General features: G+C 43.5%; 2 protein-coding genes across 2 annotated transcripts; one reads left to right on the top strand and one right to left on the bottom strand.

The window, feature by feature from the left end:
- Positions 1 to 5,269: 5,269 nt before the first annotated feature.
- On the top strand, positions 5,270 to 10,117 carry LOC120020172 (BTB/POZ domain-containing protein 2-like). Its single transcript, XM_038963658.1, has 9 exons — positions 5,270 to 5,805; positions 5,969 to 6,088; positions 6,313 to 6,469; positions 6,707 to 6,812; positions 7,034 to 7,231; positions 7,386 to 7,578; positions 7,688 to 7,775; positions 8,079 to 8,225; positions 8,428 to 10,117. The coding sequence occupies exons 1-9, from the start codon at positions 5,282 to 5,284 to the stop codon at positions 8,587 to 8,589; spliced, it is 1,695 nt and encodes a 564-aa protein (XP_038819586.1). The 5' UTR covers positions 5,270 to 5,281; the 3' UTR covers positions 8,590 to 10,117.
- An 888-nt stretch (positions 10,118 to 11,005) lies between these two features.
- Positions 11,006 to 35,797, bottom strand: LOC120020171 (elongation factor 2-like). The gene is made up of 14 exons (XM_038963657.1): positions 35,670 to 35,797; positions 27,642 to 27,856; positions 25,371 to 25,552; positions 23,223 to 23,434; positions 22,818 to 22,996; positions 20,213 to 20,318; positions 19,807 to 20,059; positions 19,475 to 19,670; positions 19,248 to 19,371; positions 18,798 to 19,040; positions 14,548 to 14,901; positions 14,145 to 14,327; positions 13,870 to 14,002; positions 11,006 to 11,574 (listed from the first exon to the last, which is right to left on the bottom strand). The coding sequence occupies exons 1-14, from the start codon at positions 35,670 to 35,672 to the stop codon at positions 11,381 to 11,383; spliced, it is 2,577 nt and encodes an 858-aa protein (XP_038819585.1). The 5' UTR covers positions 35,673 to 35,797; the 3' UTR covers positions 11,006 to 11,380.
- Positions 35,798 to 72,089: the final 36,292 nt, after the last annotated feature.

The following is a 72,089-nucleotide window of genomic DNA, read 5'->3' on the forward strand; positions in this document are numbered from 1 at the left end:
CAGGATGCACATTTCTGTTTGAAAAAGCTAGCCTTAGCTTTCCTATGACTGTGTATACTGGTTCCTGACTTCCCTGAAAAGCTGCATATCACGGGGGCTATTCGATGCTAATGCAGTACGCCACAGGATGTTTTTGTGCTGGTCAAGGGCAGTCAAGTCTGGAGTGAACCAAGGGCTATATCTGTTCTTAGTTTTCCATTTTTTGAATGGGGCATGCTTATTTAAGATGGTGAGGAAAGCACTTTTAAAGAACAACCAGGCATCCTCTACTAACGGGATGAGGTCATTATCCTTCCAGGATACCTGGGCCAGGTTGATTAGAAAGGCCTGCTCGCTGAAGTGTTTTAGGGAGCGTTTGACAGTGGTCGTTTGACCGTGGGCCCATTACGGACGCAGGCAATGAGGCAGTGATCGCTGAGATCCTGGTTGAAGACAGCAGAGGTGTATTTAGAGGGCAAGTTGGTCAGGATGATATCTATGAGGGTGCCCATGTTTGCGGATTTAGGGCTGTTCCTGGTAGGTTCCTTGATAATTTGTGTGAGATTGAGGGCATCTATCTTAGATTGTAGGACGGCCGGGGTGCTAAGCATATCCCAGGTCACCTAACAGTACAAACTCTGAAGATGAATGGGGGGCAACCATTACCATATGGTGTCCAGGGCACAGCTGGGGGCTGAGGGGGGTCTATAACAAGTGGCAACAGTGAGAGACTTATTTCTGGAAAGGTGGATATTTAAAAGTAGAAGTTCGAACTGTTTGGGCACAGACCTGGATAGTATGACAGAACTCTGCAGGCTAACTACGCCCCCTTTAGCAGTTCTATCTTGACAGAAAATGTTGTAGTTGGGGATGGAAATTTCAGAATTTTTGGTGGCCTTCCTAAGCCAGGATTCAGACACGGCTAGGACATCAGGGTTGGTGGAGTGTGCTAAAGCAGTGAATAAACTCAAATTTAGGGAGGAGGCTTCTGATGTTAACATGCATGAAACCAAGGCTTTTACAGTTACAGAAGTTAACAAATGAGAGCGCCTGGGGAATAGCTGTCAGGCTGGGGGCTACAGGGCCTGGGTTAACCTCTACATCACCAGAGGAACAGAGGAGGAGTAGGATAAGGGTACGGCTGAAGGCTATAAGAACTGGTCGTCTAGTGCGTTGGGAACAGAGAATAGAAGGAGCAGATTTCTGGGCGTGGTAGAATAGATTCAGGGCATAATGTACAGACAAGGGTATGGTAGGATTTGAGTACAGTGGGGGTAAACCTAGGCATTGAGTGACGATGAGAGAGCTTGCATCTCTGGGGACACCAGTTAAGTCAGGTGAGGTCTCACCATGTGTGGAGTGTGTGACAAAAGAGCTATCTAAGGCATGTTGAGCTGGAGTAGGGGCTCTACAGTGAAATAAAACAGTAATAACTAACCGAAACAGCAGAAGACAAGGCATATTGACAGGCATGTGTAGCCAAGTGATGATAGGGTCCAATTAGCAGCAATAGGTGTATCAGGGAGCCGTTCGGTAGTCGCTACTATGCTAGGCGAGCGGGAGGCACGGCGTTCGTAAAGCTAGCGGGCCGGAGCTAGCAGATGGGTCTAAGGCGACATCGCAATGGAAAAGCCTGTTGAAACCACATCAGACGATTACGTCGGCAGACCAGTCGTGATGGATCGGCGGGGCTACGTGTCGGTAATAAAGGGTCCAGGCCAATTGGCAAAAGAGGTATTGTAGCCCCGCGAAGAAGCGGGTATACTTCTTCGGCTAGCCGCGAGATGGGCCTAGCTCGAGGCTAGCTCAATGCTAACTGGTGCTTGCTTCGGGACAGAGGCGTTAGCCAGCAGTAGCAGCTAGCTAGCTGCGATGATCCGGTGTAATGGCCCAGAGCTTGCGGCAGGAATCCGGTGATGTGGTGGAGAAAACCAGTCCGATATGCTCTGGGTTGATATCGCACTGTGCAGATGTAACGCATGTGAAATGGCTAGCTAGTTAGCGGGTACGCGCTACTAGCGTTTCAATCAGTTACGTCACTTGCTCTGAAACCTAGAAGTAGTGTTGCACCTTGCTCTGCAAGGGCCGTGGCCTTTGTGGAGCGATGGGTAACGATGCTTCGTGGGCGACCGTTGTTGATGTGTGCAGAGGGTCCCTGGTTTGCGCCCGTGTCGGGGCGAGGGGACGGTTTAAAGTTGTACTGTTACATTGATGCTGTTGACCCGGATCACTGGTTGCTGCGGAAAAGGAGGAGGTTGAAAGGGGGGTGAGTGTAACGGATGTGAAATGGCTAGCTAGTTAGCGGGTACACGCTACTAGCGTTTCAGTCAGTTACGTCACTTGCTCTGAAACCTAGAACCTCTGAAACCTTGCTCTGCAAGGGCCGCGGCTTTTGTGGAGCGATGGGTAACGACGCTTCGTGGGTGTCAGTTGTTGATGTGTGCAGAGGGTCCCTGGTTCGCGCCCGTGTCGGGGCGAGGGGACGGTTTAAAGTTATACTGTTACACAGACTGGCAGGTATTGACCGAGCTAAAGGTGAAGACCGCTAGCCGTGGCTAACAGTAACTACTAGCTAGTAGCTAGTTAGCTGGGTAGCTTCTGTTGGAGGTTCCAGTTATAACGTATAAAAATAGCAGATCCGTACCACATTGGGTGAGGTGGGTTGCAGGAAAGTATATTTAGATCGTAGGTGAAAAGTGACATTAAAAATAAATATGAAAAAAAAACAGACAAACGACTATTTACATGGGACAAGACTGGACAAGACAAACACATGTCCGACTGCTACGCTACTTGGATAAGTAGTTTACTTTACTATTTATATTTTTGACAACTTTTACTCCACTACATTCATAAAGAAAATAATGTACTTTCTACTCCATACATTTTCCCTGACACCCAAAAGTACTAGTTACATTTTGAATGCTTAGCAGGACAGGAAAATGGTCTAATTCACACACTTAAAGAGAAAATCCCTGGTCATCCCTACTGCATCTGATCTGGCGGACTCACTAAACACAAATGCTTTGTTTGTAAATTATGTCTGAGTGTTGGTGTGTGCCCCTGGCTATCCGTAAATGTTTTTAAAAATCGTGCTGTTTGTTAAGGAATGTGAAATTATTTATACTTTTACTTTTGATACTTAACTATACTTTAGCAATTACATTTACTTTTGATACTTAAGTAACCAAATACTTTTTGACTTTTACTCAAGTAGAATTTTACTAGGTGACTTTCACTTTTACTTGAGTCATTTTCCATGAAGGAATCTTTACTTTTACTTAAGTATGACAGTTGGGCACTTTTCCACCACTGGTTCACTTACACAACACTAACCACGTTCCCATCCAACCATTTCATGCAGAGGAATTACCTGACGCATGAAAAAAGTCACGATCAGGTTGATGGAAACATGAAATGGCGGTACAATTTTATAAATCCCTACAGACAATTTGTTTAAATGAATTATGCAACACAAATGTAATTAGTTATGCGAGAAATTGCGGTGGAAACTCCTTAATGCGCAAATATTGATATAATAACTATCATGTCAAAGTAAACTTCGAGTCACGCGATGATGTGTTGTGTTGTCCTCCCTCTAGGACTCGGGAAAGCATGCAGTTTATTAGGCTACAGATTAAATAAATGATGATGAATTTCACAGGATGGTGAATGTGTCAGGTGATGAGCTTGATGCTCTTTTCCAATAAATACTGAGGGTCTTATTCTGGTGACAAGATGATCGATGCTTGGCTGCCGTTTGACGAATAGAAATATCACTCTTATCCATAATAATTGCATAATGTAGATAGCCAAACCCCACTGTAAGTGCGAGCTGTTGGCTAGAGCGCATGTGCCAAAACAGTTAGTGACAAAACCATCAGTGGAGCTGAAATTGCGATGGAGTCCCATGAAATATTTTTTCAGTACATGGTAACGGCAAAAGTAGTTTTTATATGCACTACGTCATCACACACAGCCTTTTATGCGCAAAAAAGTCAGTTTTCTCTAAACATCGCTGGTACGAAAATGCGCATATTGTTTTATGCAGATTTGAGAATATTTGCATGAAAATCTGTCGCAAATTGGATGGAAACGTACCTAATGTCTTGGGTGTGTGTATATTTTGGAATGCTGTTCCTTTCATTCAAGGTTTATAAAATGCCATCATATAATTTCCCCATCAATCTCCCTATGCCTATCCACTATTTAAACTTACAGGCTGCAAGTCAATTATGAACTTTCTGGTCTCGGGTAAGTGTCAAGACAAACCTGTGCTGGCTCCTCATCAACGAGGTCATGAGGTGCTCGTGGCTGGGGTAACGGAGGTGCTTGTTGTGATGTTACCCTCGTGCTGCTGGTGCTAACCATGGCTCGTCTTGGTCTAGTTGCATTTGCTAGGCTTTTCAACCTCGGTTGTCTGCTAGCAGGCTGCTCGGTGAGCTCGGCATCAGTCTCGACATGGTGGTCCTCCGTTTTTCTGGTCTTGGCAGTGCCCAGCCATTTTCGGATGTCCATGCTGATCAAAGTTTAGCCATCTAACGTTGGCTATAATTATTCAGTGTACCGCTACCAAAACGAAATTAGCTGTCTGCAAATATGAGATTTTTTGAATTTCCTAAACAAGGTAATGTAATGAAGACGGTACCTTATGACATTGGGATTTTAACTACCAAATATGACATTATTACATCCCCTCCATCCTTCCTTCCTCAGTACATGAGCCACTCCGGCATATAGCTCCGTCCCGGCCTTCGCTACTGGCAGGCACAGCGGGGCTACATTGGCAAAACGGGTCAATGAAGGAATGCTGTTGTGGATAATGCCAGATAATGGTTCATCTAGGGTCAGTTTTTTGTTCACCCCCTTAATATATGTTCATTCCTTATATTAAGCAAACCAGATGGCACCATTTTCTTGTTTTAAAAATGTACGGAAAGCAAGGGGCACACTCCAACATTGACATAATTTACAAACAAAGCATGTGTGTTTAGTGAGCCCGTCAGATCAGAGGCATTATGGATGGCAGGAGATGTTCTGTTGATAAGTGCGTGAATTTGACTATTTCCCTGTCCTGCTAAGCATTCAAAATGTAACGAGTACTTTTGGGTGTCAAGTAAAATGTATAGAGTAAAAAGTACATAATTACTCCCTTTAGGAATGTAACATAAGTGAAGTAAAAGTTGTCAAAAATATAAATAGTAACGTTTTTTTTTTACTATACTTTGCACCACTGGGTAAGAGTTATGACCGTTTTGTTTATGTCTACGTCACGCAACTCCCACAATCTATCAGATTCAAGATGGCTGCTGGGGATAACAGCGGCAGGCCTCCCTGCCTAAATTTATCCGGCCCAGGGCCTTTGGGAAATGGTCAGCCCAGCAACAGTGCTTATTCAATGCCTATGTCCAACGGTGGGCCTGCTGGTGCGACCGGAGGGGCTCAGGGGGCTGCAAGGCGCCCCAACCCGCAGTCGGGGCCTGGCGGAGGTGAAAGCGCCGGTGTTGTTGCTGGAACTCCACCGACTGCACATAACGCGATTCAGCAAGCGCTAGCTCAAAGCGCCTCGGCAAGAGCGATGGAGACCTCCGCTACGAACATGACGTCGAATGCGTCGGCTGCGAGTGTACCAACGACCCATTCCTCGTTATTGTCAGCACCAGCGGCCGCTGCTGTTTTGGTTTACCGGGAACCCGTGTACAATTGGCAGGCGACGAAAAGTACCGTTAAGGAACGGTTTGCTTTCCTGTTCAATAACGAGGTTCTGAGTGACGTCCATTTTCTGGTGGGGAAAGGTATGGGAGTGCAGCGAATACCCGCACACCGGTAAGAGCGAACGTGTCTTTCCCTTTATAACTATATAGTTTGTCAGCAAAGTATGGTTAGTAGAACGTTCAGAAATTCGTCTTGTGTGTGTTAATCCAAGCGACATTGGTGTATAGTGGTGAACGGCATTGTTTTGATATCTTTTCGCTTTTGTTTTGGTTAGATTCGTTCTTGCTGTGGGCAGCGCAGTCTTCGATGCCATGTTCAACGGGGGTATGGCGACCACCTCAACGGAAATCGAACTACCAGATGTCGAACCTGCAGCCTTTCTGGCATTACTGAAGTAAGAAATGGCTTCTGGTTTAGAAATGATCCTATCATAATAGGCAAAATACACTCGCATCCTAAGTATTTTACACAAAAAGTGGTATTGGCATTATATAGTATGCAGAATATAGCCTTACACTGGCCTGGTATTGAACCCAGGTCATTTGTGCCGCTCAGACTGTTAGTCCATTGAGTGTATAGGTCCCCTGCTATAAGTCAACGAATCTTGTCCACCTCCAGGTTCCTGTACTCTGATGAGGTTCAGATAGGACCTGAGACGGTGATGACCACTCTGTACACGGCTAAGAAGTATGCAGTGCCAGCCTTGGAGGCCCACTGTGTGGAGTTCCTCAAGAAGAACCTGCGGGCAGACAATGCCTTCATGCTGCTCACTCAGGTCAGCTACTACTGTAATGTCTGACTGGGATGCAGTGTCTAAACAAGTCACTCACCAGTGTCTGTGTGGCTTGACCCAGCATCAAAACAACTCCACTACAATCTGTCTATTTGTCTCAAAACAATAGCGCCCGTCAGTCCCAAAGCAGCATTCGCATAGATTATTGGTCAGTTCATGTAAGTAAACTACTGTTGACTGTGTGTGTCTCTGATCAATGTACAACCGCGTGTGTTTCAGGCTCGACTGTTCGATGAGCCCCAGCTTGCCAGCCTGTGTCTAGAGAACATCGATAAGAACACTGGAGATGCACTCGCCGCTGAGGGCTTCACGGACATAGATCTGGGTATTGTAGTTCACTCTAGATTTTGTAGTTCACTCTTCATATTGAAAGGCAATGTTTCTGTGTATCATGACGACTTCTCTTTTCCTCCATTTCACTCTCTCCCCTTCTATCTTTGTCATCCCTTCTTTGATCCTCTTCTCCCCCTCTGTCTTCTTATCCTCTTCTCTCGTTCCCTCTTTGTCCATCTTGTTCACTCTCCATCTTTCTACCTCCTCTTTCAGATACATTGGTGGCTGTGCTGGAGAGGGACACTCTGGGGGTGAGGGAGGTGCGTCTTTTTGTGGCGGCGGTGCGCTGGGCAGAGGCAGAGGCCCACCGACAGCAGCTACAGCCCACTCCAGAGAACAAACGCAGGGTCCTGGGCAAGGCCCTCGCCCTGATCCGCTTCCCACTCATGACTATTGAGGAGTTCGCTGCAGGTAACACACACACTTAGTAATTTTTGCACTATTAGAATACAGAACCTTTACCATCTCCTGCAGGGGTTATGTCTCTTTCTTACTATCTCTCTCACACAAACACACACACTCACACTCACGTGTCCTCCTTTCACCGCTGTGTGTCTCCAACCAGGGCCGGCCCAGTCTAGTATCCTGACAGACAGAGAGGTGGTGAGTCTGTTCCTTCACTTCACAGTGAACCCAAAGCCCCACGTAGAGTTCATCGACCGGCCTCGCTGTTGCCTCCGGGGGAAGGAGTGCAGCATCACACGCTTCGGACAGGTGGAGAGCCGCTGGGGCTACAGCGGAACCAGTGACCGCATACGGTGTGAACACACAGACCCAAATTAACAATGACACACACAAAGATACTAATTTGAATTAGAAAAATATTGCTTCTGGACATCATTTATCCATCCTATCCTCCTCTCCCAGATTTTCAGTGAACAGGAGGATCTTCGTGGTGGGCTTTGGCCTCTACGGCTCCATACACGGCCCCACAGACTACCAAGTCAACATCCAGGTAATTTCCACCTCAACTAACCAAATCAGTCAATCCCATTTTAATTTGTATAGACAAAATACATTGGAACGAATAGACTCCCCTCTCAGATATTTGTCTCTCGTAAATCATTGATGACAGTATATATATGTTCCTGTGTATACATGTATATCAACTGTGTGACATCTGTGTCCCAAATGGCAACCTGATCTCTTTATAATGCACTGCTTTTGACCAGGGCCCATATTAGTGCACAATAAAGAGAATTGGGTGCCATATGGGACTCATATGATGTTTCTATAATGTGTCCCTCTCTCGTCCCAGATCATTCATACAGACAGTAACACAGTGCTGGGTCAGAACGACACAGGCTTCAGCTGCGACGGCTCGTCCAACACCTTCAGAGTCATGTTCAAGGAGCCGGTGGAGATCCTGCCCAACGTCAACTACACAGCCTGCGCCACACTCAAGGTACAGGCTTTACTGTACATGTTTGTTTAGGTTTTGATGATATTATTTCCTCACTGGATAGCTGTGGTCCTGTTCTGGCTATGTGAGTAACCATAGTGATGCTCTCGTTATCCCTCTTTATTCCCTCAATCTCTCCTCTTCCTATCTCCATCCATCCCTCGTTCCCCTCTCTCATTTCCCACTCCCTCCCTTTCTCTCTCAGGGTCCTGACTCTCACTACGGGACCAAGGGCATGCGTAAGGTGACCCACGAGTCGTCCTCAACCGGCACCAAGACCTGCTTCACCTTCTGCTACGCCGCGGGCAACAACAACGGCACCTCGGTAGAGGACGGACAGATCCCTGAGGTCATCTTTTACACATAGTCCCCTCTGACCTTATGACCTCAGGGGGCTCGGGGATCACAGGACTGCTGAGACTCTGGCCCTGTTTGAATATGTATCAAATGCCTATCTTCACCCTGTGGACCTTCCTTGGTGATGTACAGTATCTCTGATCGTAGGTGATTGTTAAATGTACAGGGAAACATTGCTTTCACGCACTCAGACCTGTCGGAGGGAGGGGGCGAGAAGGCATTTGTCAACTATTCAAACATGGTGTTTTTCTTTCTCTCAACTTCCCCCTTCCATTACCTACCGAACGTGGAGAGGAGCCTGTTTGATGTTGAGGGGGAGTCAATTCTGAGTCGGCTTGTTTTTACTGTTACTATGACTTACGTCTTGTCTGCTGAGGGAGAGAAAGGGAGGACTGCTTCCAGAGTCCTGGGGTTAAGCCCCAGAATGGACTGGTGGAAGAGTCTTAAACTTGTCAGAAGTATTTACATGGGAAAAGGAGGAAAGCTTGACATGCATTTAAGTACCAACCTCTGTCTGCCTGTATCCAAAAGCATGTGAAAGATTGAGATGTATCCAGGGGCTCTAATGTATGTACAGACTGTTACACTACCACTCAGAAGGGTTTGTTCAAATAGGCTCCAGCTCTGATCAGTGACCCACCATACTTCAGACTACTCCAGTCGCTATTCCTTTGCTCTAGCTCTTCAGGGAGTACAAATATGAATGGACTGGATAAATGTGTGGAAGTTTTCTACTCAGCCTATTGAAGGGCTGGTGGGGGCAATCACAAGCTTATACTTTTCCTATCTCTTCAGATCTGTACCACAGAAGGAAATAAGAGACTGGAATGGGATTGGGCCTTTTTGTCCATTCCACACTGGAGTTGTGATGGAAAGAACCCAGTCTCTCCCTGCTTCAATTGGGAGTCACAGCACAGGGCCATGTGACAGTCTGGAGTTACACCATAGACTAGTGGCCAAAAAGCTGTATTAACATGGGCAGCGCCATTGAGGGCTTCCACAATTTTAATGTAGTCATCAACTGGGTTGGACTTCCAACTTCATTGGATGATCCCTCCTGGTGACTATGTTGGAGTCATGTCCAATTGGATCATCAGGAGGGATCAGCCAATTGTGAAGAGTAATATTGACTACTTCAAAAGGGAGATAGCATGGGCAGCGCCATTGAGGCTATAATGGCACAGATAAAGATGAGTACTCTCTCTGAGTTACACTTAACGAAACTTGGAAATATCTGCCCTCCACTACCTAATTTTATTAAGACAGCATTTCAACCATCAGATCACCATATCGAAATGTCTTCTCCCAGGATATTCAGCACTAAATCAGAGCTTTTGGATTTGTTTGTTCTGCCTGTTTAAACATGAATAAGAGCTAGTGTAAATCCATTTTAACAGCCTTGTCTTGAAATGTCCAGCTGGGGAAATTATTTCCTTTCACAAAATAAGTTTGTGGGTTGTATATTATACTGGCATTTAACATTAATGTAGTTTGAATTCACAATGGATTAAAATGTTAGTTTGTGGGATTGTCCCTTTAATTATTCCTATGTTAATTCAGTTTGTATCAGGTGGAAGACAAGGCTACAGGATGTTCAGCGCTTGGTAAGGCTTTGTAACAACTCTAGCCATTAAATTATTTTTGCGTTAACCTAGGGCTAGATTCGATCAGATCCGCACTAGCCGACATCCGCGAGCATTGGAAAATAAATGTACTTACTGACTACACCGCTCGTGTCGCAAAATACATTGACATGTTATTCAATTATTGCACGCTAACGAGCGTCTGCGTTGCCAAGTGCTAAAATAGAAGTCAGTTCTATTTGTGAGCTGATTGCGTCCTGCCTCTCCCATCTCATTGGTTTATAGACGCAGATACCCACGTGGTTGTAACACTTATGCAAGTTAGTTGCCAATCGCAATATAAAGTCCAAAGAAGAAAAAGCCTGGAAGGAGAAGAGATGACTAGAAACGATTCGGTTGACCGTTTTATGTTTGGATTAATTGTCGAAGTAGAGGACCTTGTGCATTTGAGGTAAAATAACAAACGTTTATATCAAGACAAATTAGCTAGCTAAATTGACAAATGTTTAATAATTTTCGACCTGTCCCCAAATTAATATAACTGGTTTAGAGTTTTTTGAATATTGCAACGTGCGCACGCGCGCAGCCGGTTTGGGTACGGTGTATTCAATATAACTTGGTTCCATTTGTGATGCAAGTCCCGCCTCTCCCAGCATTGGTTTTTGAGAGCATAAACCCACGTGTGTGATTGAAAGATGAACTTAGGTCCACACTCCAGTCGGTGGCGGTAATGCACCTTAGTTGGTTGCCAACCGCTCAAGTCAAATCAACTCTGTCCAGTAATATTTTTTATAAAAATGTTAACCACCATTCAACCGCATATGAACAGAAGTCCACCCCAAGTACAATTTCTATTCATCTTTATTATGATTTACACATTTGTATCCTTGGTTTGGTTTCACCAGGTTTCCATTTAGGCAAGCGGCACTGCGCACTGTACAGTCCCATCCCTCACTCGTACAGTGGAGGAATAGGGGGGAGGAATGGTCAAATATCCACTAAATTCCAAACCAACCCCTAGTCCATTCCTTTAGGCACTGTAGATCTGAAAGGGTCGGATAGGTATACCATAAGCAATATACTTATAGATCCACATTACCCTCTGATAGGCTAGGTGAAATCTTCCCCATATTGCTTACGCCTAGCCAACAACTTAAATTGTAGTGCCTAGAGGGGGTTGTAGTGTCTAGGGGTCCATTTGGGATTCAGAACTAGCATTTACAATTTGTCCAGGTAGTTGTCTAAGGCGGGGATGCCCTCTTTGAGCCCCTTGCGTTTCCTGGTCTCTGCCACCACAACGGCAGTCTTGGTGGTAGGGTCCTGGGGGTCCCCCTGGAGGATCTGCCAGTGGTCAAACACACACTGGGGGAAGGCCTGGCCGCCCGTGTTGGAGCGCAGGTCAGCTGTGAAACCTGGGGGAGGAGAGGGGGGCGAAGATGATATTAACAGAACATGCAAGTCGAGGATGTAGCAATGTGCGGTCCTGCTTACCGAATTCTGATGTGCACTTTGAACACGTTAGAATAACTATACCTTTTCTTATTTCTCAGCCAACAAGACAAGTTACAAACTAAAATCAGTAGCCTATGTCAATCTATTATAGTAGAAACATGTAGGCTACCTATTCTATTGGTCAGCTTGTCAAGAAAAATAGCCTATTCCAAAACAGACTCTGGGACAGTTGTGGGATGATAGGTCCCAAATTCATACAACTAGTAGGCCATCACATTATCACAGACTGGGAGATGTACTGCGCTACAGACACGCTCCCTTTATGAGTCACAAGTGTGCACCTGGCACTGAAGGAGGCAGTGTTATGTTGAGTTCGTAACCAAAATACAACTGGGAAAAATCCACTTGAACAGCCGTCCAACTGGTAATTACTAGTGGGAAACTTGTCTATCATCCTGAGCACCCACTTCTCCCACATGGTGACCTCTGTCACCTACTAAAGAAATGGCCTCCAACAGCATTTTCGGCAGTTAAAATGCAACAAAACATTATTTATAAAAAGCAATCTATTAATGTGGTTTTTGAACTGATTTGTTTACAAGCATGATAGCTGTACTTTTAGTTTATGGTTGACAGTTTGTTGGCCATTAGCCAATCAGCGTTTCTCAACGAGTTCAAATCACATGAATGCATCCAACTGGTATTTACCACTCCATAACTAGTAAATTTCCACCTCCCAAATGTATTTTAAACCTTTAACTAGGCAAGTCAGTTAAGAACAAATTCTTATTTTCAATGGCGGCCTAAAAACAGTGGGTTAACTGCCTTGTTCAGGGGCAGAACGACAGATTTTTACCATGTCAGCTCAGGGATTCGATCTTGCAACCGTTCGGTTACAAGTCCAACGCTCTAACCACTAGGCTACAAACATAGCATCAGAGTGGAAACTTGAGGCCCAACATAACAATCCTGCCCCTAGTAGGCACCTGACCTGAGCCATAAGGGAAACTAGGGATCTACCACTATCAGATTAGGGGTGACAACATAGCCTATGTTTTGTCCCCTCCCACTTTGGTTCTGAAATCACTGTCGCCCACTAATCAACTTGTAATTTTGCAGATTTGAGCAAGTAATGTATCAATATTTGTTTACAAATGAGCGATGACATAGCCAATTAATACATAGCACAACTAGGCAACTAATATACTGTGGGGTTGTTCATCATGCAAAATTACTTGTAGATCAATGACAGTCACAGTTGACTGGGTCCGCCGACCGATGCTTTGAATCGGGGACCGACGCCTATCCGTGAGTCGTTGCATCCCTAGTACTCGCTTATGGTTATAACTAGGTATGACTGTGTTCAAAATTGGAATTACCTTTAGATATATGAATAAGTTGCAGTCAAAACAGCTCATAAGTTTGTCAGTGGTATGAACACTTGGTAAAACTAAAGAAACCAGCTACCCTCTGAATGTAAAGAATAGTGCTGTATTGGTGTGCATTCTCCCAAAACAATACTGTAAATGTTAAATAAAATACCAAAATTCATATCCAAAATTCTTTGTGTAGCGTAGGATATTTTGGGTGCTATACCATTTGGTGTAAAGTAACTAACTAACGCATATCAATTTTGGGCATGCTGCCATAGCCGTACGGCTAACATTGTTTCACTAACAGCAATAATGCAATTTGTTGTTTCTCAGGATCACTTTTTGTAAATCAAATTAAGTACATTTCAAAATGTTGGTGTACTGTCCCTTTAAATGGCAGTCGTTTTTACCACATACATATTCTGAAAACTAAATGATAGTATATTCAGATGTTAAATTTAGTTTAGTACTAATGTGGATTGTACTTTGGAAAAGAAGCCACACATTATAGAAGTTTTACAGAATATACAAAAACAAAATGCTAAAATAATATTTTGGCCTTTTCTTCACTCTGATAACATTAATGACATGTTTAAGGATGTTTTGATAAGAAAGTTATGTTGCTGTGATTCCAATAGTTTCTTGGTGTCAAAATTACCCCAGTTGGTAATTGTTGTATGTAAAATAAGTTGGTAGCTTGAGAGTTAAAACAGTGAAATGTTCAGAAGTTTGTGTCAAGGCAATGGGTCATCTCTATACATCACCCATCAAATAAGAATAAATGTTCTACTGGGTTGGGGTCAGTTCCATTTCAATTCCGGCAAGTACACTGAAATTCACATTTCCCCTGGTAAGCCCTGGATAAAGTTAACTCTCACTCACCGAATGACTCGTTGACAGGAAGGTAGGCCTTGACGATGAACATGGGCGTGCCAATCACCTGGGACTCCTCAAACACGTGACCTCGCTTCCTGTTCAGCACGCCGTAGATCCCGCCCACTACCTGCTCTGGGCACTGCAGAGACAGGAAACGCATGACTCCGTCATGTCACACTTGATTCCAAATAGCCCCCAATAGCCTAGCATACAATTCAATGTAAGACAGTGGTCGAGTTCAAGTGTCAAAGTAGTCGCACACCACCCGCATGCACACACACCTGGATCTCGACCAGGTAGACAGGCTCCATGAGTCTTGGCTGTGCAGTGAGCTGGCAGGCGTACAGCACTCTGCGGGCGGTAGGGATGATCTGTCCGCCACCGCGGTGAATGGCGTCTGTGTGCAGGGTCACATCGTGGATGTCAAAGCGGATCGCACGCATGTTCTCCTCACACAGCACACCCTGTAGGAGGGAAGAAGAAACACCACTTCACAACTCAGAATAGAGAAAAGACTAAGAAAACTTGGTACCTGTAGCATGGCCTAAACGGCAGATTCAAGTCTACTTACGCACTGAAGTCATGAATGCAGATTTGAACTGCAATGCTTCAATAAGCTTTAGCAAGGAAAATTGACTGTGCATTAGTTGGTTGTCAAGCTTAACTAACTAAACGTAAACCCACCTCCTTAACGGCCCACTGGAAGCCGGCCACCACGCTGTCCTTGATCTCGTTCAGGTACTGGACTCCCTTGGTCACGTCCATCAGCAGGTTGGGCCCAGTGCCATCGGGACCAAAGCACCAGATCTTACGGGCCTCCGACACGTCCCACTCGTACTTGTCAGCCAGGAAGCGGGCGCGGATCTTGAGCTCCTGCCGGGGGCTGACGTCGCCCTTCTCGATGTCCTCGGCCAGGCCGTCGGGGAATGGTTTGGCCCGCATGTACAGACGGTTGTGCTTGTTGGGGGACTTGGACAGGCACATCACTTCAGACTCCTCAGACACAGTCTCCCTGTAGGACACCACCGGGTCTGATTTCTGTTAGGGGGAAGCGAGAGAGAGTTGTCAGGTTAGGACTAGGGATGGGCATTTTAAATAACTTCACTAATCCAATTATATCATGACTTTTTTTGGATACCTGGATAGTCGAAATACGTGATTTAAAAAAAATGACAACTTGGGAACTGGCTTGCTGTGCGACTTGGGAGAAGTCCCGCTTTGCTTACTTGCAGAAGTGCGGGGAATGGGCAGTGGATGGTGAGTTTGATATGGGAGAGAGTAGTCATACAGATAGGCACTACCAGATGGGATGATAAATTGATTTGATGCAGTCAAGACAGGTTAAAGAAGCTAGCCAGCTACTGTGCCTTCAGAAATTATTCAGACCTCTTGACTTTTTCCACAGTTACTTTACAGCCATACTAAAATGGACTTAAAAAGATAAACTCAATCTACACACAATACCTCATAATGACAAAGATAACAGATTAGAGATGTGCAAAATACAACAAACTAAAATATCACATTTACATAAGTATTCAGACCCTTTACAGTATTTTGTTGAAACACCTTTGGCAGCGATTACAGCATCGAGTCTTCTTGGGTATGACGCTACAAGCTTGGCACTAGTGATGCACCGATATGACCTTTTTGGCCGATACTTTCCTTGCCAAAAAACCCCCGATACCGATATTTAAAATTTTAGCGGCCTTTTAAGCATTCTAGTACAGTTAACACACACACAGCAGTCTAAGGCACTGCATCTTAGTGCAAGAGACGTCACTACAGTCCCTGATTCGAATCCAGGCTGCATCACATCCGGTCGTGATTGGGAGTCCCATAGGGCAGTGCACAATTGGCCCAGCGTGGACCGGGCCGTCATTGTAAATAATTTGTTCTTAACAGACTTGCCTAGTTATTTTTTTTTTTTAAAGGTACACACACCAAAAAGTTATTTTGATGGCATGTCCCCATTACCAGTAAAACATCATCAAAAGCTATTTATTTCACTTACTCGCTGTTTCATTGTTCAGTCGTTTCATCCTCAACCAGGATTTCTATGGAACGCCGTTTGGGTCTTGGCGTGTCAAAAAAGATACGCCTGAAACACTATTTGACCAATCAGGACCGCACTTCACATAATTTAACGCGTTCATACATTTTCATCGGTATGTATGCTATGATGCTGTTAAAGTTGTCTGGCGCACCTACAGTGCTGGTCATAAAAAAAGCTACCTAGCTCATGGATGCAAACAATGTTCTTCCCCAAAAACATAGCAAAACGACGTAATCTAGATGTCATCATCTAAAATAACCCTAATTTATAAAAGTCCTTATCTGATTAATGGTGGTCGGACCCAGCTATGTGAAGCTAGCCACAATAAGGATTAGCCACAATAGTGGACTTTGCGGTTAGCCTTAAATAAAAGTATGGCATAATTCTACTATTTGTATAAAGTAACTGCGTCACTGCAAACCGCAGATTCCACTATTGTGCCTAATCCTTATAGGGCTAGCTTCACAACACATAACCAGGTCCGGTCGAGCCTCACTAGCCAGATGAAGCTAGCTGGCTGCTTATAACGTTAGCTTTGGGCAACAGGGTTAGGTAGCTGGCTAGCTATTTATTTTCATGAACTGAAGTTCAATTTCAATAGGAGAACAACAAATGGCAACCTAGCTAATACTTACTCACAAGGATTCATAAATCATTGGCAAGAATAATGAAAATGACTGCAGTTTCTACTGGTCATTGTTTTCAGGCTGGTTGTATTGGTGCTAGCTAGGTACCAAGCTAAAGCTAGCTACCCCAGAAGTTGTGGTCGAACAAATTCTTTATTACCAACGCGGTATTGTAAACACATCGTTCGTGGTCGGTGTTTACAGACTTTTTTGTACAGCTTTGACAGTGCTACTGTATATTTTGACACACAAAGACCCAAACGGCGTTCCATAGTATGCATGTCGTGAAGCTATTATTGTGTAACTCCGGTAGGGCAACATCTGAAAAATAGCGCACTTGGTAGTGTGTACCGGTGCTCGACCAGTCGGCGAAAACCAACACCATCCGCGACAGAACGGTTGATTGTCAAGGGCAATGAATTCCATCATCTTGGCTTTAAAAAGGATTTTAACTCAACTTTGAGTTGTCTCGCTGAAATTGTCTTAATCATTCAAATGATTGCTCAATCCACACAGCAGACATTGTGTGCTAGGTTAGGAATGCTGTGTTGCACATGTAGCGCCGAAATGTTACGTGGCCACATTACGTCATGTACCTACGTTATATTAGATATGCACGGTAGCTTTGACATTTTTTTTAATGTCGCTGTTAAACTAGACATCAGGCCGATACCGATGTTGGCATTTTTAGCTATATTGGACAATTCCGATATCGTGCATCCCTACTTGGCACACCTGTATTTGTGGAGTTTCTCCCATTCTTCTCTGCAGATCATCTCAAGCTCTGTCAGGTTGGAAGGGGAGCGTTGCTGAACAGCTATTTTTAGGTCTCCAGGGATGTTTGATCGGGTTTAAGTCCAGGCACCTGCTGGGCCACTCAAGGACATTCAGACTTGTCTCAAAGCCACTCCTGCGTTGTCTTGGCTGTGTGCTTCGGTTTGTTGTCCTGTTGGAAGGTGAACCTTTGCCCCAGTCTGAGGTCCGGAGCAGGTTTTCAACAAAGATCTCTGTACTTTGCGCTGTTCATCTTTACCTCGATCCAGACTAGTCTCCCAGTCCCTGAAAAACATCCCCACAGCATGATGCTGCCACCACGCTTCACCGTAGAGATGGTGCCAGGTTTTCTCCAGATGTGACACTTGGTATTCAGGCCAGAGAATCTTGTTTCTCATGGTCTAAGAGTCCTTTAGGTGCCTTTTGGCAAACTCCAGGTGGGGTGTCATGTGCCTTTTACTGAGGAGTGGCTTCCTTCTGGCCACTCCACCAATCAGGTCTTAATGGTAGAGTGCTGCAGAGATGGTTGTCCTTCTGGAAGGTTCTCCCATCTCCACAGAGGAGCTCTGTGATGACCAAGATCCTTCTCCCCTGATTGCTTAGTTTGGCCGGGCGGCCAGCTCTAGGAAGAGTCTTGGTGGTTTCAAACTTCTTCCATTTAAGAATGAAAGCCACTGTGTTCTTGGGGACCTTCAATGCTGCAGAAATGTTGTGGTACCCTTCCACAGAACTGTGCCGACACAATCCTGTCTGAGCTCTACGGACAATTCCTTCGACTTCATTCCTTGGTCTCGTGGGACCTTATATAGACAGGTGTGCGCCTTTCCAAATCATGTCATGGCCAATCAATTGAATTTACCACAGGTGGACTCAGGATGATCAACTGAAAACAGGATGCACCAGAGCTTAATTTCGAGTCTCATAGCAAAGGGTCTGAATACATATGTAAATAAGGTGTCTATTTGTAATATGTTTGCAAAAAATAAAATGTTTTTGGTTTGTTATTATGGGGTAGTGTCCGAGGCTACGGTATGGACGTCAAACTACATTCAAACGCTTATTTTATTGAATTAAGAATTTCAAATGTCATGGTATATCCTTGTGTGTAGCAACGTCACATACTTTTATTTAGATAAAGCCTTTTTATTGTTAAAATTAGGCCTATGATTTCCCCCCTCCCAAATAAAAGAACACTCTCGCAAGTATTCGAATACTAACGTCCGTTCGGATATTTGAATTACTATGCCCATACCTAGTTAAGACGGTGCATTCGTCTACACATACATATTTCCTTGACGGCAGTCTTGCCACGTCCTGTAATGTCTACAGAGTAAAGACACCCACTCCCTATGGCAGATTCTCTTTGTTAGGCAGTGGAAAACAAAATCCCCTTCTCTGGAGTGTACCATTTGTACTGTACTTGGAGAAAGCGCATTCAACCCCATCTCATATGTAGTCTGTTCCTCCTCCTCCCTCACCTTCAGTGGAATGCCAGCGTGGTCCTCCTCCAGATCCTTGAGACAGATCTCCAGATGGAGCTCTCCAGCCCCGGCGATGATGTGCTCGCCAGACTCCTCGATGATGCACTGCACCATGGGGTCAGACTTGGCCAGCCGCTTCAGGCCCTCCACCAGCTTGGGCAGGTCAGCAGGGTTCTTGGCCTCCACAGCCACTCTCACCACGGGGCTAACGCTGAACTTCATCACACGCATGTTGTGGGCCTGTTGGACGAGCATATAAGACGGGAGACATATTAATCTAGTGTTCATCCAAAATGGCACCCTATTCCCTACATAGTGCACTACTTTTGACCAGAGCAAAAGCCTAGGAGTGGAAAATAAATTGAATGGAAAATCCTTCTTTGTCATTAAAAGTCAATGTGGCCTTCAGTTTTCCTATAGTATAATGTGATGAGCTGTACAAGCTACCTGTTCAAAGGTGGTGATGGTCCCTGTCTTAATCAGATACTGGTCTACTCCAACCAGACCAACAATGTTCCCACATGGTACATCCTCAATGGGCTCTACATAGCGCCCCATCATCAGAATGGTCCTATGGAGGGAGGACGAGAGAAGAGATTGAGGGGAGAGAATATACAATATTTAAAAGTTCACGTCACACACGTATCTGGCGCTCTAAATGGTACCACACACACCTCTGGATGGGTTTGATGTAGAGGTCTTCCTTCTTCCCAGGGGTGAAGTTTGGTCCCATGATGCGCACCTTCAGACCGGTGGACACGCAGCCAGAGAAGACACGGCCGAAGGCGTAGAAGCGACCTTTATCTGTTGTGGGCACCATCTTAGAAATGTACATCATCAGAGGTGCCTTGGGGTCGCAGTTCTTGATACCTGAGAGAAGAGGAAAGGGAGGTGTCTAAGTATATGAGACTTTATATTAATTAGGACAGGCAGTGTACTTTTCTCTGCCTCCAGTCAGTTGGGGGTTTGGGGGTGCATGTGTCTCGGTGTGCGTGCCTGTCCTCACCCATGGCGGCCTCGTCGTCTCCTGGTCCCTCGTAGAGCAGCTCACAGCGGTACTTCTGGGCGGTGACGGGGGAGGGCAGGTGGATGGTGATCATCTGGAGCAGAGCCTCTCCGGCCGGGAGCCAGCGACGCATCACTGCCTTCAGCAAGGGCTTACCCTCCTTCTCCTTGTCCTCCGTGTCCAGCTTGATGTCCAGCTTCTCTATCAGCTTGGCCGTCTCCTCCTTCTTGAAGTTCATGACGGCATCGAATACCTGGAGGGAGGGAGAACGGGTGAGGGTTAGACAGTTGATTTTCCATCCTTTCAAAAGAAAATATTGATACATTAATACTGGTCAATGTATTACATTATTGGTCAATGCATTGCATCAATGAAAATACTTTAGGGGCGTCATGGCCAGTCTCACCTTGAAGATTGGATCCAACACGAGTTGAGAGAAGGTGCGGGGCAGCTTTTTACCATCGGGGCCAGTGGCAGTCTTACTGAACTTCCCAGTGGCTGGGTCAAAAAACCTGCCGGATGGATATACACACAAAATATTTTCATTGACAATCCAGTCAATTAGCAGACACTCTTATCCACAGCAACGCACATTTCAACAAAACGCACATTCAACAAGTTGCAAGCTTGGTTGAGGTCCATTCCAATTGAAGTCTCTCTATTCAGGAAGTTAAATGGAAAACCAGTGCTATTAAGAGTCAAGGAAAAAAGACAAGTTCAACAGTTAACTACATTTCATGTCACTACGACAGCCAGGAACTCGCAAGCATTTACATTCAGTACGATACAATCAGCTGTGACAAGTCACCAGCCAAAGACAGGACATTTTTGCAACACGTCAGATTGTTTGCCAGCATAAGAGAAGAGTGCGCACCTGCGATTTAGGCTCCCAAATGTGTTTACTTTGTCTTCAACAGGTCTCCATACAGAGAGAAACCCTCTACATATAGGTGGCTGCCCGTGTCACGTCACAAACCTGCAAACACTTTTCAATATTGCCACGCCCTCACCTGTGTGCGTGTGATTGAGAAAGCGAGAGAGAACAGGGACACTTAATTTAATAAGTCTGAAATGCCGGGGTAGGCGTCGTCGTCCCCTTTGAAACCATTTCATTGGTCCTAAGGTACAAGCTATACCTACCCAGCATGATAGGCCTTCTAAATCAAGTGCGCCCAGAGAGAGAGAGATGGAGAATGTGCATTCCAGATACAAATTCTCAGTGCAGCTCTGTAGAAATTATAGGATCACTCCACATTCGTGTGATTCCTGAGATGTTACACTTCAAGACATTGTGTAGATCTTACAATCTGCACAGGCCGCAGAGAATGTCTATCTGGAACGCAATCCGAGTGTGTACCTGTCTACATTGTGTCTCCCACCCTTCTTTCACCTCTGCGTGTACCTCTTGCCCCACTATTCTGTCAGATGCATAGAGCCTACTGTCCACAGATTCTTCCTCAAGTCCTCTCTTATTACACTTCTGTGTGTTTACACATGTACAGGATGTGTGTCCATGTACAGTGTTTGTCAAGTTGACACCTACTCGTTTCTTTATTTTATTTTTTATTTTTTTTACATGTTAGAATGGTGAAGACCTCAAAACTATGAAATAACACGGAATCATGTAGTAACCAAATAAAAGTGTTAAAAAATATTTTAGACTCTTCAAAGTAGCCACCCTTGGCCTTGATGACAACTTTGTAACTCTTGGCATGCTCTCAACCAGCTTCATGAGGTAGTCACCTGGAATGCATTCCAGTTAAGTTAACAGGTGTGGCTTGTAAAGTTAATTTGGGGAATTTCTTTCCTTCTTAATTCATTTGAGCCAATCAGTTGTGTTGTGACAAAGTAGGGGTGCTATACAGAAGATAGCCCTATAAAATACCAAATTCATATTATGGCAAGAACAGTGCAAATAAACAAAGAGAAACGACAGTCTATCATTAGTTTAAGACATGGTCAGTCAATCCGGAAAATTAAGAACTTTGAAAGTGCAGTCGCAAAAACCATCAGAAACCAGCACTATGATGAAACTGGCTCTCATGAGGACCGCCAAAGGACGACCCAGAGTTACCTCTGCTGCAGAGGATAAGTTCATTAGAGTCACCAGCCTGAAATCAGGTCTTCATGGTCGAATTGCTGCAAAGAAACCACTACTAAAGGACTCCAATAAAATTAGACTTGCTTGGGCCAAGAAACACGAGCAATGGACATTAGACCAGTGGAAATCTGTCCTTTGGTCTGATGAGTCTAAATTTGAGATTTTACGCTTCCAACCGCCGGTGTCTTTGTGAGACGCAGAGTAGGTGAACGGATGATCTCCGCATGTGTGGTTCCCGCCGTGAAGCATGGTGGCACTGTCAGTGATTTATTTAGAATTCAAGGCACACTTAACCAGCATGGCTACCACAGCATTCTGCAACAATACACCATCCAATCTGGTTTGAGCTTAGTGGCACTATCATTTGTTTTTCAACAGGACAATGACCCAACACACCTCCAGGCTGTGGAAAGGCTATTTGACCAAGAAGGAGAGTGATGGAGTGCTGCATCAGATGACCTGGCCTCCACAATTACCCGACCTCAACCCAATTGCGATGGTTTGGGATGAGTTGGACCGCAGTGAAGGAAAAGCAGCCAACAAGTGCTCAGCATATGTGGGAACTCCTTCAAGACTGTTGAAAAGGCATTCCAGGTGAAGCTGGTTGAGAGAATGCCAAGAGTGTGCAAAGCCGTCATCAAGGCAAAGGGTGGCTACTTTGAAGGATCTAAAATATATTTTGATTTGTTTAATACTTTTTTGGTTACTACATGATTCCATGTGTTATTTCATAGTTTAATGTCTTCACTATTATTCTACAATGTAAAACCCTTGAATAAGTAGGTGTCCAAAGTTGACTCGTACAGTGTGTGTGCGATTACGTACGCAAGTACATACAGTGTGTGTGTGTGTGTGTAAAGTGTGTGTATGCATGTACAGTTTGTGTGTAGTGGTATGTGTGTGTGTGTACCTCTCTCCCCACAGCTTCTTCATCATGTCCTCCACCTTCTTACATCTCTCTGCTGGTCCCAACTGGGTGTCTTTGCCAGCAGAAAACTTGGCCACGTACATCTCAGCAAACTGCTTGAGGGTGAAGGCCCAGCCGTGGAGGCCAGACCCAAACCCTACGGTACCGATCACGGGGTCAATCTGAGGGACGACAAGAGGACCATGTCGTTGTCTTAGGCCAAACATGTTTCCCTTTGATCACGTCAGAGTTTGGAGATAAGTCCCATTTAAATCTGTCAGTTGAACTGGACATGAATTTTCTCCATAGCGGGGCAACTCCACTCCTAAATTGGCGGGAATTTACAAAGAATTCAATCCAACTGATCACTACTTAGATGTATTCTTGTCAGGTGTGTGTCCCTCTCACCATAATGGCGCCCATTGGTCCTGCTTCATCCTCTCCATAGGTGGCGATGATGACGTTGACGTTCTCCACGATGCGCTGGAAGGTCTGGAACAGGTCCTCAGGCTCCAGCTGCAGCTCCAGCAGGGCCCGGTCCATCTTGTTCATCATCAGCACCGGCTTGATGCGCTCAGCAATGGCCTGCCTCAACACAGTCTCCGTCTGCACACACACACCTGAACAGGGGATGGAGAATGAGGGTGTTATATGAAAATCCAAAGACAGAAATTGAGAGGGCAAGAAAGACTTCCCTGAGAGAAAGGAGACCGGAACAATGAGAGAGAGGAAGCGAGAGAAAGGACATTGAGAAAGGCCTGAGCGAGAGAAAGAAGGACAATGGGCAAAAGGTCTGTCCTCCACCCTCTCCTCCCTGACCCAGAAACTGATAGATAAGTGGTCGAGGAGAAATAAATTCGTTAGTAGGCGAACAGAAGGGTCCTCCCCTCCTCGATAGCCACCTTTCATCAAGGATAGCCATGTGTATCCTAGTGCCATATCAAATAAGCTTAATTTCCCCCAAATCCCGTTCAGTTTTGTTTTAACGGGTTTCTGTCATTCAGTTTTGTATTTTTATTATATTAAGACAACATTTATGTCCACAATGCTTAATAAACCACATCAGACCACTTTTGAAGTCTGGGAAAATCTTTTTAATTCTTTTTTATGGATTTTGGGGTGTAGTTACACTAAGTCAACTGTGCACCAGCCTATTTTGGGGGGGCGTTAGCGATGTTTCTGTAGCGCTCATGTGATTGCAAAGTACGCAAAACTAATGGCCACTGGATTGATGTAAATGATCATGATATCATTCCGCAAGGCAGGCATAAGCTACTTTGTAGTTAACAGCTAATTGAGAACGTTTTGGGGAACCTCTCCATCTACCAGAAGACGGTCGTCGTTACATTAGCATCGTCGCTAACAGCTACAAAGTGGTAGACAAATGCATGCACACAGACAGGTGCATTCCTGTGCCGTTGCCTATTCAGAAAGTTGAAGGAAAATATGAATCGCTGATGCATTTTGATAATCTTGGGAAAAAGAATGTATATTCTAAAATTCAACATAAGTTGATTTCTTTACTAATAAGTTCAATAAAAAAATTATATTGTTGAATTCCGTTTTAATGTCTGGATTCAGTGATTCCATCCGCGATCTACTTAACGCAGATTTTATAGGGCCATAATATCCTACCAGAGTCCTTCGCGGAAGAGTTTTGCAATCTGCCACACCCACTTTGAATCAGCTTTGTCGGGTTTTTTGTCGGAGAAGTAAAGCATGCATGTTAAAAAACAATGAGCTACTCATCTTTTTATCTATGAAATGTCTTAAATTTATGTAGTTAGTTGTGCATCACTTTACACATTCATTTTGGGATCTACCCCTGTAAACGTAATTTGCCTGATGCACGAGTGGGGAAGGAGATTAATTTCATACAAGCGCATTTTATGTCCACACCCTCTCCTCGCCGCCTCAATTTTTATTTAACTAGGCAAGTCAGTTAAGAATTTGTTCTTATTTACAATGACGGCCTAACCCGGCCAAATCCTAACCCGGACGACGCTTGGCCAATTGTGCGCCACCCTATGGGACTCCCAATAACAGCCGGTTGTGATACAACCTGGATTCGAACCAGGGTGTCTGTAGAGATGCCTCTAGCACTGAGATGCAGTGCCTTAGAACGCTGCCCCTCTCAGGAGCCTTTGACTTTTTTTTCTCTCCAAAAGGAGGCGAGAGAGCACACAGGAGTTGAGCAAATACAATATAGAAAAGGAAAATGAGTTAGTAGGTGAACGGAAGTGTCCTCGCCTCCTCCCGTCAAGGAAGCACAAAAATATCCTACCAGTCCTTCGCGGAAGAGTTTTGAAATCCGCAACACCCCCTTTGAAATCAGATGTTTACTCAGAGGAGAAAAGTATGCACATATTTAAAAGGATAAGTAGCATGTCATTGTTAAATATAAAATGTTGCACAACTAGCTAAATGTCTTTTTACTACTTTACACATTTAATTTGGAATTCCACCTCTGTAAACGTCATTTGCAATTGAGAATCTCCCAGTGAGAAAGGAGAGAGCAAGAGAAACAAAGACAGTGAGTAAGAAAGGAGAGTCTACCTGAGACACAGTCGACCACCACCAGCGCTCCGTCTGTGACCCTGAGGGCGGCTGTGACCTCAGAGGAGAAGTCCACGTGGCCCGGGGAGTCGATCAGGTTGATGAGGAAGCCAAGCCCATCCTTAGTCTGCTTGATGAAGGCCATGTCATTTTCCCCCAGCTCGTAGTACATAGAGATGGCCCTGAGAAGAGTGAGGGAGGTGAATGGTAGATGTTTCAACATTAAATTATATATTTTTTAAATTATTATATAGGTGTCTAAAACCAAGTGTCCCCGTCAGCTGTGGGATGCAGACTAACAGGGATAGTAGTCAAGTTGATGTGTGCAGGGGGAACGACAGAACAGCACTGAACAAGCTGCACTGTAACTTATCCTGCTTTGCTGTTTGTCATCTGTGTAAAGCCAAAGACGAATCTCCAAAGCATGGTAAATCAGTGTTTTCTACCTCTAATCTGGCATTTTCAGCTCAGGCGTAAGTACAGGCAGTGTTGTTTTCAGCCATACATACAGTGCCTTCAGAAAGTAGTCATACCCCTTGACAGCCTGAATTCACACCACTGAGTCAATACATGCTAGAAATCACCTTTGGCAGCATTTACAGCTGTGAGTCTTTCTGGGTAAGTCTAAGAGCTTTGCACACCTGGATTTTACAATATTTGCACATTATTCTTTTTAAAATTCACCAAGATCTGTCAAGTTGGTTGTTGATCATTGCTAGACAGCATTTAAGTCTGGCCATAGATTTAAGCCGATTTCATTCAAAACTAGGAGACTTATTCAATGCAACACTATTGTAGATATATGGCCTTGTGTTTTAGGTTATTGTCCTGCTGAAAGGTGAATTTTCTCCCAGTGTCTGAAAACCAGGTTTTCCTCTAGGATTTTTCCTGTGCTTAGCTCTATTCCGTTTCATCACAAAAAGTGCTGAGTAGTATTTCTGTCTGTAATAAAGCCCTTGTGGGAATAAATAAAAAAATATCAATCTGATTGGGTGGCCCCGACTGCCAAGTGGGTGGGGCCCCGACTGCCAAGTCATGTGAAATCCAGAGATTAGGGCCTAATGAATTTCTTTCAATAGACTGATGTCCTTATATGAACTGTAACTCAGTAAAATCTTTGAAATTGTTGCGTTTATATTTTTCGTTCAGTATACAATGTTGTTGATCCATTGGTTATATCCTATCACAGCCATTAAACTCGAACAGTTTTAAAAGTCACCATTGGCATTATGGTGAAATCCCTGAGCGGTTTACTTCCTCGCCAGCAACAGAGTTAGGAAGGACGCCTGTATCTTTGTAGTGACTGGGTGTATTGATACACCATCCAAAGCGTAATTAATAACTTCACCGTGCTCAATGGGATATTCTGTCTTTTTATTTTACCCATCTACCAATAGGTGCCCTTTTTTGCTAGGCATTGGAAAACCTCCGTTTTTTGTGGTTGAATCCGTTTGAAATTCACTGTTCGACTGAGGGATGTTACAGATATCTCTGTACCCCACACAGAATTGAGGTAGTCATTAAAAAAAATATATATATTTAAATGTTAAACACTAGTGCACAGAGTCCACGCTACTTACCTAGCAAATTTTTACTCCTGAACTCGTTTAGGCTTACCATAAAGGGTTGAATACTTGATTCAAGACATTTCAGCTTTTCATTTGTAAAAATTTCTAAAAACATAATTCCATTATGGGGTATTGTGTGTAGGCCAGTGACAATCTCAATTTAATCCATTTTAAATGCAGGTGTAACAAAATGTGTCAAAAGTCAAGGGGTTTGAATACTTTCTGAAGGCACTGTATGTTAGATAAGCCCATACGAAAGTGTGCATTTTACAACACACTGTCCTCCGTACAGCACTGTTCATACGACAGCAATATACAACCGTGGGAAAAGACAGTGATCAGAAAACAACCTGTAGTCTATAGAAGATCACATGAGGGTGGTGAAGATACAGATCTCGCTCTTCAAGTTTGAGAAATTACTTTGTAATAATTTACATTTATTCAGATGAAGGCCAACAAGTCGTGACCTCAATAATTTCAAAAAACTCAAGCAGCATACAATCTACCAATTCCTATACTGTAGATGTAGTATCCAAACACACACACTCCTGGGTTCTATTCACTATGAATGAAACCGAGGCAAACGGGCCAAAACTGGGACGGACGACATGAACTTGTCCTATAAGAAACCCTTGTTTTCGGTTTTAGTTGCAAAACGTTTTGCAACAGTGTGCACTAATGAATATGACCCTGTACTACTTACGTGGACTTGATGGTAATACACCGCTCCTGCTCGTCTTTGCGCGTGTCTGTGAAGCGAGTCTCTCCGGCGCGAGACCCTGCGATGATCCCGGCTTTAGACACCAGGGAGTCCGTCAGCGTGGACTTGCCGTGGTCCACGTGAGCGATCACAGACATGTTACGGATGTTGGACTTCTTGTCCATGATCGCACGGATCTGGTCCACTGTAAAGTTCACCTGAAGAGCACAGATCAATCAAGACATTATTGTAAAAAAATATGCTCTCGTCTTGATGACTAGCCTGGCTAAATTAAAGGGTTAATTCATTCATTTGGGGGCGAACCCTAACTCACGTATGTCAAATGCTCACTTAGTCTCTCAATGACATACATGACTATGGGACTCTTTACACTACTTTGACGACACAAACTAGGTCCAAGAGAGATAATTGCATAGTGTAAAGAGATCTAGATTCAAATCTCTTTAAGAGATGCCTCCCAAACTACCTCCGGAGGTAATGTGGGAGACATCTTCACTACATAGCCTCTGAGGAGTACAGTGTAAAGATAATGGCTCTCCCACATCACATCTCCCTGGAAGAATTACCTTAATGACATTAAATGACAATAGAATGAGTAAAAATTCATCCAAGGCTGAAAAACTGCCAAAGGAACTTTGGCTGAGTTGGAACACTAGCGCGAGGCCATAGCAAATGAGTTGAAATGAACTGTCACTGAGCCTTTTCTGAGTGGATTAAAGCTTAGAATTCAATCATCCCTAAATGGCACCAAACACATGCAACATGTAAAAGTGTTGGTCCCTTGTTTCATGAGCTGAAATCCCAGAAATGTTCCATATGAACAAAAAGCTTGTTTCTCTCATTTTGTGCACACATTTGTTTATATCCCTGTTAGTGAGCATCCTTTCTCCTCTCCATTTCTCCTCCACCTGACAGGTGTGGGATATCAAGAAGTTGATTAAAGAGCATGGTCATTACACAGGTGCACCTTGTGCTGGGGACAATAAAAGGCCACTAAAATGTGCAGTTGTGTCACAACACAATAGCACAGATGTCTCAAGTTAAGGGAGCATGCAATTGGCATGCTGACTGCAGAAATGTCCACCAGAGCGGTTGCCAGAGAATGTAATGTTAGTTTCAATACCATAATCTGCCTCCAACGTTGTTTTAGAGAACTTGATAGTACGTCCAACCGGCCTCAACTGTAGCTTATAACTGATGCCTCGTGGCCTTATGCTGCCATCTATTGGAAATATTTAGCAATTAAAAGTTATTAATTTACAGCAGACCGTAAAGACACTGGAGGCAACTTAGAAATAAAGTATATTTGTCATATTATTTGAGATCAGTCTCAAACCTGCCCCACTTATCCTTTATTTTTATTGACTTGACCCCCTTTTTTGATCTTGTGTCATCACTACAACTCCCCAACTGGCTCAGGAGAGGCGAAGGTCTGGTCCTTCGTCCTCCAAAACATGACCTGCCAAACCGCGCGTCTTAACACCCGCCCGCTTAACCCGGAAGCCAGCTGCACCAATGTGTCGGAGGAAACACTGTTCAACTGACTACCGAAGTCAGCCTGCAGGCACCCGGCCCGCCACAAAGAGTCGCTAGAGCACAATGAGCCAAGTAAAGCCCCCCCGGCCAAACCCTCCCCTAACCCGGACGACGCTGGGCCAATTGTGCTCCGCCCTATGGGACTCCCGTTCACGGCCGGTTGTGTCACAGCCTGGGATTGAACCTGGGTCTGTAGTGATACAGTGCCTTAAACTGATGCGCCCCTCGGAAGGCCCCTGCCCCACCTATCCTACGCCAATTGCTGGAGTTTCACCGAGGTTACTTGGTCACACCCAGTTCAAACCACATAAAATAAAATAAAAAAGTGGCTCGTTTATCAACTGTTTTCACTTGCAATAATAAATACCATACAATAACCAATCACTTAAAAAAGCTAATACTTATAGGTTGATAAAATAACATTTACTACTGGTACTTCTTAGGGATAGACCCCTTTCCCCCCCCAATTTTCACCTAAATGACATACCCAAATCCAACTGCCTGTAGCTCAGGCCTTGAAGCAAGGATATGCATATTCTTGGTACCATTTGAAAGGAAACACTGAAGTTTGTGGAAATGTGAATTGAATGTAGGAGAATTACACAATAGATCTGGTAGAAGAAAATAAAAAATAAATTCTACCACCATCTTTGAAATGCAAGAGAAATATCCCAGTTCTAGCCATCACTGGTTGTAATTCCGATAGTGTCCACAAGATGGCAGCAGTGTATGTGCAAAGTTTCAGATTGATAACTTGAAAAATTAGTGAACAAGAACACTTTTAGTGAGAAGTTCCCAAGTACAGTTGGGCAAATCGTGAAGGGGACATTCGCATTCATATTCAATTTTTCTGCAAGAATATCGTCAAATCTGTATACTTGGACTTTGGTTTCGCTTTCCAAGAATTAGTATCCATATTTTAAGTTCAACATTTGCAAAACAACCAGTTTTCATAACTCTGAATATTCTTCTACGTTGTGTCCAAAAGGAAAAGGCATGCTGTCGCAAAAGGTTAGCACCTACATTTTGCGACCGAGACAGGGTTTCCGGATACTCCCATAAAACCCAGCTCATTGGCTATCTAGCTAGCTTTGTTTGACCCCGATTGGTGCTTATTTGACAAAGATACAGTCCTTCAAGTGATGACCGCCCGCGTCATCGGCGTGCCATGAAGGCCTCGCTCTCGGACCAAATATGGTGTCCTATAGGATATACTACACCCCTAATGAAATAGTGAAGTCTTGTTACCTTCTAGGATCTCTGAGGAATAGAGACAAACGTGATTTGACTCGTTGAAACAATGTTTAGGGTGAGATTTTCACAGATTCCTTGCAAATTGAACGAGTGGAAATACAAAATCGATCGTGCATGCTATATGGACCTTTTTAGGATATGAAAAAGGATTTTATCTAACAAAACGACACTTCATGTTATCTCTGGGACCCTTTGGATGATAAATCAGAGCAAGATTTCAGAATGTAAATACATATTTCACCTTCAGAGGTGAAGTTATCAAACCTATCGCATTGGGAAAAAAGTGTTTCGTTAGGAGCTCCTCAAACAATTGCATGGAATTTTTTCACCATGATAGCTACTGTAAATTGTACAGTGCAGTTATATTAACAAGAATTTAAGCTTCCAGCCAATGTAAGACACATCTATACTGACATTTGTGGTTTCTCTCAAATCTGCATAACGCGGTGCATGATTTATAACTGTCCCATTAACAGGACACCTATCCCTATTAACTAGCATAATATTATTACTAAACCCTAGACTTATGGTTACGGCTAGGGTTAAGTTCTTCCGGCAAACAGTATGGTTTATAGCTCTTGCTATGACCCTGTGGTCATTTGCGGGTAGTACATACCTCATTCGCAACACTCACTGGGCTCAAAATCTGAGGTAGAAAGTGCATCAGATCTACAAATCAATGAGCTAGACCCATCCATTTGGTTTGCAACTCAGTGAACATGCGCAGCATACGCTCAAGTCGATGCCTATGAACATACAGATTGACGCATATCAAATTACAGAGCAGCCATTTAGAAACAACAAATATCCCAATTTTTTTTATTTTTTTATTTCTTCATAAAAACAAATCTGGCAGTTTAAAAATCGGCCACATCTTGAAAGACAGGGACACCCGTTTTGTTAAGGTTTTACAAAAATATGGTTAATCATGACCAGAAAATGTTTCACTTTTGATGGATAGGCGCCAGCCATCTCTACCACCATGAGTCACCACAATGTAATATCACTCACCAAGTAGCCGTGAACATGTTAATACTGAAGTAGAACTGACAGTGTTTAAGCAACATTTTAATTAAAATCTGTTCATATACACCCACAGGAACGCGAGCACCCAAGAACACAGTGGCCTCCATAATTCTTAAATGGAAGAAGTTTGGAACTACCAAGACTCTTCGTAGAGCTGGCCGCCCAGCCAAACAGAGCAATCGGGAGAGAAGGGCTTTGGTCAGGGAAGTGACCAAGAACCTGATGGTCACTGACAGAGCTCCAGAGTTCCTCTGTGGAGATGGGAGAAACTTCCAGAAGGACAACCATCTCTGCAGCACTCCACCAATCAGGCATTTGTGGTAGAGACGGAATCCACTCAGTAAAAAGCACATGAGAACCCGCTTGTAGTTTACCAAAAGTTCCTAAAGACTCTCAGACCATGAGAAAGAAGATTCTCTGGTCTGATGAAACCAAGATTGAACTCTTTGGCCTGAATGCCAAGCGTCATGTCTGGAAGAAACCTGGCACCCTCCCTATGGTGAAGCATGGTGGTGGCAGCATCATGCTGTGGGGATATTTTTCAGGGTCTGGGATCAAGGGAAAGATGAACGGAGCAAAGTACAAAGAGATCCTTGATGAAAACCTGCTCCAGAGCGCTCAGGACCTCAGACTGGGGCGAAGGTTCACTATCCAACAGGACAACGACCCTAAGCACACAGCCAAGACAACACAGGAGTGGCTTTGTGACAAGTCTCCGAATGTCCTTGAGTGGCCCAGCCAGATCCCGGACTTGTACCTGATCGAACATCTCTGGAGAGACCTGAGAATAGCTGTGCAGTGACACTCCCCGACCAACCTGACAGAGCTTGAGGATCTGCAGAGAAGAATGGGAGAAACTGACCAACTACAGGTGTGCCAAGCTTGTTGCATCATACCCAAGAAGACTCGAGGCTGTAATCACTGTCAAAGGTGCTTCAACATAGTACTGAGTATAAGGTCTGAATACTTACGTAAATGTGATATATTTTTTAAAATAAATGTGCAAACATTAAAAAAATTTTTTTGCTTTGTCTTTATGGGGTATTGTGTGAAGATTGATGAGGGGGGGAAACAATTGAATACATTTTAGAATAAGGCTGCAATGTAACAATGTGGAAAAAGTAAAGGGATCTGAATACTTTCCAAATGCACTGTAGATATGATCCTTCACATTTTCATAGAATTTGGGGGAATTACATATAGTAAGGCATCTGTAAAAATTCTATAGCAATATAGCGCGGGAAAGCAGCCGTGCTTTTGGACAAATAGACACGGCAGTAAATAAAAACATTGTCCAGGACCGGAGTCTACGGAGACGCGCTACAGCCAATCAGAGCTACAGTAGGCCTATATGTAAATGATCCATTTACCACACAGGCCTGCCATCATTCACTTTGAACTGAACGTTTACAGGCAGTAGCCACAGCTCAAATGTAGATCCTTAGAACACATCCGCCAACAGCCACACCTGAAAAGATTTGTGCAAATATGTAAATGCCAAGGGAGTCCTCTTACATTTGGGAACGTCACAGTCCTATTGATCAAATTAACACGAACAAAAAAGGTAGACTCCCACACTTTCTTATGCACATCAACAACTAATGCTAGCCAGAGGAGCTAAAAATCTTACGAGGGAACATTAGATGAACCCTCTCAAACTTTCAGCTAGTTGCTGTCAAAATTGCACTGATAAACAATGGGAAATTGCTTGCTTGTTTCTAATTGGCATGTTGTTCTGTTGCAAGTTGTCTTTTGGTTATTCATTGTCAAGCTTTAAAAACTGAAGCCAGACTGCAACATTTTAGTAGCCTAGCTAGAACCGTGGCATGTGTCTGTACACTTTCCCACTGCTGCGCGCTGTAAACGGGACACATCAAAGCAGCGCAATTGAAGTTGAATTCACCAATGCGAGCGCATCCGGCTGTAATTAGTAGATGACAACTAATTTACACTCGCTTGTGTGTCCTAGTCAGCCCACAGGCCTTGTGCATGCTGAATGGGTGAAGGCAGCAAACAATGTACAGGCCAGCTGTGATTTACAACCTGATAGCAATATTTTTGGGAATACCAAGAAATGTATTGAACTGCATCCATCTTTTGTGCCAACAATGCCTTACTGTATGTCATGGGATTTTGAGTCAAATAGAACTAAACTAGTTTAAAACCTCTTATAAAGTTGGTTTTGAACCATAAACCAGGAATGTGATATTTCTGACTGATATGATTATTTTCATATCTGCAAAGTAGTTTAAACACTCAGTTCCACTTTAACTTACCTGAGGTAAGCATTTGTCATGTGTCCCCAGATCCTCAAAAAGTTATACAGTTGCACCATCCTGACCGGTTGCATCACCGTCTGGTATGGCAACTGTTCAGCATCTGACCGCAAGGCGCTACAGTACATCACTGGGGCCAGGTTTCCTGCCATCCAGGACCTATATACCACACTAGGCGGTGTCATAGGAAGGCTCAAAAATGGTCAAAGACTCCAGTCACCCAAGTCATAGACATTCTCTCTGCTACCGCACGGCAAGCGGTACCGGAACGCCAAGTCTAGGTCCAAAAGGATCCTTAACAGCTTCTACCCCCAAGCCATAAGACTGCTAAAAATGGCCACCCGGACTATTTACATTGTTTTTACGCTGCTGCTACTGACTGCTTATTATCTATGCATAGTCACTTTACAGGTACAAATTACCTTGACTAACCTGTACCCCCTCACATTGACTTGGTACCAGTACCCCCTGTATATAGCCTTGTTATTGTATTACTTTTTAACTTTCCTTTATTTAGTCAATATTTTCTTAACTATTTCTTTAACTGCATTGTTGGTTATGGGCTTGTAAGTAAGCATTTAAGAGTAAGGTCTACACTGGTTGTATTCAGCACATGTGAAAAATAAAATTAGATTTGAAGCCTAAATCCTACAAGGCAGTGGAGGCTGCTGAGGGGAGGACGGCTCATAATGGCTGGAAAGGAGCGAATGGAATCAAACACATCGAACCCATTTCTTTAATGTATTTGATACCGTTCCACATATTGCGCTCCAGCCATTACCACGAGCCATTCCTCCCCAATTAAGGTGCAACCAACCTCCTGTGTTACAAGGTTTACGCGGGTAGATCTCATTGCGAAGCTGGCATTGTGACGCAGAACAATGGGATGGGAATAGAACGTTCCGGAGGCGAGTTGGTGCCACCGTGTTAATACGAGATGGGAGGGTGAGAAATTCACTACAATTAGGTCTGTTTTTTTCGCGAATACTTCAAAACTACGGCAAGCAGCTGGGACATACGGTATTATTATTAAACCGGGCTCCATGGCGGATGCAATAAACTAATTTTAATCAGAGAACGTAAACATTTAATGTGTCCAGCCTACTATAATAGAAAACGGTGACGCACTACAGGGAATTGCCCATTGTGCACAACTGCATCACGCTGCACCTGCAGGCTTACATTTTTGCGATTCCAGCACATACCCGTAGCTAGCCAATTGATCTCAAACAATACCCGTAGCTAGCCAATTGATCTCAAACAATACCCGTAGCTAGCCAATTGATCTCAAACAAAGTAATGCCATTACATGCCCCCTTTGACCAAATAACTGACGTTTTACTGCTAGGTGGCAAATTTAGAAAACTTGAACATTATGTACTAGCTAATGTACGTCATACCTTTACAATTAGACACCGGACACAGTTACCATTACCAACTGTTTAGAATACCGACACAATGACACGTGTGAACAGTTAAAGTTACTGTGGTCAATAACACCGCAAAGTCCTGTCCTCCCAAAAGCAAAGCGGGTGATAGTTACTCTATGTAGGGGCCCAGTTATACAACAGACAGACAACCTCTAAAGATGGCTAACTAGATAATAAAAACCAACATGACAGCTGCGTAGATTCAGATATCCCTCATGTTCCTCAAACGAAATTATTCAGAGGAATTGGAAGCTTTCAAATCAGTATCTCAAATTGAGGTTTATTTGGCGTTGTCCGCCGCGGTTTTCTAAACATCGTCATGCCGTTCGAACAGATTGAGCATCCATCTTCGGTTCGGAGGCTGCTTCACCCCGCCCGGTTAATTTCAACCGGTCACCGATGAAGGACATGAGCCAACTCTTTAACCACTGACAACACAGAATTTCCGGTTCACCGAATCATAGTAAAACACTTCAAACTCGACTTACCATTTTGTCTGATGTTCGTAGATGAACTTGTTGGTAAAAGGAACACTGCGAATACACCGCCTTCCTCGTCCAAGGATAGGCAGGAAAGAGAACGCTTATGACAGCCTACGCTGCATTGTATCACGTTTATTTGATAAGCTCGGTGTAGTCGCTATGGAACGGGGCGGGGTTAGTTATGGGCGGGTTCTGCCCGGGCCGACCCGATCCCCCAAACGTTTTCATTTGCGGAGGCTTTCCAGACAGACAAAGAGCGGCGGTCATATAATTCGGTTGGGCAGGTTCAGTACAAAAACGTTTTGGAACATTGGTAGAAGTTGCATTAATTATTCTGACATGATTCCTTAGAATCAGATAGGCATGTTTGTTTACATTCTATATTTATATCTGAACGTTAGGCAATGTTGTCTGCGTCCTCCCGTTGAACGCGGCCCTAGTACCCGCGTGTCCCTACTTATGTGAAGCTAGCCACAATAACGATTACCAACAATAGGGAAATTGGAGGTCGATCCTTCAAAATAAAAGTCCCTCATTGAAAGCGACGCAAACGTATACAAATAGTGTAATTGTGCCATATTTTAACGAGATAATGCTAAACAAGGTTGGAATGTTGTTACATAATTTAAAACGAAATACAATAATTCATTAGTTTGACAATAAATATAAAAGGCTGTTGAAATCCCATTGTGGATGTATTAGACTGCATAATTGCATTGGGGGCATACTTACCCTAAAACTTTAATTAACTGCTGTCTCAAAAGCCGCCTGTCCCTTTCAGCTGGGCAATGACACACATTGCAGCAAATAAAGGCCTGTTTCAAATAAATAGCAGGTCAAATAAAATCACATTTTATTTATCACATGCACCAAATAAAACTGGTGTAGACTTTACTGCTTACAAACCTTTCCCAACAGAGTTAAAATATATATATATAATATACAAAATAAAAAAGTAACTAACACAAGGAATAAAATCAAATGCACAATAATTTAGCTATACAGAGTGAAAAGTCTATTGCTTGGGTGTCTGGAGTCTTTGGCAATTTCTTGGGCCTTCCTCTGAAACCGCCTGATATAGAGGTCCTGAATGGCAGGGAGGTCGACCCCAGTTATGTTCTTGGCTGTCGGCATCACCCTTTGTAGCGCTTTGCGGTCAAGGACAGTGTAATTGCTATACCAAGTGGTGATGCAGCCAGTCAAGATGCTCTCAATGGTGCAGCTGTAGAACTTTTTGAGGATCTGAGGGCCCATTCCAAATCTTTTCAGCCTCCTGAGTCTAAATTAATTGTTTACGATGTTACCATGAATTACCATTAATTGTTTCCGATGTTTAATGTTTGATTTGTTACATTAAATAATTCAGTAATGACTCAACAAAAATGATGGCAATCATCCGTTTTTATCGCCAGTAAGAAACTGCTAGCCATTTGCTGCTAACAGCTGGGAACTGCTAGCTAACTGACAAGTACAAAAACAGTCAACAACTTCGGGAGTACAGACCCACAGAAATCGGCCGTCGTCCTCTAGTGGCGAAAGTAAGAACTGCCATAAATGCACAGACAAAGAGGAGAATAATTATTCTGTCAAGTATTTTTTATTTATTTTTATTTTTATTTAAAATAGAGGTATACCAAGACAAAATAAACGGGGCACAGTGTGTAAATGATAACACATTAGTGGAGGGAATTAAGAAATTGATTAAAATGCTGTAAATTAATGCTGGAATTAAACAATTAACTATGCAAATGAGCAGAAGCTGTGTGCATTAAGGAAATAGACACCTGGCTCAAATAGAAGCCTGTCTCTAATAAGCGCCTGTTGTATTCAGTGATTTATTCAAATAAACGCCTGGGCTATTAATTGAAGTTTAAAATATGTGGCTCATTTCAAAGTGCTTTCAGAGTCCTGCAGTAAAAGCAATGACGCTAATATTTGTGTAAACTCTGCATAGTTGGGTTCTGTGGGTGTCACTGAGTAGGCTGATACCCCATTTTATGGGTGCACAATCCATAGAGTTCAATATGAATGTTAACTACACACAATAGACTGACTGGGATGGTGATGCAACTTTGCAGTCTAATGGAATTTCAACAGTTATTTTCTGTTTCTTGTCAAACGAATTAATTCTTATATATGACTTTAAATTATGCAACAACATTCCAACCTTGTTTTAATAATAATATAGTTCACAAATGGAACGATTGCACTATTTGTATTCGTTTGCGTCACTTTTAATGTGGGACTTTTATTCTGAAACCGCACCGCAAATTCCACACATGGAGAATGACAGCAACCGGTGACCATAGCCCAGAGGAGTAAACAAACATTTTCGACGTGTGAAAAGTGAATGCTATAACACCATCGTGCATAAAACGTATTTACAGTCATCAGAAATTAATAACCCCAAAATGTATAAGAAAACAAAGATTTGTATTGTTAGCTAGAGTGGAAAATAACACAGTTACATGATGCAGTGACTGCTAAAGTATCAGTACGTTGTGTCGGCTGGAATGCGAATGCACCTCAACCAATGAAAACCTGTGGTGGGCGGGCCGGCTCAGGCCGCTTCCGCCCATAGCCGACCCAGCCATGTTCAGTGTGCTGCAGTGAGGGGTACTTTGAGCGGTGCGACGTGCTATGACCAGGCTATGACATACAGGCACGAATCCACACGGAGGCAATATTAGTCCAAAAATATTTTGTCAATCCACAAAGTTTCCAGTTAACAAATGGAACACAATCTGTCTCACTCCAAAATAATATGTTGCATGGTAGATTGTAAAATTGGTCTACCCTCCATAATCTTTATAAAGATTGGCACACACAGAAACAGGCAAAGCGTAAATACAGGAATAAGATTTAATCCTACTACACCGGCTCTGACGCTTGTCGAATGTGGCAGGGTTTGCAAACTATTACGGACTACAAAGCAAAGCCCAGCCGCAAGCTGACCAGTGACACAAAGGAGGTGATCGTGGACTACAGGAAAAGTAGGGCCGAGCACGCCCCCATTCTCATCGATGGAGCTGTAGTGGAGCAGGTTGAGAGCTTTAAGTTCCTTGGTGTCCACATCACCAACAAACTATCATGGCTCAAACAAACCAAGACAGTCGTAAAGAGGGCACGACAACTTCTATTCTCCCTCAGGAGACTGAACAGATTTGGCATGGGTCCTCAGATCCTCAAAAGGTTCTACAGCTGCACCATTGAGAGCATCCTGACTGGTTGCATCATCGCCTGGTATGGCAACTGCTTGGCCGTTGACCGCAAGGAGCTATAGAGGGTAGCTCTGTACATCACTGGGGCCAAGCTACCTGCCATCCAGGTCCTCTATACCAGGCGGTGTCAGAGGAAGGCCCTAAAAATTGCCAAAGACTCCAGCCACCCTAGTCATAGACTGTTCTCTCTGCTACCACACAGCAGGCGGTACCGGAGTGCTAAGTCTAAGTTCAAAAGGCATCTGAACAGCTTCTACCACCAAGCCATAAGACTCCTGAACATCTAATCAAATGGCTACCTCAATTACCTCGACTAACCTGTACCCCCGCACATTGACTCAGTCCTAGCCTCGTCATTGTTCTTTTATTTTTTACTTTAATTTAATTAGTAAATATTTTTTCTTAACTCTTATTGTTCTTAAAACTCAATTGTTGGTTAAGGGCTTGTAAGTAAGCATGTAACAAATACAAATTGTTTTGATTTGATTTGAGAAACATAAAAGGATTTGATAGGATACGTATTATGGTAGCTTCTTGCCCTCTGATAGGGATGGTAAGACTTTATATCATTATTATTTATTTATTTAACCTTTATTTTAACAGGGAAGACATATTGAGACCTAGGTCTCTTTTTCAAATGTGCCCTGCATGAATATAAATATACATAAATATACACACACATTTTTTTTTAAACATAAAGAAATTATATATATATACACACAGTACCAAATCAAATCTAATTTTATTTGTCACATACACATGGTTAGCAGATGTTAATGCGAGTGTAGCGAAATGCTTGTGCTTCTAGTTCCGACCATGAAGAAATATCTAACAAGTCATCTAAAAGTTAAAAGTTTGCACACGCCAACTCATTCAAGTTTTAACATTTTTAAATAACTATTTTCTACATTGTGGAATAATAGTGAAGACATCAAAACTATGACAAAACACACATGGAATCAGCAAGTAAGCAATAGTAAGGTAGTAAGCAATAAGTAGTTAAACAAATCAAAATATATTTTATTTTTGAGATTCTTCAAAGTAGCCACCCTTTGCCTTGATGACAGCTTTGCACACTCTTGGCATTCTCTCAACCAGCGTCACCTGGAATGCTTTTCCAACAGTCTTGAAGGAGTTCCCACATATGCTGAGCACTTGTTGGATGCTTTTCCTTCACTCTGCGGTCCAACTCATCCCAAACCATTTCAATTGGGTTGAGGTTGGGTGATTGTGGAGGCCAGATCATCTGATGCAGCAGTCCATCACTCACCTTCATGGTCAAATAGCCCTTACACAGCCTGGAGGTGTGTTGGGTCATTGTCCTGTTGAAAAACAAATGATAGTCCCACTAAGCGCAAACCAGATGGGATGGCGTATCGCTGCAGAATGCTGTGGTAGCCATGCTGGTTAAGTGTGCCTTGAGTTCTAATTAAATCACAGACAGTTCCACCAGCAAAGAGCCCCCACGCCATCACACCTCCTCCTCCATGCGTCACAGTGGGAACCACACATGCGGAGATCATCCATTCACCTACTCTGCGTCTCACAAAGACACGGCGGTTGGAACCAAAAATCTCAAATTTGGACTCAAAAGACAAAGAGACAGATTTCCACTGGTCTGATGTCCATTGCTTGTGTTCCATGGCCCAAGGAAGTCTCTTATTATTATTGGTGTCCTTTAGAAGTGGTTTCTTTGCAGCAATTTGACCATGAAGGCCTGATTCACACGGTCTCCTCTGAACAGTTGAGATGTGTCTGTTACTTGAACTCTGTGAAGCATTTATTTGGGCTGCAATTTCTGAGGCTGGTAACTCTAATGAACTTATCCTCTGCAGCAGAGGTACCTCTGGGTCTTCCTTTCCTGTGACGGTCCTCATGAGAGCCAGTTTCATCATAGTGCTTGATGGTTTCTGTGACTGCACTTGAAGAAACTTGATCTTGCCATAATATTCTTGCCATAATATGGACTTGGTATTTTACCAAATAGGGCTATCTTCTGTATACCACCCTATCTTGTCACAACACAACTGATCGGCTCAAACGCATTAAGGAAAGAAATTCCACAAATTAACTTAACAAGGCACACCTGTTAATTGAAATGCATTCCAGGTGACTACCTCATGAAGCTGGTTGAGAGAATGCCAAGAGTGTGCAAAGCTGTCAAGGTAAAGGGTGACTACTTTTAAGAATCTCAAATATGATATATATTTTGATTTAACAATTTTTTTGGTTAGTACATGATTCCATATGTGTTATTACATAGTTTTGATGTCTTCCCTATTATTCTGCATAGTAGAAAATAGTAAATGCTATGAGTAGGTGTGTCCAAACTTATGACTGGTACTGCATATATAAATACAAATACACAGTCATGGAAAGCACGAATAAAACATCACAAATCAACCAGAAAAACAGTTACATTCCTTCACAAATAAGTCCCCAATCAATGCTTAAATGGTCCCTAATGGCAGCAGAACGTCCAGATAAAATGTATTTTGAATTTTGTTCCAGCAATATGGTGCATTCAAGCTAAAAGCAGATTTACCAAGCTCGGTGGAGACCCTAGGAACCTCAAGAGTTAACCAATTCTGTGAACAGTGTCTATATTTCAACAGCTAAATTAGACAAGACAAACGTTTATGAAGTAGGGCCTTTTAAACAAAAAGGGAGTAATGTAGAGATCTACGGGTCTTTAGCCAACCTTTTGATACAGGATGCAGGGTTGAGTATCAAAACTGTCAACTATAGCAAAAATGATGGGCACCATGGCATCCAAAGGTTTAAGAGTAGTAGCAGCTGCACTTTGAAAAATAATATCACTATGTTACGCATGCCTCTTGGAGGGAACGCAACACCCTGCTACACACAACTGCCCGTGGAGTGAAAGAGGTATGTGACTGTAGGTGCAGGTAAGGATGACAGAGGCAGAATATATTACTGTTTACAGGGAATTTATTTCCTTCCCAAAGTATTTTGGGGAAAAGGGGATAAGCAAAGAAAGTACAAGTTAAAGAGCCCCCTCTCCTACCTTACCTACCCACAACTTACCTACAGTTGAAGTCGGAAGTTTACATACACCTTAGCCAAATACATTTAAACTCAGTTTCACAAATCCTGACATTAAATCCTAGTAAAAATTCCCTGTCTTAGGTCAGTTAGGATCACCACTTTATTTTAAGAATGTGAAATGTCAGAATAATAGTAGAGAGAATTATTTCTTTCAGCTTTTATTTCTTTCATCACATTCCCAGTGGGTCAGAAGTTTACATACACTCAATTAGTATTTGGTAGCATTGCCTTAAAATTGTTTAACTTGGGTCAAAAGTATTGGGTAGCCTTCCACAAGCTTCCCACAATAAGTTGGGTGAATTTTGGCCCATTCCTCCTGACAGAGCTGGTGTAACTGAGTCAGGTTTGTAGGCCTCCTTGCTCGCACACGCTTTTTCAGTTCTGTCCACAAATTTTCTATAGGATTGAGGTCAGGGCTTTGTGATGGCCTCTCCAATACCTTGACTTTGTTGTCCTTAAGCCATTTTGCCACAACTTTGGAAGTATGCTTGGGGTCATTGTCCATTTGGAAGACCCATTTGCGACCAAGCTTGAACTTCCTGTCTGATATCTTGAGATGTTGCTTCAATATATCCACATACATTTCCTCCCTCATGATGCCATCTATTTTGTGAAGTGCACCAGTCCCTCCTGCAGCAAAGCACCCCCACAACATGATGCTGCAGCCCCCGTTCTTCACGGTTGGGATGGTGTTCTTCGGCTTGCAAGCATCCCCCTTTTTCTTCCAAACATAACGATGGTCATTATGGCCAAACAGTTCTATTTTTGTTTCATCAGACCAGAGGACATTTCTCCAAAAAGTATGATCTTTGACCCCATGTGCAGTTGCAAACCATAGCCTGTTTTTTTTATGGTAGTTTTGGAACAGTGGCTTCTTCCTTGCTGAGCGGCCTTTCAGGTTATGTCGATATAGGACTTGTTTTACTGTGGATACAGATACCTTTGTACCTGTTTCCCCCAGCATCTTCACAAGGTCCTTTGCTGTTGTTCTGGGATTGATTTGAACTTTTCGCACCAAAGTACGTTCATCTCTAGGAGACAGAGCGCGTCTCCTTCCTGAGCGGTATGACGGCCGCGTGGTCCCATGGTGTTTATACTTGTGTACTATTGTTTGTGCAGATGAACGTGGTACCTTCAGGCGTCTGGAAATTGCTCCCAAGGATGAACCAGACTTGTGGAGGTCTACAATTTATTTTCTGAGGTCTTGGCTGATTTCTTTTGATTTTCCCATGATGACAAGCAAAGAGGCACTGAGTTTGAAGGTAGACCTTGAAATACATCCACAGGTACACCTCCAATTGATTCAAATGATGTCAATTAGCCAATCAAAAGCTTCTAAAGCCATGACATCATTTTCTGGAATTTTCCAAGCTGTTTAAAAGCACAGTCAACTTAGTGTATGTAAACTTCTGACCCACTGGAATTGTGATACAGTGAATTATAAGTGAAATAATCTGTCTGTAAACAATTGTTTCTCTTATCAGTCAGCAGGTTTCCCCTATCAGCATCCGGCCCAATATCATTGTGAATTGGCATGGAAGTTATTTCAAAGAGATAACCCGCTGAAATAAAATGTTGATTAAGTGTATCAATGATTGAATTTTTCCCCGTTATGAGGCCAGTGTCTGAATTCATGTGTTGTGGCAGAGAGGAGGAAGTAGAAACCTTTAGGGATTTAACAGTTTTCCAGAATTTTGCCGGGTTCCCATTACAATCCGAAAGAGCGGTTACATAATAATCAGATATAGCCTTTCTGATTTGTCTTACACAATGAATCTCCAATTGCTTAAAAACATGCCAGTCCGGTCCTAAGCCTGTTTCCTGGCCTTGACCTAATCTCTTTTATGAATGACTTCTGATAACTCCGGAGTGTCCCAGGCATTCAATATACCTTTAACCTTTAGTTTTGGAAGGGAGCATGATTATCCACAATATTATCAAAGACATCTGAAAAAAAGGCTTGGACAATCAAACCTCCAGAACAGAAGTGCCTGGAGGGAAGTGCTAGGAGCTAGGGCCTATAGGGGTTGTTTCTGGACTGGGACGCACACACACAAAAACACAGGCACAGACACACACAGTCTCTCACAGACACAAACACACACAAACACACACACACACACACACTCTCTCTCTCACACACTCTTACACACACACATATACACATATACACACACACACACACACACACACACACACACACACACACACACACACACACACACACACACACACACACACACACACACACACACACACACACACACACACACACACACACACACGTTCATCCAAATAAAATCATAAAAATATCTAGTCATGTCGCTGTAATAGTTGCATATAGTAAAGAATTGCTTGGAGCGCTATAAAGTTTGAACTGTGACCATTGACTCATTATCATCCACTATCACTTTCATTTATTTCCCCTGAAATGCATATAGCAAGTCATTCCTTCCATCACATCCAGAATGTTATACAGTTGAAGTCGGAAGTTTACATACACTTAGGTTGGAGTCATTAAAACTTGTTTTTCAACCACTCCACAAATTTCTTGTTTAACAAACTATAGTTTTGGCAAGTCGGTTAGGACATCTCCTTTGTGCATAACACAAGTAATTTTTCCAACAATTGTTAACAGACAGATTATTTCACTTATAAGTCACTGTATCACAATTCCAGTGGGTCAGAAGTTCACATACACTAAGTTGACTGTGCCTTTTAACAGCTTGGAAAATTCCAGAAAATGATGTCATGGCTTTAGAAGCTTCTGATAGGCTAATTGACATAATTTGAGTCAATTGGAAGTGTACCTGTGGATGTATTTCAAGGCCTACCTTCAAACTCAGTGCCTCTTTGCTTGACATCATGGGAAAATCAGCCAAGACCTCAGAAATAAATTGTAGACCTCCACAAGTCTGGTTCATCCTTGGGAGCAATTTCCAAACGCCTGAAGGTGCCACGTTCATCTGTACAAACAATAATACGCAAGTATAAACACCTTGGGACCACGCAGCCGTCATACCGCTCAGGAAGGAGACACGTTCTGTCTCCTAGAGATGAACGTACTTTGGTGCGAAAAGTGCAAATCAATCCAAGAACAACAGCAAATGGCCTTGTGAAGATGCTGGAGGAAACAGGTACAAAAGTATCTATATCCACAGTTAAACAAGTTCTATATCAACATAACCTGAAAGGCCGCTCAGCAAGGAAGAAGCCACTGTTCCAAAACTACCATAAAAAAGCCAGACTATGGTTTGCAACTGCACATGGGGACAAATATCATACTTTTTGGAGAAATGTCCTCTGGTCTGATGAAACAAAAATAGAACTGTTTGGTCATAATGACCATCATTATCTTTGGAGGAAAAAGGGGGAGGCTTGCAAGCCGAAGAACACCATCCTAACCATGAAGCACGGGGGTGGCAGCATCATGTTGTGGGGGTGCTTTGCTGCAGGAGGGACTGGTGCAATTCACAAAATAGATGGCATCATGAGGGAGGAAAATGATGTGGATATATTGAAGCAAAATCTCACGACATCAGTCAGGAAGTTAAAGCTTGGTCGCAAATGGGTCTTCCAAATGGACAATGATCCCAAGCATACTTCCAAAGTTGTGGCAACATGGCTTAAGGACAACAAAGTCAAGGTATTGGAGTGGCCATCACAAAGCCCTGACCTCAATCCTATAGAAAATGTGTGGGCAGATCTGAAAAGGCGTGTGCGAGCCTGGAGGCCTACAAACCTGACTCAGTTACACAAGCTCTGTCAGGAGGAATGGGCCAAAATTCACCCCTTATTGTGGGAAGCTTGTGGAAGGCTACCCGAAATGTTTGACCCAAGTTAAACAATTTAAAGGCAATGCTACCAAATACTAATTGAGTGTATGTAAACTTCTGACCCACTGGGAATGTGATGAAAGAAATAAAAGCTGAAAGAAATAATTCTCTCTACTATTATTCTGACATTTCACATTCTTAAAATAAAGTGGTTATCTTAACTGACCTAAGACAGGGAATTTTTACTAGGATTTAATGTCAGGAATTGTGAAAAACTGAGTTTAAATGTATTTGGCTAAGGTGTATGTAAACTTCCGACTTCAACTGTACTTATCACAGAAGACTGAAGATAAGACCCAGCTCTTTGAGTGTATAGTGTAATGATAAAGTGGGATGCTTAGGAACACACATACATATGGCCGCGTATCAATAGTCTGAAGCAGGGGTACTCAAATACTATTTGAGAAGGTCCGGTGACACGAAGGTTCAGATAGATGTTTTCATTCATCGGCGTGGTAACAAACCCCCACCTCATGACCAATGCGACCCCAAACTGTTTAAACTGTTCACACTCCTCTTCTTGGTGGAGAGACAATCATTTCCTGCAATTCTACACATTTTGCCATGGGGCGGAGAGAAAATCTTGCAGTTTTAAGCTAATTTCCTGAAATTCGACATGTTTTGCCATGTCTTTTGTGCGTTCACATGATACCCGATTGACTCAGCAAAATCAACTGAGGCCCCCTGGGAGTTGAGGCAGCTGGTCACATGACCTGGCGATGATAACTACAGGATTTAGATGGTTAGCCTAATTTACCTACCTTGCTAACATGGGCTAGTTGTTCAAATGGAATTTGACATGTTATAAATAGCTCTCTAAGGTCTGCCAGTGAATGTGATAACAAGACGAAAACTGCCCATGAACTATGACAACTCTCAACAGCAGAAGGTTGAAAGCCCGACTGAATCAACCCCCCCCACCCCCTTTTTGGTTGGGATCCACGGCCCATATGGATCCCGTCCTGGGTCCGGACCCGGTCCGCAATCCATCTATGAAATATTGCTGGTCCTAAAGTTACATCCTGTCCTTGTCTCCTCTCCTTCATCTTTACTGATCTGACAACACAGCACAGGTTAAAATAATATGGTGAATGCCCAGCAGGTGGGATTTTCCCACCTATCCAGTTATTTAATATCAGTGTAGATAGAAGAGTCGGGGAGAAGAAGCTACTAACGATTGAGATACACCCATAAAATGGCACATAGGCTACACGTGTATTTACAGCACCACTACATGATAGGAAGAGAACCTGTGATGTCATGGCTTAGTTCAGTTGGTGACGACAATACAGAACAGCAAGGCAGTAATGGTTATGCCTGTTTGATTCCTGTAGTGTCGGCATCAAAACGCTCACTCTAAAGTCATTCTGGACTGGATCTAAATACTAATACAGGTATTAGTACATTGGTGATGTATTCTAACCCTCATATACTGTACACGAATAGGGTGGAAATACATGTATAGCTACTATTTATTGCTCTGACCTGGTTGCGCAATATATATATGTGTACTTTGGATCTCTAAACTTCCCAGATAGAACAACAATAAAGATACAAGATTTCAGCTAGCATACTGTTACAAATACAGATAATTCTGTGTCCCATTTCATAGATAAGTGTGCTTTAATGGAGCAACAAATACACTTTGAGAAAGAGTGAGAGAAATGTTATACGGTAAATAGTTATTGTTGTTGTTGATTACACAGAACCCTTATAGGACAATCCTGAAACTCCATGGGCCCTAAGAGCTCCACGTTGTGCCTGTGAGGCACTGGTTGTGGTTTCACGTACACCAGGGCCCGTATTCATAAAGCATCAGAGTAGGAAAGAAACGCCCTTTTTCAGGACCCTGTCTTTCAAAGATAATTCGTAAAAATCCAAATAACTTCAAAGATCTTCATTGTAAAGGGTTTAAACATTGTTTCCCACGCTTGTTCGATGAACCATAAACAATTAATGAACATGCACCTGCGGAACGGTCGTTAAGACACTAACAGCTTACAGACAGTAGGCAATTAAGGTCACAGTTATGAAAACTTAGGACACTAAAGAGGCCTTTATACTGACTCTGAAAAACACCAAAAGAAAGATGCCCAGGGTCCCTGCTCATCTGCGTGAACGTGCCTTAGGCATGCTGCAAGGAGGCATGAGGACTGCAGATAAATTACAATGTCCGTACTGTGAGACGCCTAAGACAGTGCTACAGGGAGACAGGACGGACAGCAGATCGTCCTCGCAGTGGCAGACCACGTGTAACAACGCCTGCACAGGATCGGTACATCCGAACATCACACCTGAGGAACAGGCACAGGATGGCAACAGCAACTGCCCGAGTTACACCAGGAACGCACAATCCCTCCATCAGTGCTCAGACTGTCTGCAATAGGCTGAGAGAGGCTGGACTGAGGGCTTGTAGGCCTGTTGTAAGGCAGGTCCTCACCAGACATCACCGGCAACAACGTCGCCTATGGGCACAAACCCACCGTCGCTGGACCAGACAGGACTGGCAAAAAGTGCTCTTCACTGACGAGTCGCGGTTTTGTCTCACCAGGGGTGATGGTCGGATTCGAGTTTATCGTCGAAGGAATGAGCGTTACACCGAGGCCTGTACTCTGGAACGGGATCGATTTTGAGGTGGAGGGTTCGTCATGGTCTGGGGCGGTGTGTCACAGCATCATCGGACTGAGATTGTTGTCATTGCAGGCAATCTCAACGCTGTGTGTTACAGGGAAGACATCCTCCTCCCTCATATGGTACCCTTCCTGCAGGCTCATCCTGACATGACCCTCCAGCATGACAATGCCACCAGCCATTATGCTCATCCTGTGCGTGATTTCCTGCAAGACAGGAATGTCAGTGTTCTGCCATGGCCAGCAAAGAGCCCGGATCTCAATCCCATTGAGCACGTCTGGGACCTGTTGGATCGGAGGGTGAGGGCCTGGGCCATTCCCCCCAGAAATGTACGGGAACTTGCAGGTGCCTTGGTGGAAGAGTGGGGCAACATCTCACAGCAAGAACTGGCAAATCTGGTGTAGTCCATGAGGAGGAGATGCAATGCAGTACTTAATGCAGCTGGTGGCCACACCAGATACTGACTGTTACTTTTGATTTTGACCCCCCTTTTTGTTCAGAGACACATTATTCAATTTCTGTTAGTCACATGTCTGTGGATCTTGTTCAGTTTATGTCTCAGTTGTTGAATCTTGTTATGTTCATACAAATATTTACAGATGTTAAGTTTGCTGAAAACAAACGCAGTTGACAGTGAGAGGACGTTTATTTTTTTGCTGAGTTTACATACATTTTCCATACACATTTTGCATACACATACATGGTACTTTTATATAAAGCAGTCACATAACAATAATACATTTCCAAACATAAGCTCTTTAACCCCAATCCTCAGCCACTCTCGGCCCATCCCACCTATCACCATAGAACACCCTCGTTTGGTTCCCATGTGTCATATATTTTTCAATTGTGCTGTGATGTTTTACATCATTTTTTAAACCTTTCTAATCGTATATTATCCACAGATACCTTTCCTATGAGTATTATTATATTATTTATTGACTGACTATGGCTTTCCAAATCACCCAACACCGCTATTTGTAAGGTTCATTTGAAGTGCATGTAGTGATTTCTTAACCATTCCTGAACCTGTGACCAGAAACAAGCTACCAAAAATACCAAAATAAATAATCCATTGATTATGTCTCTTCACAGAAAAATCTACAGAGCTGAGATTGTTGTATGCCCCATATATATAGAATTATGTTGGTGGCAAGAATTTTATAAAATAATTTAAATTGAAAAAGTGTTGAATCAAGTGTCGTTTTTTGTACCAGTTCATAAACCATATGCCATGGGATTGGTACATTGAAAATCTCTTGACATTTATTTTGCAACCTGTATGGCGCAGCTGTCAACATTTTTGTCCTCAAATGAAACTGGTATATTTTTCAATTTATGCCTCTAATTGAGAGCCATATCAGGTCACCCTTTAAACCAACATAGAAACAGAAAACATAGACTGCCCACCCAAACTCACGTCCTGACCAACTAAACACATACAAAACTAACAGAAAACAGGTCAGGAACGTGACACTTGCCTCCTCCATTTTTGTGGTAGTGCTGCAATCAGTTTGTTGTAAATTAGGATTGAGCAGATATTCCCATATATTTTTGATAGCTGCATATGTGACATAACTCCTCCGTTTCTATTCATAATATCATTAATAAATATAATACCTTTTTTTTTTTTTTACATGTCCATAAAGAATGTTTTTTATTAATCAGTATATTTGAGTTTAACCATAACATTTGTTGTAATACTTGTTCAATCTTTTCTGGTGGATAAAACTTCAAATGTAACCAGCTTTATATGGCTTGTTTAAGAAAGGGCGATACTTTAAACAACATTTCATTTTCAGTTAGTCGGAAATGAGAAGTTGTAATCTGTAAAATGGCAAAAAGGCAATTTTTGAACAAAGAATGAGCCTTTCTTAATAATCTACTGGAGAACAATTATGGGTTTAAGTATAACTTATGTATGAGTGAAGCTTTTAGTGAGAGTTTTAAAGCTTTAATATTTAATAATTTTAGCCCCACAAACTCATATTCATTATATAAATAGGCATGTTTAATTTGCCTGGCTTAACATTCCAAATTAAAAATATTTATTGCGCATATGATTTAAAAGAAACGACTCATCTGGAGTAGGCAGTGCCATTAGTAAGTAAACTGCGATAGGACCAAAGAGTTAATCAATGTGATTTTTCCATAAATAGACAAGTATTTACCTCTCCATGGTTGCAGAATCTTATACATTTTTGATAACTTTATTTTAAAATAAATGTTGTTTCTCATGGTCTGAGAGTGCTTTAGGTGCCTTTTGGCAAACTCCAGGCGGGCTGTCATGTGCCTTTTACATCTGGCCACTCTACCATAAAAGCCTGATTGGTGAAGTGCTGCAGAGATGGTTGTCCTTCTGGAAGGTTCTCCCATCTCCACAGAGGAACTTTGGAGCTCTGTCAGAGTGACCATCGGGTTCTTGGTCACCTCCCTAACCAAGGCCCTCTTCCCCGATTGCTCAGTTTGGCAGGGCGACCAGCTCTAGGAAGAGTCTTGGTGGTTCCAAACTTCTTCCATTTAAGAATGATGGAGGCCACTGTGTTCTTGGGGACCTTCAATACTGCAGAAATGTTTTGGTACCCTTCCCCAGATCTGTGCCTGGACACAATCCTGTATCGGTGCTCTACAGATAATATCCCTCGACCTCATGGCTTTTATAGACAGGTGTGTGCCTTTACAAATCATGTCAAATCAATTGCATTTACCACAGGTGAACTCCAATCAAGTTGTAGAAACATCTCCAGGATGATCAAATGGAAACAGGATGCACCTGAGCTCAAATTAGAGTCTCATAGCAAAGGGTCTGAATACTTATGTAAATAAGGTATTTCTGTATTTTATTTGTAATAAATGTGCAAAAATGTCTAAAAACCTGTTTTCACTTCGTCAATATGGGGTATTGTGTGTAGATTGATGGGGCAACGTGTATTAAATCCATTTTCGAAAAAGGCTGAAATGTAACAAAATGTGGAAAAAGTCAAGAGGTCCGAGTACTTTCTGAATGCACTGTATATCATAAAAAAAACAAAGTGTCCTGACTCCTGGCATTAATATCTTCATCATGGTACTGTTGAATATTGCCTCTGGACAACACCCACCTGCAAAAGTCATATTACAGGCAAACATAACAATATAAACTACTCTCTTGGTCGTTAATTCTGATGTTATGTTGTGGTCAGATATCTCTGATACACTCCCCCACAATTTTCATATCCGTGGGAATTTGTGTAAAACAATCGCATGGAAACGTCCAGCTACCGTCATTTGGAAACCATGTTCTGTTAGGTACACCTCTTTTGTCGTTGACATTGTTATGATTTATAACACTGCAATGATAAAACATTATTAGAGGACATGACATAATGTTCTTTATGGTAGGTGTAATTCTTAGACACAAGCACATTGGCAGGCATACGCCCTCATATATAGAGATAAGAGCAAGGCACGCTGATAAGGCCTCAGGTTATTGTTGAATTGAGAAATAGCTGTTATTAACTAAACACAACAATGTGTTGATTTATATGCATAGCTTATTTATGAATCATATATTATACCAGAAAAAAAGTGATGTAATATGTGTAAATAATGGAACAAAAACCCCAATTGGTCACCTCAGTTTGATTACATTCTACATGGTACTCCATGATGGATACAGGTACCCCTGTGTCAATTACATTAATTTAATAAAATATCTAAAAGATGAAACATGGAAAGGAATTTAGGAGATAACTATTCAGATTAAACAAAATTTGATCATTTAAATTAAAATGTGTGTGTGTGTTCGGTGGGGGGATCACACACACACACACACACACACACACACACACACACACACGCACACACACACACACACACACACACACACACACACACACACACACACACACACACACACACATACAATCTCAATTCTGCTGAGATTTCAATATGATTGGAATTTCAACTTTGTCCCGTGGAACAGGCTCATATGCGCATACAAAAACGCACATACTTAGCTACAGGAAACACTCACTGCAATCCCAGCTTGAAATATTTATCAAGGTAGCTACTGACAACTTTTGACCATTCCTGTTGGATATTTACAACTTCTTGCACCAATCTTATTGGAAAGTTGGAATAATGACCCACATCTCAAACAAGGTAAAGAAAACTATCTTGTGTGGATGTCATTTTTTTTGTTGTGTTACTTAGACAGGTGACTGAATTAGATGTGTGCTTTGTCATTCATAGTTTGAAGTGGCTTTTAATGTCAGCTTATTTCACCATAGAGCATTGTGATCATATTAAGACTTCAATTTAAAAACATACTCATTTGTGGGTTCTATAATGACATACAGACATAGATATTGACCTGTATTATATCAACATTTTCTCTTTGAAAGTATATTTTTGTGACTTATTTTAGTCTTCTCAACCCAGGAACCATATGCTCTATATGCAGGGTGAGCAACTTTCACTGGCGACGGGTGGGGGGGACATGCCCCACATTCTGAAATAGCATTTTTGTCCCCCCCAGTTTAAAAAAATGTAACCTTTATTTAACTAGGCAAGTCAGTTAAGAACAAATTCTTATTTACAATGACGGCCTTTATCATTGGAATGTGATCCAAAAACAGGCAACGGTGTGCTTTAGGACCATGCGGACGCCACCGAGCGGTCGGGTAGGCTGCTTGGAGTGTTTATCCGACTGGAAAATAATAAAATAATAAAACAATTATGATTATGTCCCCCCCACTTCTAAAACCAAAGTTGCGTATATGTATTGGTGTTATGGAGTCATGTAGTCTACTGTTTATGTTTATCTACAGGAAGAGTCAGGATTATTCATCGACTCTGAATGGTCTCAGGATCCATGTTAACAAGTTTATACTTCTATAGAGGTGCCCTGATCTGTTATGTTTGTGTCCACCTGTCTATTTATTTAATGTCCCATTGAGATCAAAGTCTATTTTGCAAGGGAGCACTGCATTACAAAAGCAACAAACAGAAAGTACACAATAAGGAGCTAGTGACACAATTACATCAATCAAGAAGGGAGCACAGGAAACACAAAAATACAACTATAGAAAACACGCACATTCCTCTGTGTCTATAGCTCCTGTAAAGAGATTCCTCGTGTAATTTTTGCGATGTGACCCACTTATAGTCAGCAGGCAGGCTCAGGGTCAGGGACAGGCAGAGTGGTCAGGTGGGCGGAAACAGGGTCAGGACAGGCAAGGGTCAAAAACCAGGAAGACAAGAAAAAGAGAGGCTGGGAAAAGACAGGAGCTGAAAGGACAAACGCTGGTAAGCTTGACAAACAAGACGAAGTGGCACAGACAGAAAACACAGGTATAAATACCTAGAGGATAAGTGGGGAAGATGGGCGACACCTGGAGGGGGCGGAGACAGATCAGGGCGTGACAGTACCCCTCCCTCTAGGGACGCCACCTGGTATTCCACCTGGGCAGACCCCTGGTTGACTGGGGTGCCGGCTGTGAAAGTCGGCGATGAGGGCAGGGTCCAATACCACGGGAACCTGCGGAGACTCAACCAGCAGGAATTGGATCATCTCACTGTGGTTCCCCGACACTCGTAGTTTGACTGGGGGTGGTCTGGTGGGTGACCCGGCCTATAGAGCGCCCGTCCAGGGTAACGTCCATGAGACTCACATCGGCCCCCGAGTCGATGAGTACCTGGAGAGACTTGGACTGGTCGCCCCACAGCAGGGTGGCATGGAGAGGGGGGCAGTAAGGGGAGAAGAAAAAGGATCTTGAAGACCCACCAGTGTACTCACTCCAACGAATGAGCTAGCTCTCTCGAAGGGACAGGTAGACATAAAATGACCGGCAGTACCGCAATACAGACAACTCTGGGTTTCAAGTCTGCGTGCGCATTCGGGTGGAGACAGCCTAGACCTGCCGAGCTGCATCGGCTCGAGAAGAGGTGAATCGGCAGTCTCCGGAGGCACTTGGAGGGACTCGGGTAAGCTCGGATCCTCTCGGGGACGTAGACGCCGGGGACTTCCGGAGTTCATCAGCTGCAAGGTGGGATCCCTGAGTGAGTGATTGGGATCGCAATCGGACCTCTTCTCCCTCCTACATTCCCGTGGCCGACCATCGATCCGGATGGTTAAAGCGATGAGTGAGTCGAAATCCATTGGTAGTTCTTGGGCTGCCAGCTCATCCTTTACCTCCTCCGATAATCCGTGCAGGAACGTGTCCAACAGCGCTTCCGGGTTCCAGGTACCCTTCGCTTCTAGCGTGCGGAACTCCACCGCATAGTCTGCCACACTGAGTGTGTCCTGCCGAAGCTGGAGTAACTTCCGGGCAGCCTCTCTCATGGACACCAGAGCCTCGAAAACTTCTCACCTCCGCCACGAATACCTCCAGACTGAGGCAGACGGCGGATTGTTGCTCCCACAACGCCATGGCCCAGGCGAGTGCCCTCCCGGACATCAGCGTAATAATGTACGCTATCTTTGAGCGGTCCGAGGGTAACGAAGAAGGCTGCAGCTCGAAAACGAGGGAGCACTGGGAGAGAAAGGCCCGGTAGGTTCTTGAATCTCCATCGTAGCGCTCCGGGGGAGGTGAGATTCCTGGGAAATTGGGGTGACGGCGCTGCTACCAGCCGGGTTACAGAGGGGCTGGGAGGTTACCGTCGTGGTAGGCTGCCTAGTAGGCAACCCACGGAATGGCTCCCGCAATGCGTCCAAGGTTAGGTCGTGACATTCGGCCACGGCCTGGAACCCTTCCATCAGACCGCGAATCAACTCCTCTTGCCTACCAATGGTGGCTCCTTGGGAGGAGATGGCGTTGCGGAGCTGGTCCAAGTCTGCTGGGTCAGTCATGGCCAGTTCGTACTATCAGGTATCAAGGTAAGACCCAAGTGCAGACTGTGTGAAGTAACAATGTTTATTGTAACAACAGGGGCAGGAAAACGACAGGTCAAGACAGGCAGGGGTCGATAGGAGCAAAGGTACAGGACGGCAGGCAGACTCAGGGTCAGGCAGAGTGGTCAAGCGGGAGGGTACAGGGTCAGGGCAGGCAACGGTCAAAAACCAGGAGGACGAAGAAAAAGAGAGGCTGGGAAAAGACAGGCGCTGGTAAGCTTGACAAAAAAGACGATCTGGCACAGACAGACAGAAAACACAGGTATAAATACCCAGAGGATAAGTGGGGCAGATGGGCGACACCTGGAGGGGGTGGAGACAAGCACAAGGCCAGGTGAAACAGATCAGGGCGTGACACCTGGTCAGTTCATATAGTCAGAAAATACTCCTGTCCCGAGTTGTAACCAATCAGTATGTTTCTCCTCTATAGAGAGGAATTGAATTTATAGATCTCCTGCTCAACCAGTCAGACGGAACCCTCAGCTGCCATGGTAACCAGCCCTGGCAAATCACATCACCCGAGGTGAGTGACAACACCATTCCACTTTCTCCTCCAGCCCTTTCCATCAATAAAAGCACCCTAGAGATTTTGTGACATATCTGAGTTTTTCCTTGTCAGTAACTAGGACCCATAGTTTTTCCTGGTATCAGGTATCAAGGTAAGACTCAAGTGCAGACTGTGTGAAGTAACAATGTCTATTGTAACAGGGGCAGGCAAACGACAGGTCAAGGCAGGCAGGGTCGATAATCCAGAGTAGGAGCAAAGATACAGGACGGCAGGCAGGCTCAGGGTCAGGGACAGGCAGAGTGGTCAGGCGGGCGGGTACAGGGTCAGGACAGGCTAGGGTCAAAAACCAGGAAGACGAGAAAAATAGATTTTACATTCATACTTATGGAAAGTCAGCCACAAATGTAACCAATCTGAATAGGATAATATGCTCAATCCCATGTCTTTTTTTGGTCTTGCGTGGTCCATGTTGACCTCGTCCATCTGCCAATCATCTTTTCCCATTGCCCAATGACAGTTATTTATTGACAGCAGAGCCATATATTTATATTTCTAAATATATGACTCTCATTGACAGCTTGTGGGGAGGGGCTTCATGTTCCCTTCACTAGAACTGTCAGACCTCAAGCATAGCAGTTCTTTATCTTTAATGGCCCTAGACAGGGGTATTATCTCTGGCTGATGTATGGGTGTGTATGTGTTTGCGTGTGTGTGCGTGCATGTTTGTGCGTGTGTGAGTGATTGCATTATTCCTGAGTGTTTAGTAGGTTTCTGTACAGTAAGATAACCTGTAATCTGTTTGTGTACTCTATGTCTGATGACGTGCCTTTGGTTTTATTTCCCTCTCTGCATGTATCTCACCCTCCCCACGCACGCACGCACGCACACGCAAACACACACGCACACACACACACACACACACACACACACACACACACACACACACACACACACACACACACACACACACACACACACACACACACACACACACACACACACACACACACACACACACACACACAACCCCCTGCAGTCTCTGAGCCAAGAAGGTGGCGGTGATGACTTCCTGGATACTCTGTTAGGTGGCACTGACTCATCGTCTGCCCCCACCTCCCCCATGTGGCCCTACTCCCCCAGCGACAGTGGCATCAGTGAGGATCCCAACTCAGGCTCCGATCACCTGGACAGCCGTAACCCGCCCTCCAGCCCCCCCTTCCATGCCTTCGACCAAGCCCATCTCCCTAACCTCCACTCTAACCTCACCAGGTCTGCACTGCACTGGCTGGCACCTGATGTCTCCATCGACTTAGGTAATACACACCTCTGGAACAGATGCACATACAGTTGAAGTCGGAAGTTTACATACACTCAGGTTGGAGTCATTAAAACTAATTTTTTAACCCCTCCACAAATTTCTTGTTAACAAACTATAGTTTTGGCAAGTCGGTTAGGACATCTACTGCGTGCGTAACACCAGTATTTTTCCAACAATTGTTAACAGACAGATTATTTCACTTATAATTCACTGTATCACTATATCACTGTATCACTGGGTCAGAAGTTTACATACACTAAGTTGACTGTGCCTTTAAACAGCTTGGAAAATTCCAGAAAATTATGTCATAGCTTTAGAAGCTTCTGATAGGCTAATTGACATCATTTGAGTCAATTGGAGGTGTACCTGTGGATGTATTTCAAGGCCTACCTTCAAACTCCGTGCCTCTTTGCTTGACATCACAGGAAAATCAAAAGAAATCAGCCATGACCTCAGAAAATAAATTGTAAACCTCCACAAGTCTGGTTCATCCTTGGGAGCAATTTCCAAACGCCTGAAGGTACCACGTTCATCTGCACAAACAATAGTACGCAAGTATAAACACCATGGGACCACGCAGCCGTCATATCGCTCAGGAAGGAGACGCGTTCTGTCTCCTAGAGATGAACGTACTTTGGTGCGAAAAGTGAAAATCAATCCCAGAACAACAGCAAAGGACCTTGTGAAGATGCTGGAAGTAACAGGTACAAAAGTATCTATATCCACAGTAAAACGAGTCCTATATCGACATAACCTGAAAGGCTGCTCAGCAAGGAAGAAGCCACTGCTCCAAAACTACCATAAAAAAGCCAGACTACGGTTTGCAACTGCACATGGGGACAAAGATCATACTTTTTGGAGAAATGTCCTCTGGTCTGATGAAACAAAAATAGAACTGTTTGGCCAGGAAAAAGGGGGAAGTTAGGGGGTTGCGTCAGTAACCTCTGCCAGCCACTAGATGTGGTTGTAATAAACAAAGCCGATTCTGTTTTCTTCCAACTAATGTGGCTCTATATTTTGAACAGTTGAAGCTACAAAATATGACCCCAGCCTTGAGACATGGATTGTGTATGTGTGCCATTCAGAGGGTGAATGGGAAAGACAAAAGATTTAAGTACCTTTGAAACGCTGCTGCGTTTTTCACGTTCAACAGTTTCCCGTGTGTATCAAGAATGGTCCATCACCCAAAGGACATCCAGCCAAATTGACACAACTGTGGGAAGCATTGGAGTCAACATGGGCCAGCATCCCTGTGGAACGCTTTCGACACCTTGTAGAGTCCATGTCCCAACGAATTCAGGCTGTTCTGAGAGCAAAAGGGTGGGGGTGCAACTCAATACTAGGAAGGTGTTCCTAATGTTTGGTATACTCAGTGTCTTCTGTTTCCCTCAAGCTGGACTCATTAGAACAGAGCGGACAAGACCAGGCACTAAATCAGACTGGGGGAAAACAATGATAATATTATTTTCCACACAGAATATCATACAAAATGATTGCCTGATGATCTTCTGAATTTCCTTTCTGATGCATTTCAGTCACATCAAACCATACTTATTTTAGATTGAAATACTGTCAAAAGTACTGTCAAACTGATTTGTAATAGACTGCTATAGCACCAATACAAAAAGTGAACATTGTCCTTTGATTCCATCACTTTGTTTACATGGTGGGGTGGCGAGAAATTGTTGAAATCAAAATGGGGTCGTGGGCATAAAAGTTTTGGAACCCCTCTCTTAAACCTAACCTTAACCACTCGGAATTAATGAATGAAATTAAGTTTATTAACCCTATCCCTAACCTTAAATGGATAGTTCACCCAAATTACAAAATGGCCAAACAATAAGTTCAGACTTGCAGAGGAGTGAAAACAAATCAAGGAATCTTAGACAGTTCTCAAAACTCAACTTGTTTAATAATACCCCGGCCGATGTATTAGGGTGGGGGTGCTTCAACGGTCAGCTATCAGATCTAAAATTACATCTCCTTTTAACTGTCAACACACACAACATCTCATTGGTCGTACAGAACTATCTATACATTCTCATTGGTCAATGTGACCGTCTCATGACCATCTTGTGACAGTCATACTGCATCCCCGTGATAATGTCTCCCACCGCTCAGGCCGTCTTAACAAGGTGGGTGTTAAGTAGATCAGAGCCAGCTGTTATTGCATTGGTGCCTGTGGGAGAGCCATTGGATTTGACCAAATATTACAGATTTCCCCGACACACAGTAACGTTAGTAAATAGAATAATGGAATAGAATAAAATAGAATACAATCTTGTAACTGTTTTGAGCCCTCAGTAAATCTGGTCCTATGTCTCTCTGTCTTCTCAGATGGATGGGAGTCTGGCCTCTTCCAAGAGAGCAATGGGGATACCCACAACCCCCAGCTGCCCTCTGGTTACCATCTCACTGTCAAGGACCTGCTGCTGTCTGGAATAAGAGAGACGGTGAGTCAGAGGGACAGGGGAGTGGAGGCTACGCCATATTGCTTTCATCTACGGTACGAAATCCATTCAGAACTGTTAAAAACTAGAGCTGTAGGTCTAGGGTTCTAGGGGAGGAGGCGAGAGACCCAGATTGACACAGAAAAACAGACACGCAGACAGAGATGGGCAGAAAATAGGACATAAACACAGTATAGGTTTTGAGTGACACAGTATAGGTTTTGAGTGTGCTCATCTTCGGGGGGCAAAACAGACAGGGTTTGTTTAGAATCATAGGATTATTGATAACATGTAAACTATATTTCGTCTTCAAATGTTTATTAAAAACATAAATACATTTGGACAATAATCACTTATTGTCTCTAATACGTCGTTACAGTTGGTAGTTAGCTACAGTTGAAGTTGGAAGTTTACATACACCTTAGCCAAATACATTTAAACTCAGTTTTTCACAATTCCTGACATTAAATCCTAGTAAAAATTCCCTGTCTTAGGTCAGTTAAGATCACCACTTTATTTTAAGAATGTGAAATGTCAGAATAATAGTAGAGAGAATTATTTCTTTCAGCTTTTATTTCTTTCATCACATTCCCAGTGGGTCAGAAGTTTACATACACTCAATTAGTATTTGGTAACATTGCCTTTAAATTGTTTAACTTGGGTCAAACGTTTCGGGTAGCCTTCCACAGGCTTCCCACAATAAGTTGGGTGAATTTTGGCCCATTCTCCTGACAGAGCTGATGTAACTGAGTCAGGTTTGTAGGCCTCCTTGCTCGCACACGCTTTTTCAGTTCTGCCCACACATTTTCTATAGGATTGAGGTCAGGGCTTTGTGATGGCCATTCCAATACCTTGACTTTGTTGTCCTTAAGCCATGTTGCCACAACTTTGGAAGTATGCTTGGGGTCATTGTCCATTTGGAAGACCCATTTGCGACCAAGCTTTAACTTCCTGACTGATGTCTTGAGATGTTGCTTCAATATATCCACATAATTTTCCTCCCTCATGATGCCATCTATTTTGTGAAGTGCACCAGTCCCTCAACATGATGCTGCCACCCCGTGCTTCACGGTTGGGATGGTGTTCTTCGGCTTGCAAGCCTCCCCCTTTTCCCTCCAAACATAACGATGGTCATTATGGCCAAAGAGTTCTATTTTTGTTTCATCAGACCAGAGGACATTTCTCCAAAAAGTACGATCTTTGTCCCCATGTGCAGTTGCAAACCGTAGTCTGGCTTTTTTTATGGCGGTTTTGGAGCAGTGGCTTCTTCCTTGCTAAGCGACTCAGGTTATGTCGATATAGGACTCGTTTTACTGTGGATATAGATACCTTTGTAACTGTTTCCTCCAGCATCCTCACAAGTTCCTTTGCTGTTGTTCTGGGATTGATTTTCACTTTTTGCACCAAAGTACGTTCCTCTCTAGGAGACAGAACGCGTCTCCTTCCTGAGCGTTATGATGGCTGTGTGGTCCCATGGTGTTTATACTTGCGTACTATTGTTTGTACAGATGAACGTGGTACCTTCAGGCGTTTGGAAATGACTCCCAAGGATGAACCAGACTTGTGCAGGTCTACAATTTATTTTTCTGAGGTCTTGGCTGATTTCTTTTGATTTTACCATGATGTCAAGCAAAGAGGCAGAGTCTGAAGGTAGGCCTTGAAATACATCCATAGGTACATCTCCAATTGACTCAAATGATGCCAATTAGCCTATCAGAAGCTTATCAAGCCATTTCTGAAATTTTCCAAGCTGTTTAAAGGCACAGTCAACTTAGTGTATGCAAACTTCGGACCCACTGGAATTGTGATACATTGAATTATAAGTGAAATAATCTGTCTGTAAACAATTGTTGGAAAAATTATCTGTGTCATGCACAAAGTAGATGTCCTAACCGACTTGCCAAAACTATAGATTGTTAACAAGAAATGTGTGGAGTGGTTGAAAAATTTGTTTTAATGAATCCAACCTAAGTGTACGTAAACTTCCGACTTCAACTGTATGTATCAATTATGAGCCATATTATCATAGACATGGTAGAAGTCAAAACACCTCAAAACAAGACATGGTATCAAGAACAAGATTCAACTATCTGAAACAAGCCACTCCCCACATGGCAGCTTCTCACTGTTGCTAGCTATCTGACCGTTCAGAATCATAACAACACAGGGCCTTCTACCCCTGCAATGCGTGCACATCATTTTCGGGACGTTGTCAGCCATCCCGTTTATGTGACTGTCTGAAGCCTTGCAGTAATCGCTGTGTCTTCCCATTCTCCTGTGACTCCCAGAATTCCCTGCAGGAGGTGGTCCTTAACGAGGACGAGAAGAAGCTGCTGGCTAAAGAGGGTGTCCACCTGCCCAGCCAACTGCCCTTTACTAAGGTAGGCTACCACTGTCCCTAATGCCCACCTGGCCAGCCAACCATCCCTGTTTGTTACAATTTAACTTTAAAAAACCTTTTGTACTCTTTCACTTTAACCAACCCTAATCATCTCTGTCTTCATTCGCTCACTCTCTCTGCTGTCTGACTGTGTTCTCCTGGATCAGTACGAGGAGAGGGTCCTGAAGAAGATCCGCAGGAAGATCCGCAACAAGCAGTCGGCCCAGGAGAGCAGGAAGAAGAAGAGGGAGTACGTAGATGGTCTGGAGGGCAGGTATGGACCAACAGCAATGTAGCCCAGTTAGTTGTCTAATGCACCAGTAATTATCCAATCAAATGTTATTTATCACATGCGCCAAATACACCAGGTGTAGACCTTACCGTGAAATGCTTACTTACAAGCACTTAATCAACAATGCAGGTTTTTTTAAGTAAGTAAGAAAATACTTGCTAATAAAATAAAGAATTAAAAAAAAAAAAGAAATAAAAGTAACACAAGAAAATAACAATAACGAGGCTATATACAGGGCGTACCGGTACTGAGTCAATGTGAGGGGGTACAGGTTAGTCGAGGTAATTGAGGTGAATATGTACATGTAGGTAGGGGTAAAATGACTAGCATAGAGTAAGTAGGGGTAAAATTACTAGCATAGATAATAAACAGCGAGTAGCAGCACCGTAAAAAAGGGGTCAATGTTTAGCAGTCTTATGGCTTTGGGGTAGAACCTGTTAAGGAGCCTTTTGGACCTAGACTTGACGCTCCGGTACCGCTTGCCGTGAGGTAGCAGAGAGAACAGTCTATGACTTGGGTGGCTGGAGTCTTTGACCATTTGTAGGGCCTTCCTCTGACACTGCCTGGTGTAGAGGTCCTGGATGGCAGAAAGCTTGTCCCCAGTGATGTACTGGGCCGTACACACTACCCTCTGTAGCGCCTTGCAGTCAGGTGACGAGCAGTTGCCATACCAAGCGGTGATGCAACCAGTCAGGATGCTCTCAAAGGTGCAGTTGTAGAACTTTTTGAGGATCTGAGGACCCATACCAGATCTTTTCAGTCTCCAGAGGGGGAATAGGAGTTGTTGTGCCATCTTCACGACTGTCTTGGTGTGATGGACCATGATAGTTTGTTGGTGATGTGGACACCAAGGAACTTGAAGCTCTCGACCTGCTCCACTACAGCCACCTTGATGTGAATGGGGGCCTGCTCGGCCCTCCTTTTCTTGTAGTCCACGATCAGCTCCTTTGTCTTGCTCACGTTGAGGGAGAGGTTGTTGTCCTGGCACCACACTGCCAGGTCTCCTCCTCCTACCTCCTCCCTATAGGCTGTCTCATCGATGTCGGTGATCAGGCCTACCACCATTGTGTTGTTGGCAAACTTAATGATGGTGTTGGAGTCGTGTGAGGCCACGTAGTCATGGGTGAACAGCGAGTACAGGAGGGGACTAAGCACACACTCTTGATGGGCCCCCGTGTTTTTTATCAGCATGGCAGATGTGTTGTTGCCTACCCTTATCACCTGGGGTCGGCCCATCAGGAAGTCCAGGATCCAGTTGCAGAGGGAGGTGTTTAGTACAAAGGTCCTTAGCTTAGTGATGTGCTTTGAGGGCACTATGGTGTTGAACGCTGATCTGTAGTCAACGAACAGCATTCTTACGTAGGTGTCACTTTTGTCCAGGTGGGAAAGGGCAGTGTGGAGTGCAATAGAGATTGGTTCATCTGTGGATCTGTTGGGGTATCCAAATTGTAGTGGGTCTAGGGTTTCTGGGATGATTGTGTTGATGTGAGCCATGACCAGCCTTTAAAAGCACTTCATGGCTACAGACGTGACTGCTACAGGGCGGGTAGTCATTTAGGCAGGTTACCTTGGCATTCTTTGGCACAGGGACTATGGCGGTCTGCTTGAAACATGTAGGTATTACAGACTCGGTCAGGGAGAGGTTGAAAATGTCAGTGAAGACACTTGTCAGTTAGTCAGCGCATGCTCTGAGTGCGCGTCCTGGTAATCCATCTGGCCCTGCAGCCTTGTGAATGTTGACCTGTTTAAAGGTCTTACTCACATCGAATATGGAGAGCGTGATCACACAGTTGTCCGGGAACAGCTGGCTCTCTCATTCATGGTTCAGTTTTGCTTGCCTCGAAGCGAGCATAGAAGGCATTTAGCTCGTCTGGTAGGCTTGCGTCACTGGGCAGCTCGTGGCTGGGTTTCCCTTTGTAATCCGTAATAGTTTGCAAGCCCTGCCACATCCGAGGAGCATCAGAGCCAGTAGTAAGATTCAATCTTAGTCCTGTATTGACGCTTTGCCTGTTTGATGGTTTGCCGGAGGGCATAGCGGGATTTCTTATAAGCGTCTGGATTAGTGTCGTGCTCCTTGAAAGCGGCAGCTCTAGCCTTTAGCTCAGTGCGGATGTTACCTGTAGTCCATGGCTTCTGGTTGGGCAATGTACGTACGGTCACTGTGGGGACGATGCCGTCGATGCACTTATTGATGAAGCTGGTGACTGATGTGGTATACTCCTCAATGCCATCGGATGAATCCCGGAACATATTTCAGTCTGTGCTAGCAAAACAGACCTGTAGCTTAGCATTCGCGTCATCTGACCACTTCCGTATTGAGCGAGTCACTGGTACTTCCTGCTTAAATTTTTGCTTGTACGCAGGAATCAGGAGGATAAAATTATGGTCGGATTTGCCAAATGGAGGGCAAGGGAGAGCTCATGGAGTTAAGCTGGTCTAGTTTTTTTCCCGTTGGTTTCACATGTGACATGCTGGTAGAAATGAGGTAAAACGGATTTAAGTTTTCCTGCATTAAAGTCCTCGGCCACTAGGAGCGTCGCTTCCGGGTTAGCATTCTCTTGTTTGCTTATGGCCTTATACAGCTCGTTGATTGCGGTATTGTAATGTATAACAAGTTTGTGAGCCAATAGAGAGACTGATGGAGTGTCTCTCTCTGCCCTGGCAGGATGGATGCCTGTAGTAAACACAACCTGGCGCTACAGAGGAAAGTCCACCAACTGGAGGAAACCAACACGTAAGGCATTCAAAATCTTGTTTACAAGGGAGACCTGTTTAAGGCTCCTCCCCTTAACTCTTCCTTCCTCTTCTCTTCTTCCCCTTCTCCTCTACTCTCTCCCTCTTTCCTTCCTCCCTTACAATCTCCTTCCTTCTTTCCTGTCTTGAATGGAATAGACTTTGAATCATCTCTATTTGACTTTACAGCTCATTATCCTCTCTCGTGTCTCTTCATGTACTGAATCCTCTCTGTGTGTGGTACTGCAGTTCTCTGTTGGAGCAGCTGGCCAGGCTACAAATTCTTCTACCTAATGGCTCCAGTAAGACTGCCCAGAAAGCGACCTGCATCCTGGTATGGAATATACACAAAGAGCAGGATCACATAAGAAATAGGTCACTGCGGTGGTTGCTGGGCTGTTACCATGTCTGTGATTGAATACTCAGGCCTTGTGATTGAATACTTAGATCCACAGTTGAACACTATATAAATAGAATGGGTCGAGCAGCAGTTCATGCTCTCCCTCCCTCCCCCCCTCCCCCCCTCCCTCCCTCCCTCCCTCCCTCCCTCCCTCCCTCCCTCCCTCCCTCCCTCCCTCTCTTTTTCTCTCCAGGTGCTGCTCCTCTCTTTCTCTCTCCTCCTCTCTCCCAGTCTGCTGCCTGACCCACACAGCCATGTCAGCCAGGACGGAGACTTCAGCAAGGATAGGGGTTAGTGTGAAAATACACACACATGCACACACACACACACACACACACACACACACACACACACACACACACACACACACACAAACACAGACCTATGCGTGCACACACACACCTTACTATCTGACTATACGGCTCACCTCTCTCTTTCGCTCTCTCTCAGAGAAATCTCGTTCCCTGCTGGCGGTGGTGGACACAGAGATATCACCCCCACCTGTCTTCTCAGTGGCTGGGTGGGTGGAGGCCCTGTCAACCCTGGTGGGGAAGCTCCGACTCAGGCCAGAGTACGCCGACTCAGACCCCCAAACCAACCACAACCATGACAACAACTATGACTACAACCACAGCCTCTGACCACACTATCGCAAACGCAATCTCAACCACGCAGATACGGAGCTCCTTCCTAACCAACACCACTGACTTCCTACTCAATCACTAGGCTACTGTAGCACCACCAGCTCTAACACACTTGATTCAGCTAATTAGGGTCTTGATCAGTGGTTAATGAGTTAAAACACATTGTTAGCTCCCCAGGACCAGGGTTGGTGGCCACTGCCTTAGAGAACCGTACTGCTATGTATTAAACAGTTGATGGGATCAACTGAGCCTCTGTACCCAACCTGAAATCAGAGCCATAAGTAGCACATTTTACAAAAATGTGTGTACCTCCATTTAGTATGATATGTAATGTTACGTTACATAACAGATCATACTAAATGGAGGGACACAAAGAAATGTCCCAAATCATATGAATTGCCCTGAGGCTAGGTTGCTGAACCCTAATAGTTGAAGTAATGCATTATAGATATCATGTAATATATTGACTTACTGAATAATGTGGCTATTGAACAATATTCACCTACTTGTTTTTTTTTTTTTACTTACTTGACTTACTGTATTTTCATAGAATTTCTTATTTAAGTTTCATTGACAAACTCAATAAAAAAAGTATTATTAAAAAGGTTTCCCTTACACTGCATCAGTCTGTAGGACATGTTTGTTTTCCATGTAGTCATGGGAAAGGTGTAAATGTAGTTATTTTATAAAGACGTGTATTTGTATTTGATGTATTTGTTTACGAAGCAGAGCTGTGATTTGCCTGATGTCCCTATAATACAGACAAGCAGGGAAAAACAAGGTGGTTGACAGGGATAAATTGGGTGCTTCTCAGTGTGTTTTTTATTTTATGTTTTTTTTCACCTTTATTTAACCAGGTAGGCTATTTGAGAACAAGTTCTCATTTGCAACTGCGACCTGGCCAAGATAAAGCAAAGCAGTTCGACACATACAACAACAAAGAGTTACACATGGAATAAACAAACATACAATCAATAATACAGTAGAAAAATCTATATACCACATGCAAATGAGGTAGGATAAGAGAGGTAAGGCAATGAATAGGCCATGGTGGCGAGGCAGTTACAATATAGCAATTAATCACTGGAATGGTAGAATGTGCAGAAGATGAATGTGCAAGTAGAGATACTGGGGTGCAAAGGAGCAAGATAAATAAATAAATACAGTATGGGGATGAGGTAGATTGGATGGGCTATTTACAGATGAGCTATGTACAGGTGCAGTGATCTGTGAGCTGCTCTGACAGCTGGTGCTTAAAGCTAGTGAGCGAGGTAAGAGTCTCCAGCTTTTTTTTGAAGAATATGGTTTAAAAATACCTTAAATGGCTTTGTATAGCTTTCCTATCTTATCATAATCCAAATAAACATTTGTTGCAGGTACGTGAAATTATGTTATAATTTTTACATTTTCAAAGTGAATATGAGTATGCAGCTATGACAGTCTTAAATCAATGAGAATACAGCACCAGCGGCAAATTGGTCTACGGCGGGATGATGTAAATCTTTAAACAAACCCTAGCAAGTGTCAAAACTACTGAATATGCAAGAACAGGGGAGCCTGGGGGATAAGAGAACTATCAGGTTTCAGGTAAGACCCAAATGCAGACTTTGTTGAAGTAACAAAGTTTATTACAGTAACAGGGGCAGGCAAACAACAGGTCAAGGCAGGCAGGGGTTGATAATCCAGAGTAGAGGGCAACGGTACAGGACGGCAGGCTCAGGGTCAGGCAGAGAGGTAAGGCAGGCGGGCTCAGAGTCAGAACAGGCCAGGGTCAAAACCAGGAGGGCAAGAAACAGAGAGACTGGGGAAAAGCAGGAGCTGAGACAAAACGCTGGTTGACTTGACAAACAAGACGAACTGGCAACAGACAAACAGAGAACACAGGTATAAGTACCCAGGGGATAATGGGGAAGATGGGCGACACCTGGAGGGGGGTGGAGACAAGCACAAGGACAGGTGAAACAGATCAGGGCGTGACAAGAACACAACGAGAGAATATCAAAAGCAGAAGATTTCAAAAGCGCACAATGATACCATAGCCTCAAAACAATTACATCCACAGTTGATTTCAGAATGCAATAATTCATCAACCTGCTGTACTGCACATATTGCAACTCGAGCACCGTGAATAGAGATGAAAGGATTTCAGAGCTCAGCCAGGTTTGTCAAAGTATGATTATTGAAGGCCAACCATCACTGCTATTCACTTATTTATTTATCTATCTATATCTAGCCTTCCTTAGGTCAGGTACAGATCTTATATATAGACAGTACCAGTCAAAAGATTGGACACACCTACTGATTCAAGGGTTTCTCTTTATTTGTACTATTTTCTACATTGTAGAATAATAGTGAAGACGTCAAATCTATGAAAAAACAAATATGTAATCATGTAGTAAGCAAAAAAGTGTTAAAAATCCCCAATATATTTTATATTTAAGATTCTTCAAAGTAGCCACCCTTTGCCACGATTACAGCTTTGCACACTCTTGGCATTCTCTCAACCAGCTTCACCTGGAATGCTTTTCCAACAGTCTTGAAGAACTTCCCACATATGCTGAGCACTTATTGGCTGCTTTTCCTTCACTCATGGTCCAACTCATCCAAAACCATCTCAATTGGACTGAGGTCGGGTGATTGTGGAGGCCAGGTCATCTGATGCAGCAGTCCATCACTCTCCTTCTTGGTCAAATAGCCCTTACACAGCCTGGAGGTGTGTTGGGTCATTGTCCTGTTGAAAAACAAATGAAAATCCCACTAAGTCCTTACCAGATGGGATGGCGTATCGCTGCAGAATGCTGTGGTAGCCATGCTGATTGTGTGCATTGAGTTCTAAATAAATCACAGACAGTGTTACCAGCAAAGCACCCCCACACCATCACACCTCCTCCTCCATTCTTCATGGTGGGAACCACACATGCAGAGATCCTCAGTTCACCTACTCTGCATCTCACAAATACACGGCGGTTGGAACCAAAAATCACAAATTGGGACTCATCAGACCAAAGGAAAGATTCCCACCGGTCTAATGTCCATTGCTCGTGTTTCTTGGCCCAAGCAAGTCTCTTCTTCTTATTGGTGTCTTATAGTAGTGGTTTCTTTGCAGCAATTCAACCCTGAAGGCCTGATTCACACAGTCTCCTTTGAACAGTTGATGTTGAGATGTGACTGTTACTTGAACTCTGTGAAGCATTTATTTGGGCTGCAATTTCTGAGGCTGGTAACTCTAATGAACGTATCCTCTGCATCAGAGGTAACTCTGGGTCTTCCTTTCCAGTGGCGGTCCTCATGAGAGCCAGTTTCATCATAGCGCTTGATGGTTTTTGCGACTGCACTTGAAGAAACTTTCAAAGTTCTTGAACTTTTTCAGATTGACTGACCTTCATGTCTTAAAGTAATGATGGACCGTCGTTTCTCTTTGCTTATTTGAGCTGTTCTTGCCATAATATGAACTATGGACTACCAAATATGGACTACCAAATAGGGCTATCTTCTGTATACAACACAACTGATCGGCTCAAACGCATTAAGAAGGAAATAAATTCCACAAATTAACTTTTAACAAGGCACACCTGTTAATTGAAATGCATTCCAGGTGACTACCTCATGAAGCTGGTTGAGAGAAGGTCAAGAGTGTGCAAAGCTGTCATCAAGGCAAAGGGTGGCTACTTTGAAGAATCTCAAATATAAAGTATATTTTGATTTGTTTAACACTTTTTTGGTTACTACATGATTCCATATGTGCTATTTTATAGTTTGGATGTCTTTACTATTATTTTACAATGTAGAACATAGTAAAAATAAAGAAAAACCCTTGAATGAGTAGGTGTGTCCAAACTTTTGACTGGTCCTGCATATGTACTGCAATTCGAAATTTTATTGATTTTATGATTTTATTGCGATTTGATGTTCCAAATTGCTCACTATATGTCTGCTGCCAAGAGACAAAAGAGCATGAAAAAATGAGTTCCAGTCAGGGAAATAATAGTGCTGAAAATTTGTTGGCTCACTATTTGAAAACGTGTTTGCATTAATTAAAAAGAAGATTGAGAACAAGCTATAGGATGAAAAATCACTTAGCTTTTTTGGCTCAGGTACAGCCAGCCAACTAGCGCTAGCTAACACTACCTACAGTCGCAAAAATATATGCACTACATGACTAAAAGTATGTGGACACCTGCTCGTTGAACAGCTCATTCCAAAATCATGGGCATTAATATGGAGTTGGTCCCCCTTTGCTGCTATAACAACCTCTACTCCTCTGGGAAGGCTTCCACTAGATGTTGGAAAATTGCTGCTGGGACTTCCTGAGGTCAGGAACTGATGTTGGGCAATTAGGCCTGGCTCACAGTCGGTGTTCCAATTCATCCCAACGGTGTTCGATGGGGTTGTGGTCAGGGCTCTGTGCAGGCCAGTCAAGTTCTTGCAATAACAGGAAGGGCCTTCCCCAAACTGTTGCCACAAAGTTGGAAGCACAGAATTGTCTAGAATGTCATAGTATAATGTAGCATTAAGAATTCCCTTCACTGGAACTAAGGGGCCTAGTCCGAACCATGAAAAACAGCCCCAGAGCATTATTCTTCCTCCGCCAAACTTTACAGTTTGCACTATGTATTGGGCCAGGCAGCGTTCTCCTGGCATCCACCAAACCCAGATTCGTCCATCGGACTGCCAGATGGTGAAGTGTGATTCATCACTCTAAAGAAAGCGTTTCCACTGCTCCAGTCCAATGGCGGCGAGCTTTACACCACTGCAGCCGACGCTTGGCATTGCACATGGTTATCTTAGGCTTGAGTGCGGCTGCTCGGCCATGGAAACCCATTTCATGAAGCTCCCGACAAACAGTTCCGTTGCTGACGTTGCTTCCAGAGGCAGTTTGGAACTCGGTAGTGAGTGTTGCAACCGAGGACAGGCAATTTTTTTGCACGCTTCAGCACTCGGCGGTCCCGTTTTGTGAGCTTGTGAGGCCTACCACTTTGCGGCTGAGCCGTTGTTGCTCCTAGATGTTTCCACTTCACAATAAAAGCACTTACAGTTGACCGGGACAGCTCTAGCAGGGCAGAAATTTGATTAACTGACTTGTTGGAAAGGTGGCATCCTATGACAGTGCCACGTTGAAAGTCACTGAGCTCTTCAGTACAGGACATTCTACTGCCAATGTTTGTCTATGGAGATTGCATGGCTGTGTGCTTGATTTTATACACCTGTCAGCAACGGGTGTGGCTGAAATAGCCGAATCCATTAATTTGACGCGGTGTCCACATAAACTCAGCAAAAAAAGAAACGTCCTCTCACTGTCAACTGCGTTTATTTTCAGCAAACTTAATGTCACGAATACCACCGAAGGTGGCTCCCCTTCCTGTTCGGGTGGCGCTCGGCGGTCGTCGTCGCCGGTCTACTAGCTGCCACCAATCACTTTTTCCTTTTCGTTTGTTTTTGTCTAATTGTTTTCACCTGTTCCTTGTTGGGGTTTTGGGATGGGTGTTATTTAAGTTCGTTTAGCCCGCTGGTGTTTGTGCGGGCTTGTTGTTATTTTACGTTAGTGGTGTTTGTGTTCTTTTGGGTTTTCGCTGTCCGGTATTTTGGTAACTATGGTTTTGGGTTTGTTGCGCCTGTGTTTTGTGCTTCACCCATGTTTGTAACTGGTTACTGTGCTTGAGGACATTAAAGCGTTTTTCCCGTCAACCTTCTGCTCTCTGCGTTTGACTCCACACCCATCACTCTCCAGACGTTACACTTAACATGTGTAAATGTTTGTATGAACATAACAAGATTCAACAACTGTGACAAAAACTGAACAAGTTCCACAGACATGTGACTAACAGAAATTGAATAATGTGTCTCTGAACAAAGGAGGGGTCAAAATCAAAAGTAACAGTCAGTATCTGGTGCATTTCGCTACACTCGCATTAACATCTGCTAACCATGTGTATGTGACAAATAAAATTGTATTTGGTGTGGCCACCAGCTGCATTAAGTACTGCAGAGCATCTCCTCCTCATGGACTACACCAGATTTGCCATTTCTTGCTGTGAGATGTTACCCCACTCTTCCACCAAGGCACCTGCAA

Source organism: Salvelinus namaycush, chromosome 25 (assembly GCF_016432855.1).
Source record: "Salvelinus namaycush isolate Seneca chromosome 25, SaNama_1.0, whole genome shotgun sequence".
In the NCBI taxonomy this organism is placed as follows: Eukaryota; Metazoa; Chordata; class Actinopteri; order Salmoniformes; family Salmonidae; genus Salvelinus; species Salvelinus namaycush.

Excerpts from the sequence above, each read along its gene's own strand:
- LOC120020172 (XM_038963658.1), top strand. The coding sequence starts at position 5,282 with ATGGCTGCTGGGGATAACAGCGGCAGGCCTCCCTGCCTAAATTTATCC. Across the intron at positions 5,806-5,968 it reads CAGCGAATACCCGCACACCG|ATTCGTTCTTGCTGTGGGCA; the intron begins GTAAGAGCGAAC and ends TGTTTTGGTTAG. Across the intron at positions 8,226-8,427 it reads CAGCCTGCGCCACACTCAAG|GGTCCTGACTCTCACTACGG; the intron begins GTACAGGCTTTA and ends TTTCTCTCTCAG.
- LOC120020171 (XM_038963657.1), bottom strand. Across the intron at positions 19,372-19,474 it reads TACATCAAACCCATCCAGAG|GACCATTCTGATGATGGGGC; the intron begins GTGTGTGTGGTA and ends CTCCCTCCATAG. Across the intron at positions 11,575-13,869 it reads TCCTGTCAACGAGTCATTCG|GTTTCACAGCTGACCTGCGC; the intron begins GTGAGTGAGAGT and ends CTCCTCCCCCAG.